Source organism: Giraffa tippelskirchi, chromosome 4 (genome assembly GCF_054371585.1).
Source record: "Giraffa tippelskirchi isolate mGirTip1 chromosome 4, T2T-mGirTip1v1.2.pri, whole genome shotgun sequence".
Lineage (NCBI taxonomy): Eukaryota > Metazoa > Chordata > Mammalia > Artiodactyla > Giraffidae > Giraffa > Giraffa tippelskirchi.
The window spans coordinates 84,574,014-84,646,102 of NC_137278.1; the positions used below are offsets into that span (position 1 = coordinate 84,574,014).

The 72,089-nt window shown below is 36.0% G+C and overlaps 1 long non-coding RNA gene across 1 annotated transcript; it reads left to right on the top strand.

Annotated features, from left to right (window-relative positions):
• The first annotated feature begins 4,353 nt into the window (after positions 1-4,353).
• LOC145545534 (uncharacterized) lies at positions 4,354-47,999 on the top strand. Its single transcript, XR_014082140.1, has 8 exons — positions 4,354-4,405; positions 8,918-9,023; positions 12,243-12,368; positions 40,407-40,644; positions 42,614-42,710; positions 43,195-43,369; positions 44,190-44,534; positions 47,799-47,999. It is a non-coding gene; the product is annotated as an uncharacterized LOC145545534 (long non-coding RNA).
• The last annotated feature ends 24,090 nt before the right edge of the window (positions 48,000-72,089 follow it).

Genomic DNA, 72,089 nt, shown 5'->3' on the forward strand with positions numbered 1-72,089 from the left:
TGGATGAAGTAAGGTTATCTGCCATATCTGGAGGAAAGGCTTCTAAAATGTGATAAGATTCTAATCTAATTAGAGAAATTAAATTCCTTTGTCATTCTACCTGAACCAGAGAATTCCTTGCCTAGAAAAAAAAAGAGTTTGCCCTGTTTATCTCCTTCAAGTGAACATGGTGGGTTGTCATGGAAATGAGGGTTGATAAAGCGATAGTATTTCCCTCTCTAAGATATAAATAGATGATTTAAAAATACAGAAAAACAAGCAAAATGAACACCAATGAAGGAAAAGGGAAATCATAATTCATTCTCTTTGGCTGCAAAAGGAATCAGATCAATGTTTATTTTTTTGTGGAAACATATCTTCTATCCTTCCTATTTATCCATCAACCTGCCTGAGCTCTCTCAGCAAACCCTCAATCAACATCTGATGTCTCATATGCATTTTCTCGTAGCCCAAATTTAATCCCTCTCCTTTCCCTCCCCCTATTTCTCAAGCCATTTCCTTCTATCCTCTTTTTAAAATTATAGATACCATCATTTTTCTCCATTTATCCCATTTTTGTTGTATATCAAAGTGCAAAACATAAACATATACAATGACTCAGATCATTCAATAACTTACCACTTGGTCTTCGAAAAAGGCAACTGTTCTTTATCATAGAAGTATGTTATTTTTTTTTTATAATCTCAACTTTCAGATTGCATTTAAATCATAGATGCAGTTAAATTTTCTAGATAATCTATATGTATTAGTTTCCTAGAGTTGCTGTGATAAATTGCCACTGAGTGACTTAAAATAGCAGAACTGTATTAATACCACAGAACTGTATTAATACCACAGCTCTGGAAGCTAGAAGTCCAAAATCAAGGCGTCAGCAATGTCAATGTTCTCTCTTAAGGCTCTTGGGGATGATTTTCCCTTGCCTCTTCCTAGATTCTCCTGGTTGCTGGCGATCCTTAGCATTCCCTGGTTTGTAGATGCATCACTTCAATCTCTACCTCTGTCATCACATGGTAATCTTTATGTCTTTATGCCATCTTCCCCCTTTGCATGTGGATCTTTGTTTCTTCATATGACATACTCCCCTTTATGTGAATGTATCTGAATTTCTTCGTCTTTAAGAATGCCAGTTACTGAATTGGGGCCTACCTTAGCAGAGGATGAAGTCACCTTAATTTGATTACATCTGCAAAGACCGAATTCCTAAATATGTTCACATTCACAGATGCTAGAATTCTGACATATTTTTTTAGGAAAGCAAAAGTGTAGATGCTCAGTCATGTATAGCCCTTTGCGACCCCATGAACTATGGTCCTCCAGGCTCCTCTGTCCATGGGATTTTTCAGGCAATAATACTGAAGTGGATTGCCATTCCCTTCTCCAAGGGATGTTCCCAATGTAGGGATTAAATCTGTGTCTTCCACATTGCAGGCTGATTCTTTACCACGTGAGCCAGCAGAGAAGCTCTGATTTTTTAGGAGGACACAACCAAACCATAACAATATAGATTATTACTTTTTTGAAATAGTTGCCATGTCTATTCTAATTTATTTTAGTTTTTAATCACTCAATATATGTATTAAATACCTGTAGATTAGTTTTGAGCATCCTTTTATGTTTCCCAAATATTCTTCTTGGAAATGTCAAATTTTATTCCTTCATTCTACCAACTTGGGATGTAATGACTAAGTCATTTTTTAACTTTCATAAAAGTATCAATTTTTGATCATATTATTTTTCACATTTATTTGAAAGAAATATTCTAAGTTGAATAAACTATATCTTCACATTAGATTCTCAAGATTTAGGCTCTTATCGAACTTACTTCCAATCTGATGCTATTCAATTACCCTTTATGATTCTTCTCACTTTTTACTTCCTTTGTTCTCCTTTTCATTTCATGCTTTGTCTCCATTTTCCCAAGTAATACTGTAATTTGGATGTGAGCATAGCAATCTGTGGCTCAGATGGTAAAGAATCTACCTGCAATGCAGGAGACCAGGGTTCGATCCCTGGGTCGGGAAGATTCCCTGGAGAAGGGACTGGCTACCTGCCAGTATTCTTGCCTGGGAAATCTCATGGATGGAGGAGCTTGGAGGGCTACAGTCCATGGGGTTGCAAAGAGTTGGACACAGCTGAGCAACTAACTCTTTCTTTTTCACTTTTCTATCACAATATGTGAACAGATTACATATCTAATTGCTCTGTCAGATAAAACAGTTCAGAAAAGAAAACTGACATCTGTTCGATTCTCTTTGTTTATAAGTTGTAAGAGAAAGTGATCAGAAAGAGAATAATTCTGGAAATGCTGCTTTAGGTGCATGAAAGGTAATGCCAGGAAATTTCAAACTCATGCATTTCAGGCGCTCTTGAGAGCTACCAGTAGTTCTCTGAGGCAAAAAAACAGATATTCTATGGTAGTTTCCAGGAAATGTTTCTGAATTCATGAAGGAGCAAAGAACTGCAGATACAGAAAGAACTAAAGCATATGTTTTAGGTCTGTGCTCCTGTCTGAAGTGATAATATTCATAGCTTCTGAAACTGGTTTCCCTGCTTGAGCAAAAAGGGAGGGTAATATAGTAGTCAGCAAAGTCTGCTTCAGATTCTTAGCACATGTAAGTACACAGACACTCACACGTAGATACACATACACATACATACATACACACAGAGCTGCTGTTCTAGACCTGGGAGCAGCAACAGTTTCAGTATAAATGTAAAATTATGAGATAATAGAAAAAATAAAACAAAAGCAAATATTTTGGGCCTTTATATGTGATATATTTTCTCCTATTCTTACTCCTCTGCCTTCTAGGCCACTTGAAAAGGCAACCAATTTTCAAGTGGTAGCTGCAAATTCCACACTTTGTTTACAGCTGAGGTGATAGCTTGCTTCATTTCTTTATTATTAATTGCTGGAGCTTGGACCAATGAGTCATGGGCCTTGAGGAACATCCCAAGTATCAGAATCTAAAACTTATACAATTACCTCGAACACTGACTACATGGAAGTCTTAAGTCTGAGATGGCAGGCTGCATACCACCACATCACAGAGTGCCAACCCCCTCCCTGATCTGCTTCTTGGATTCAGTCTGGAGATTAAGATCAGTTTGGCAATCCTGCAGCAAAGGCAGCAAGAGGGAGATGAACTGGAAATCCGCTCAGACCAACATATCACATGGTCAGTGTTCATTTTTTTTTCTGTTTCAAATCGTGCACTCTTATTTAAATAAGTGAATTTAATTAAGCACTTTAAATATCTACCTGTCAAAGTAACTGAAATTGGTCTTGCTACTTTGATTTCATGGAAACCCATAAGGAGAATTTGCAAATTCCCAAAGTTGAAGAAAATGCCTAAGAGAATTTCAACTGAACATTTTCTGTTAACTTAATCAATATACATGGGGAACAGAAAGTGCTAAATTGAAGTTTTAAAAATTGTTTAAGCAGGAGAACATGACTTAATGAGGAACAGTGAATAAGCGACTGTAATTTGATGGATTCTAAAAAGTATGTCTCTTCTTAAAGATGGTGAGTCTAAACAGTGAACAATGAAGCCCCATTTCATGCTTCAGAGAATACAGTTTGATCTGTGTATTCATACATAAAGGCAGGAATACTCTCACCACCATAGAAGGAAATTTATAATACTATCTGAGGAAACTCTTCTAAAGGCTGCAGAAGTAGACATATCCAGATATGATAAAGCTGCTGAAATTTCTTCTTGAAAGTGATAAATTATACATCAATAAAAGGGTCTCAACTGTCAAACTGGTAAGTGTTCTATCTTCTTAGAAGAATAAGTCAACATCTTCTGACTTGTCAAAAAGTATTCAACACATGAGTTGTTATCCTGCTTCTTGTGAAAAGAATTAACAAGTTAGCATTAAAAATTCAAACTAATTTAATGAGTGCCTTGTTTGTTGTTGTTTGGTTACTGGGTCATGTCCAACTCTTTGCGACCCCATGGTCTATAGCCTGCCAGGCTCCCTGGGATTTCCCAGACACAAATACTGGAGTGAGTTGCCATTTCCTACTCCAGAGGATCTTCCCTACCCGGGGACTGAATGTATGTCTCTTGCACCTCCTGCATTGGCAGGTGGATTCTTTACCACTGAACCAGCAGAGAAGTCCTTTTGAGTGTCTGCCTACTCTATACTAAACATCATTATGGAGATTTAGAGGCCACAAATAAAAGATATTGCGTTTGTCCCAAGAACATTACAATATACTAAGGAGAATTGCATTTAGATAAAGTAAGACAGATACATAGCTTGCTGTCATGGAGTTGAGAACAGAAGGTAATGACAGCATAGTGGATGGAGCTCCCACAGCTGGGCAAGGAATAGTCTGGAGGCCTTCCCAGAGGAGTGGAGTAAAAGCACAGTAAGACAACAAGTTTTTAAAGTACGGTATTTTATGTTACTTTTCTTATAGAAGGTCCCCCTCCCCAACTGTACAAGCTTCAAGTCCCATAAAACCTGGAACATCCCCTGGGTATGACTTGAAGATTGAAACCTCGAGAAAAGAAAATTCAAAATATACAACCAATACTAGCAACTGTAGAACTATATAAGTTGCCCACTGAAGTGGACAAAATCTCAGATTTTCAAAATCTTTGTAAGATGGAAAAAGAAATACATAATCACAAATGAGTACTAAAAACTGGCGTGATTTAGAGGGAATTTGTTCAGGAAAAGTATGCCAGAATGAGTTGAAGCCTCAAGAAAAACAATATATATTATACTGAAATTCACATGATAGCCATATATAAAACTTGTAATACCAGTGTTTAAGGAAAATGATAAAATGTTAGCAGACGTAGGCAGAAGGCATTCCTACTCAAATCTAATTTTAAGTTCAGTCTTCGAGAGTCAGGAAAATAATCTTCATAATAGAAATGTATTGGCGGTCCCAAACAAGTGATAAAATAATCTAAGATTTACAGTTAGCAAGAAAAAAAGGAACACATAGGGTACTAAAGAGACTACAAAAGTGCTGTCATAGTTTGAACAATTACAGTTATAAAGGAGAGAGATAGCATACTTGGAAAATGGGTGACTGAGCAAATGTTCTGAGTTTTCAAAATAAGGATAGAAAAGATAAGTTATTTGAGAAAATTATAGTCTTAGGAGTGAGAAACCAGTGAAACTTTAAATTATCAAAGAGAATGTATTTTTTAAGGTATATGATAAACCCTATAATCTAGCTGGACTCATTAGCAATCCATAATAACAAGCTTGCCTCAATCACATTTTAGATGAAATTGCTAGGCATCTCAGATAGTAGCAGATCCACTGTATGAACATCAAGACACACACATACGACAGGAACTTCTTTTGTACGCAGCAAAAATGGAGTGATTTTAGGACACCTATTTATTTTTAAGTTCTGTAAAAACCTAAAGGGAAACTACTGGTAAAATGCCATGTGATTCTGCTTTAGGCTTTGAAATGGTTGTTTGGGGATTTTGCTTTTTGCTTTTTTTTTTTTTTTCAAATTTAAAAACCTTGAAGGCAGAGTTATCAAGTTTTTAAGTGCAACAAGACAGGGAAAATGCTAATTTACTAGGCAACAAGGTCAAAATCCTTTTATTTAGGTCAAAACTAAAGAGGGAAAATGAAAGATCATGATAGTCTTCTTTTAGATGTCCAAGCAGAAGGACATCTTTTAGATGTCCAAGCAGGGTAGGACACCTGCTCTACGTGGCACTGATCAAAATATGGGTTCAGTGCAAGCCAAGAAACTAATGATGCTGCCAACATAAACTCTAATGCATACTTAGTATGTGAGAAAATGCTCCCATTGTGGGGAATGAGGTCTTGTTGCAGCAAAGAGCAGAATATGTATCACAAAGTGGGTTTAAATCACAGAAGTTGCGTTAACAGGGACAGAAAAGAACTAGAGAATAATCAGAGGATACAAAGATAGAGATTTATACATTTTGGGGGTCAGATGTGGATGCTACACATAATATTTAAAGAATCGTTTGAGTTTATTATTTAATCTAAAAAGGAGAAGACCAAAAAGATATGATAGAGTGCTTAAACATTAAAAAAAAATCATGTGGAATAGGGGAAAAAGTCATTAGGATTAGAAGAAAACTTATGTGTTCTCCACTTTTACAATCTGCCATCATTCACAGCCTATGTCAAAGAGAAAGTGTTCTGTGAAACTGTCCAACAATTATAGGAATATGCTTTCGTAAAATGTTTTTGTGGCTTTCACTGCTATGACTTTTATCACATGTGTATTGGAATTATGTGTTTATGACTGAAGAGAAAAGAGACCAATCAATTCAAATACACAGAAAATCAAATTTCAGTTTAACTTAAGCAAGCACTTTCAAGAAAACAGAAGTCTTTAAGAATGAAATGAAATCTGGTATTTTGAGATAAAGTGCTCATTTTAAATGTTTCTGAAGTGAAAATTCATATAAGAGGTATTTTTCATCAGGGCGGGCTGGGAAAGTAGTATGAGATGGACAAAATGACAGCAAGGCTTTCTTTCAAGTGGTTTCCTTTCCATGTCCTTCCCTTCTGCCCTTCTTTCCATGCCACATTTTTGATGTTCTCTTTCCCTTCCCACTACCTACATGACTATCATGTCCTGGGATTCTTTAGAGGTAAGGCTCTCACTGGCACCAAAACATTACTTCATCTGCTTTAATAAAATCCCATTATGTGAGCAGCCTTTGAGGCTCAAAGACTTATAACCAGTGGAACAGGTAAACACATCAGTGAACATGGATTTAGAATACCCATATTTAGAGTTGACTTCAACTTTTTCACCATACAACTTTTGATAACATAGCTTCTATGAATTTAATATTAAATTATAGTAAACCTCAATTAGCATCATACTATGAGATCATCTATAGGATACAAATATTAAGCAGTATTACTAGTATAATTTTTAGGATCATTCTACTGTCATTGCCTTCAGTATATGTGGGCTAATGGCATTTTTGTGGACAGGTATGTGTTAGGATATAGTGGATACTTGTAATCCCCAGCTTCTCTGACTTCGTCTATAAGTCATTTCCCTTTCCCAGAGAAAATAAGACAATAATATCATTTAGTGCACAGTCTCAAAAGGTCCTTGTTTTCAGTATCACATAAAATGCATATTCCTGTTAAAAATTACTCTAAACACTCCACTTTGCTTTTGGTGAGTAAAACTGGTGGCACACAGCTCTGAAGAAGTTATGCCATCCTTAACTGCCTTGTCAAAATAGACACACATACCCAGGTACTGGTGACTTTGCTTTTGCGTCTTTGGAGGTCTTCCAGATCTTTGACAGGGAACCATATTTAACATCTTGCAACAACCCACAAGGGAATATAATCTATAGGAAAAAAAAGTCACTATGCCGTACACTCAAAACTAATGCAATACCTATTGCAAAACAACTGCACCTCAACTGAAAAAAAATAATAATAATTGCCACCATGCATTTTACATAGCACAGTGCTTTTGAAGCACATCCATAATTTTTGACACTTCTTCAAAATGAGGAAGGGTCTAATTCTTCTCCCAGTGATTATGGGCTGGTAGCAACAACTCACTTATAGTGAATAGAAGCCAGTGGAAGTGATGAGGTGTGACTTTCAGGGTCAGACTAGTAGAAGGGATACAGCTGCACCGGTGTTTGTCTCAGAACATGTGGCGTCCTGATCCCTCAGTGACCTTGCAGGGGCCCTTCAGGAAGGCCAGGTGGGGAGGTCTCCTGGGGATAGGGGAGATAGCTGGGGAGTCCCAGCTGCCCCAGCCCCTGATGTTTGTCTCCCAGTCCCTGGAACCAGACATAGGAATGAGGAAGCCTTCAAAGTGACCCAGTTCTAACCACCAATTGACTGCAACCTTGTGAGACCCCAAGTGACAATAGCCCAGCTCAGTTGCTTTCAAATTCCTGATCCACAACATTGACAAGAGCTACTTTACAACTATGGCTATTTTATCACTAAAATTTGAGCTGATTTGTCATGCATCAATACATAAAAATACACATGTTATCAGCTAAGAACACAATGATAGGTATTGTAACCTCGGTTTCAGAAATGAGAAAAACTAAAGCTTAGAGAACTTATGAAATTCAAGTAAGCTGCCACTCAGAAGACACAGAGCAGGGTCACAAATGCGTGTCCACCTGACTCCAGAGTCCATGCTCCATTCACCACACTGGGGCTGCCTCATTTGACCCTCTTGTTTCTCTCAGGGTGACAGCCTGCCTGGGAGCAGCCATCTTGCCTACACAGGTCAGCTTCCTCAGCTGGCTTTACCATTCCTCCCCTGGGTGGGATAGCACACTTATAAGCACTGTCTCTTTCATGCTGGTTCTCAGGAGACTGGCTCCCTAGGATGCGGGGGCCTGTGTTCATACCACATAGGTGCCACCAACAGAGAACGCTTCTGGTAGCTATAGTTCTTCAAGGTTTTGACGGAGAAACTGGAGTGGTTGTTCTGTTTTCATTCCTGTTGCATGGAAATTTGTAAGACAGCCCTGCAGCCCTCCCCATAGACTTCCCTGTATCTGCTTCTAAAACACACACACGCACACACACACACACACTCTGTTAGTCATTTTTTAATGGCAAAAAAAAAAAAAGAAAGGAGGAGAGTGGGGAGATGAGGAAATCAAAGAAGAAATCTGTTGGGGAAGACTTCAGTCCTTGGGCTTCCTTACTTTGTAACATATGAATGTGTGAAATTACCTCCTCATGCTGATTCCAACCCAACTACAAGCTAGGAATTTTAAAGAGTTTTACATTACAGTAATATCATTTTGATTAACAGAACAGAATGTTGTGTTTTATAAACTTTTCAAGGGGCAGGAATTCTCAAACAAGGCCTTGATTTTCTCATATTTTATAATAACAATACTCACTGATCTAATCATTTCTCTCCTTCCTTCTTCAGCAACAATAAAGATCCATGGTATAAGTCAAACGCAGACTTATGAAACATAAAATGCCTGTTCTGCTGAACTGCAGGTTTTCAGACCATCTTCAAAAAATTTTCTTGAGTAAGTATTCAGATTTTAATTCAGTTGTGATAAAGTCTTTATTTTTTTTCAAATGTTTTCTATATTACAATTATTGTCCTATATTTATATATTAGAAATTAGAATCAATATTATATATTGTATATAAATCCCTTCCAATACTAGCCTTAGCCACGGTGCTTAGGTGCTAAGTCGCTTCAGTCGTGTCCGACTCTTTGCAACCCTTTGGACTGTAGCCCACCAGGCTCCTCTGTCCATGGGATTCTCCAAGAATACTGGAGTGGGTTGTCATGCCCTCCTCCCGGGGATCTTCCCCATACAAACCAGCATCTGTTATATCTCCTGCACTGGCGGGCAGGTTCTTTACCACTAGCGCCACCTGGGAAGCCTTAGACATACCTCATTGCTAATTTAAGAGATATTATAGTGTACTCACACACAACACATATTTCCCTTTAAAGGGAGATTCCTTGAGCACAGACTGAAATATTATAATAATAATTTTTAAGAAAGAATTGGGTACCATCTTAGTGTCATTGCCATACTCACTGGTTTATTTGGGAAATTATTTCAAATAACTATGACGTTATAAGTTTCAAAAGGACACGGTTTCCAAAACAAGTCCCTATAGATGTGTCATATCTTATTTAAAAACCAGAAAAATGTTGCAGTTAATTCATGGTGCTGCTATTCTCTGAAAATGATATGTGACATGTGACCTAACTTCATCCATTCAACATTTATGGAAAAAATTCCATGTGCTGGAAAATGTAGTAAGAAGTTTTGATGTTAAAATAAATACCAAATGAGAACTTGTATGTAAAAGATAAGCCTTTTCCCCTTCCTTTAAAGCAAACACAACTTGCTGCATCCTAATATAATTTCTAGCATATTCAAATGGGCTGATAGTCTAACAGTAATATTTTAAAACATCAAAATTAACTGATACCCCTCAAAATATTCAATGTGCATTAGAAATGCATTAGATAAATTTTAACAAAGTAAACAGAGATTTGTTGTTATAATTATTTAACTTTGAGGACATATGATTATTCTCTTCTAGTTGCACTACAAGTTTATTTGTTTACATGTCAATTTTCACCCCTAAAATTCAGATGAATTGCGTCTATTCAAACACTAGGAAATAATTAATGACATCTATTGTAGTTCTCCAGTGTTCTTGCCTGGAGAATCCCAGGGATGGGGGAGCCTGGTGGGCTGATGTCTATGGGGTCGCACAGAGTCGGACACGACTGAAGCGACTTAGCAGCAGCAGCAGCAGCACTGTAGTACTATTTGAGAACTTTAGATCACTTTCTACTTCCTTTATAATATTTGATGTTCAGGTGACAGCTATTGTCTCTGAACTTTCTCACTCTCTTTTCTGAAATGAAACACAAGACATCTAAGCTAAAATAATTTCTCCTAATCAATTTCAAACTGTCTCTACAGACTGTGTTTCAAAATATTTGGGGAGTTGTATTTACTGTTTGTATGTTTAAAAAATTAATTAACATATGCACACATTCATTTATTTCTTCTGGGCTTTGTTGGTAACCAGCTCTTTAGACATTTGAAAATTCAGAATATGAGTTCACCATTATCCACAGCCAGAACATTTAGTATCTGTATATGTGTGGTGATTAGGAATAGCACCAAGATTTTAAATAGTATTTCAGGCAACTTAGGTTTAGAGAAAGAAACAACTTTTGAAAAATCTAAAAAGATGCCTGTGATGGGCCTTTTCCTAAACAAGGCTGGTAAGTAAATGAAATGCTTTATTATCAAAGCACATAGAGAGAAAGTAGTTATGTATGAGACAGGAGGGATGCTCTCATCAGAACCCAACAATGCTGACACCTTGATCTCTGATTTCCAGCCTCCAGAACTATGACAAATAAGTATTAGTTGTCTAAGCCACTGATCTATGGTATTTTGTTAATAGTAGCCTGCACAGACTAAGATACCTTCCATATGATATTTATGCTATAAATGAGGCTTCTAAAAAGTGACATGGTATGAACACCATGGTAGAATGGAAGCATTTGAGAAGAAAGACTTTGCAAACTACCTCACCTAAAGGTAGAGAACAGCAACAGACTATTTTCTTCTTGTTCTACACTACCATTTTGAAAAAAATCCTATTACTTTTAAACACAGGAAAGAAAAAATCCTTCTTCAGACATGCTAAAACTTTATATTATAGCTATTCTAGCTTCCTCAGACTATCTCATTAATGTTTTTCCATTCAATGTATTAGTTTACTTAGAATACATTTTTTTAGGAGATAATTTGTTGTACTCTCAAACTTTCCTTTACCTTGGAAACAAATTTTCTCTTTTCATGAATTTTTAAAAATTCCCCATATTTCATAAAAATATTTTAAAATTTCATTTAAAAATATTTATTCGTTTGTGCCAGGGTCTTAGTTAAGGCACACAGGATCTTCAATATTTTAGTTGCAGCACAACTCTTAGTTGTGGTATGCGGAATCTAGTTCCCTGATCACGGATCAGACCTGGGTACCCACATTGGGAGCCCAGAGTCTTAGCCATAACCACCAGGGGAGTTCTTAAAATTTTATATTTTAAAAAAGCATCTAGATGAAATTTCTATTATTACTTTAAGAAAGTAGGTTTGTATTTTCTGAAGCAGCAGATGAGCTGTGGCTACCAAGGAAAGTTGTCTGCCAGGCCTAAGGAGAAGGCACTGATGCCTAAAGGACCTCTGCTGCAGAAGAAGCTAAAGCGAGCCCTTGACTCATCCTGTCTGTACTTATCAGCAAATGTTAGCAAATGCTGAAACATGATTTTTCTTATTTAATGTCTCATTCTGCTAATGACAGTTTCTCATTTGCAGTGCATCTTGCTGTGGGTGTTTTGGACAAATTTCCCTTTTCCTTGGCTGCAGAAAAGAAACAATCATATTATACTAAGCTCATTGTTACTAGGCTTTCTTGTGTCCCTTACACAGTGAGTCAAAAATTCCATGAAGGGGTGAGGGTTGGTGTCATCTAGCCCAGAGTCACCTGAGACACAGGGAATCTGTTCTGCCACTGGCCCCTTAGAGAAGAATTCTTCATCTCAGCAGAGACTGGGCTACAATTTCTTGCAATGAAATAACATATTCTTTTGTTTTAACTTAAATATTTGCCAGATAGCTTCTATAAAAATATGAATACAGAGTTTCATATGTTTTATCACTGCTCCAAAAGCTCACCATCTCATTTCTCTTGCACAGATCTCTACCTACCCACTCTTGAAAGTCAGTTCCATGGCATGTTGCAATGACAACTGATATCTACTAAAGATTTCATCACACTTCATTTGTGTTTACTCCCACTGAATCTACTAGAAAAATTCCAAGGTGACTGATATGAGTTTTATCTAATGAATCTTCATATACTGACTTCTAAAAGGTGGGGCTAAATAATCCATATGCTACTGGAAATGGAGATGAACATAAGGGAGAATATAATGTTGATAACTAAGAAATGATTGTGGATCTTTTTTATATGTTTATATGGCTTGATTAGCTAAAGTGCCCTGCTAAAGCGTAAATCTTCAGGATCCCTTAACAATTCACTAAAGAAGAAAAATAGGCACAACAGATTTTTTAACTCTGTAGTCCATAGAGACTAAGTACAAAGACCAGGTATATTTTAAACCAATGTGTGATTGTTGAAAAGCACTGCCTATGACAGTTCTAAAGTTAAATCAGATGCTCCTGATTTCCTCCTAAATGTCTTTGGTGAGAAAAAAATGAGATGGTAAACAAATCAGTTATTCCTAACACTTCCTTCTTGGTTATACATTTATGGTGGGGGTCTTTTGTTTTTAAATCAGTATTGAAGTAATAATGTTCAGCTTGCTAGAGAGTCTCACAACACAGTTGGCTGCACACATAGGCCTAGCCTATGTAATTTATAAGAGACCAAGAAAACACAATCTAAAAATACTTTGCTTGCTAATGCACAGAATTTTTCAATTAGTAATTCCTTTACCTTGCTTTCATTCATTGCCCTTTCTCAGCTCATTTTATTGAAAAATCGTTGTCTTCAAATATCATGCAATTAAATGACAGCTTAGAATTTACATAGTTTCCTAAGTGACAGCATTTTAAATTCTTTTCCAATCTTTTTTGACCTCAAAGGACCTGGGGAGAGTAGGACCCATGAACCAGGTCTAATTTTCCCTTGATTCTACCCAATGCACATATAACTCTAGTGAAGGAGGGCCCTACATGTCTTTTAAGGAATGGCTTTAGAATGTTTATAAGATGGAAATATTTTATGAAAGTATTTATCAATTTGCTCCATGTTTATTTATCTTTGTGTATCTACCTGATAATATCCTTGAAATCAGTAGACACTATTCATGTTTTAAATTTCTTTTTCTGTATTTCTCTCTTTTTTTCTTAGCTTCCCATTTATTCTTTGGTGTCTTTTTATATGTATTTTGAAATAATATAAATAAGAATCACATTTTATTTATTAAATAGAATCTTATCTTTCTCATTCTTACTTGCAAGCATCATGTTTTGGACCATTTTATGTCTGCTAAACATAAGCTGCTTTTTACCTACATGGCCCTTATTTGTTTGCTTTGCTGTACTGATAAGGCAAAGGACTCTATTCCTACTTCTTAACCATAAGCATTGTGTCAAAACTCCATCCACAGGATTCTTCTTATCTTGTATATAGCAAAAGTCCAAAAATTTTACAGCTTGCAAAGATAGATTCTACCTCACTTGCATTAGTTACTCACATTAAGAATTTATTGATGATATTTCAGATATTCATTTTATAGACTTTTAAGGTATGTTTCACATATAATTAATGGCTCAGCACATATTTAATGTACAATTTAATAAAGTTTGATCTTTATACACACTTGTGAAATCATGACCACAATCAATGTACTGACATATTCATTATTGCTCCAATTTTTCTTGTGCTCTTTTTTAATCCCTCCTTTTGTCTATCCCACTCTCTGCTCCCAGTCAACCACTGATCTGCTTTTCTGTAGTTAAAGATTTGTTTTCTTTGTCAAGAACTTTACAAAATGGAATCAAATCCGATGTACTCCTTTTGAAGGTGAAAGTCTGGCTTCTTCCTCTCAGTAAAATTATTTTGAGATTCATCCATGTTTTTGCATGGATCAATATTTCAATATTTTTTTATTGCTAAGTGATATTTCATTATACTACAATACCATAAACTATGTATTCATTGATCTGTCAAAGGGAATTTGGACTTTTTTGGGTATAATTTCAAAATTTAACAATGTTCATTGATTTGCTATGAGGTACAAGTCTTTATTTCAGATGCAAAAACTGCTTTTAAATGTCTCTGTCAGGTAAAAGATCACCCTTGTCATGTTATCTAAATATAATATTTGCAAAAATTGTGTAGAAAAAAAAATCTGTTCATCAGAATTTCATACTTCAAATATAGAAGACATCTATCAATATGGTTTCAGGTAGCCTATATATTTCATGAAATTAACAACTTGTATAAGACTTCTGTCTATGCAACTGACTTTGTTAGGGGAACCATTGACTGAACTGCTGGCCCTAGCCAGGCACCTTAGTAATCATTTGCATGAGTTACCTTAAATAAGAAGTCCTGTTAAGGAATACAGAACTAACAAGCTACCACCAACAGGAATAATTCGAGAAAGGTCAAAAGGAGAGAGGAGACTCCAGCCCATATGTCCTACCAACCTCCCAGAATCCTTCTCACCAGAATCCATCTTGGCTGAGTGATGTACGTACCACCAGAAAGGACCCTGAGTCAGAATGACTGGCCAGAAACTAATCCTATTACCTTTAACCGGAGACTGTGAGCCACATGGCAGAGCAGTTCTCCTGGGTTCCCCTATCTTGAGCTATCTACCTGGGTGCCCTTTCCCAATACAGTTTCTTGCTTTGTTAGCACATGTCTCCTCAGATAATTCATTTCTGAGTGTTAGACAAAAACCTACTCTTGGACCCTGAAAAGGGTCTCACTTCTGCAACAATTTCCTTAAAACTTAACGCGGTAGGGTAGGTGTTTCAGGTGATGTTCTGAACAAAGGAGCTGTGTAGTCTAGCAACAGCTGATTTATCATATCATAATAGTTTCAAAAGGAAGGACCATCTACCTTTTTAAGTCCTGTTAGGTATTATTATTCTAAAGACAGTCACTATAGGAATCCAATGCATATTTAAACAGCAAGCTTTGTTTCATTTGGAGACAATTTTCTTAGCAGAGCAAAGCCCAATATGTTGATGGCCAGGCAGGACAAAAAAGATGCCATATTGACCATAACCTGAGTCTGATCCATCCTGCTTCTCCCTCTTCCTTCTTCCCTACCTAGATGTGCCAGGTCAAGCAAAGCAAAGGTCAGGGAAAGGAATCTGGCAGTGAACTAGCAATTCTCTTAACTCGGAAGCTGGAGAAATTACAGCAGATGCACCAATTTATCAGAAGTGTAACTATCACCTACACTGCCCATGGAATCACACAGTGTTCTCTCTAAGGCAGCAGTGTGTGTTTTATTTGTTTTCTTCTTCACAAAAATCTCACAGGAGAAACTGTGTGTATTAACAGCTGTAGGGTAACCTATGAGTTATATTCTAGTGAGATGTGACCTAGAACCATGCTCTTCTCTAAAATATGACTTGATAGCAGAAAAGATCTACTCCTCCCAAAACTAAAAGAGCCTTTGAAACATACTTTTCCTTATTTTCTGGTAACAACTTTCACTTGGGTAATTCCAGAAATGGTGCTATGGATAAGCATAGACTAATCACTTTTGTTCATATGAATGACATACTATATATGTCTTATTAACTAATAAATGTGCATATTCATTTAATACATATCAGCACAACTTTTTTGTTTTTGCCCTATTTAACGTCCAACTTTTTCTCTGATAGTGTGTATTTAGTTTTATCTTCAGAGTCAGTAAGTTATATAGTAGCATGGTTACCTGCTTACAATCTAAAAAAGAACTTAAGAGAATCTTGAGAGACATATAACAGCACAATCATAAGATGTTTCTTAAGAGATCAATAGTTTAAATGCTGATTTCTGACAGGTTTTTCTGCCTAAAAAGAAGACCATCTTTTCCATTTCACTGAGAAAATTCCTATTGCATGTTCAGCAATCTGTGTGCTGTGGAAGCTCACACCTGTGTAATTAGGAATTAATCCTAGATAATGGAACAGCCTGATCTGCCCTTGCCTCCATCAGCACATATCAGGAAGACTTTTTAAAAATTTTTAGTAAGGCTTGTTCTGTTTCCTTCTTTGCTCTGCATCTTGTCAAACTGAAGAAACACAGTGCTCGCTTGATTGGATCTACAATGTGGGGGTGCCCTGACCCACTGTCTTGGGAACAGCTGAATATACAAGGAAATCCAGATACAAAGTGCTGCTACTTTCACAGAAACTATCCTGTGGAGAAACAGCAGTGATTATGCCTGGGGACATTTTAAGGAGGCTTAATTATGGCTCTTGGAACATCTTCCCTTTTTAGTTTGTGTTTTACATGAATGGAAGGGAAAGATGCTTTCACACATCTACGTGAGAAACAGGGCTAAACTGAATAAATGTGACTAAGTAAAGATCCACTAAGTTGCTGTATAGCAAACAAAACTTATTAATCACTTACTATGTGCAAAATCCATAACAACATATAATGAATATATGATTTCTGATAAACCAAATTTTAAAGTCAAAGCACCCATGTTTATATGATTAAAAAAGCAAACTATGAAAGACATTATAGTAAAATCAAAACCATTCTATTGAATATTAAATGCCAGAGCACCGAATATCTACCTAAACAAAATTCACCACAATAACCTATTGATAAGACCAAGCTGAGTTTTGATCAGGTGAGAGCAGACACTTCCTCCACAGAGCTTTGGTCCTATCTCAGTGTGGGGAAGGAAAGATTGAAATTCAGAATTGAAATTGAGAAATGAAAGTTTGGTTTAAAGGACTGCTTTCAGTGTGAGTGAGTGAGAGAGTAGGGAAAGGTGGATAAAAGCTTGACTATGACTGAACAAAATCATACTGTAACAGGGTAATGTTGATACAAAAAGCAAAGTAAAGAAATTTGAGTCAAGAGATTCATAGAATCTTAAGGCAAAAACTGTCTGTTGATATTTTTCTTGAAGAATCATTGATTCTTTTGAAAATTCCTTCCTGAAATAGTAAAATCATGTTAATAAAATTAATGGAAAAGTAAAGTTATGTGAATATAGATCAATGATCTGCAGATTGTGCCTGGGTGCCGAATCCAGTCCTGTGGGTAAAGCTGAGAAAGTTCTTTAGACTTTTAAAGTATTATAAGAAAGGAAAAAGAATATGCAGCAGAGATCTTATGTTGCCTGAAAATCCTATAATATATAATATCTGGCACTTCAGAGAAAAAGTTGGCCAACACTTAATGTAGACTCAAAGCTGGGTCAATGGGAAGGTAGTTTCAGTTTCAGCCTCTAAGCATTATGTAGGTATAAGCAGTTTTGGTTCTTAATATTCAAGCCTATTGCAAAGAAGGAGAAAATCATTCCTACAGATAATGTGTGTTTGTGTGCTCAGTCATGTCTGACTCTTCACTGCCCCATGGACTGTTGCCCACCAGGCTCCCCTGTCCATGGGATTTCCCAGGCAAGAGTACTGGAATGGGTTGCCATTTCCTCCTCCAGGGCATCTTCCAGACCCAAGGATTGAACTCATGTCTCTTGCATCTCCTTCATTAGCATATGGATTCTTTACCACTGGTGCCACCTGGGAAGCCCCTACCAATGATGGATAGTGGGAAATCTGGGTTTGGCCTGGAGAATTTGGCAGGGAGATTGGAAGAAGAAGAATGTGAATGGTATATGAACCGTGAACTTCAGATGTTCAAGCTGGATTTAGAAGAGACAGAGGAAAGAGAGCTCAAACTGCCAACATCCATTGGATCATTGAAAAAGCAAGAGAGTTCCAGGAAAACATCTACTTCTGCTTTATTGACTATGCCAAAGCCTTTGACTGTGTGGATCACAATGAACTATGGAAAATTCTGAAAGAGATGGGAATACCAGATCACCTGATCTGTCTCCTGAGAAATCTGTATGCAGGTCAAGAAGCAACAGTTAGAACTGGGCATAGAACAACAGACTGGTTCCAAATCAGGAAATGAGTACGTCAAGGCTGTATATTGTCACCTTGTTTATTTAACTTATATGCAGAGTACATCATGTGAAATGCTGGACTGGATGAAGCACAAGCCGGAATCAAGATTGCCAGGAGAAATATCAATAACCTCACCTCAAATACGCAGATGAAACCACCCTTATGACAGAAAGCGAAGAACTAAAGAGCCTCTTGATGAAAGTAGGAAAGAGGAGAGTGAAAAAGTTGGCTTAAAACTCAACCTTGAGAAAACTAAGATCATGGCATCTGGTCCCATCACTTCATGGCAAATAGATGGGGAAACAATGGAAACAGTAAGAGACTTTAGTTTTTTGGGCTCCAAAATCACTGCAGATGGTGGCTGCAGTCATGAAATTAAAAGACGCTTGCTCCTTGGAAGAAAAGCCATGACCAACTTAGACAGCATATTAAAAAGCAGGAACATTACTTTGCAAGCAAAAGTCTGTCTAGTCAAAGCTATGGTTTTTCCAGTAGTCATGTATGGATATGAGAGTTGGATTGTAAAGAAAGCTGAGTGGCGAAGAATCAGTGGTTTTGAACTGTGGTGTTGGAGAAGACTCTTGAGAGTCCCTTGGACTGCAAGGAGATCCAGTCAGTCTATCCTAAAGGAAATCAGTCCTGCATATTCATTGGAAAGACTGATGCTGAAGCTCCAATACTTTGGCCACCTGATGCGAAGAACTGACTCATTTGAAGATACCCTGATGCTGGGAAAGATCAAAGTTAGGAAGAGAGGGGACAACAGAGGATGAGATAGTTGGATGGCATCACTGACTCGACGGACAGGAGTTTGAGTAAGCTTCAGGAGCTGGTAATGGACAGGGAAGCCTGGCGTGCTGCAGTCTGAGAATCGGACATGACTGAGCAACTGAACTGAACTGAACTGAACTGAACTAGAAGATGAAGTAGGGGAGGGTTATTCTAAAAGCAAAAGGAACAAGTTGTGCAAAGGCATACCTGGAGGATGAAACAGACCAGGACCCTGTGAGGCCTTCTCAGGTAGAAAAGCTTTCTGTGTTGCCCATTTCTTGTTGTAGGAAATAGGCTTCATTCAGTCTCCTAAAGCCTTCCCTGAGTTCCAAGGTCAAATTCAAACAACTGCTAATCTACAAGGGGAATGAAGAAACAAAAGAAGAACAATCAAGAAACAATTCTAAGGCTATTAAAGCTCAGTCCTGGTTCCTCCTCAAGGGATATACATAAGAGTGTCATTGAGTGCTTCTACAGGAAATGAGGCCCCACCTGGGTAGAAGATAGTAACTTCAGGATGAGCATATTCCTGGAACTCTGGCATGTTACCTCATCACCAAACAACCAGAAGAAAGTCATACACCCTGAAACCCTCAACCCAAATTTTGCCTATCAGAAGAAAGTCATACAACCTGGAACGCTCAACCCAAATTTTTCCTATAAAAACTTACCCCATATAATTATTAGGGGGTTCGGAGGTTTTTAACTATGGTAATAAGCAGACCTCTCAGCTTCACCTCTGCTCTGTATGAAAACAATTTTGTAAGACAATAGTGACAAGAACTGACCTATTAAGGATCTAGGTCTTCAGGGTAAACCACTCACACACTTCTCACAGTTAGCGATGTTGATCACTTTTTTTCTTTTTATTGCTTAAACACTGAATTCCTAACAAGACTTCCTTCAGGAAATCTTTCTATTGCATTTTCTTTGCATGAATAAGTATAAAACTAACCAGAACTGAATATCCTAATGGCCCACTTGGAATCTATTAAAGGAGTTAAAACCATCTGATACAATGCAAATTGCTAATTAATGAAGTGATGCAAATAAATACTTAGTAACTTAAGCAGCGATTATTTTTGGATTGAATAGTTGATAAAACATGAGTTTTTCATATTATCCTGAAAAAAAAAGCATATTTTTCCCCCACTATCTTTCTGTTCTTTGAAGCCATCAAAGTGAGAATAGCTGACTACCAATATCATTTGAAAACACCTTGATGCAGGAAAAGAGCAAAGGCAGGAGGAGAAGGGGATGACAGAGGATGAGATGGTTGGGTGGCATCACCAACTCAATGGACGAGTTTGAGCAAACTCCGGGAGTTGGTGATGGACAGGGAGGCCTGGCATGCTGCAGTCCATGGGGTTGCGAAGAGTCGGACACAACTGAACGACTGAACTGGATGAACTGAAATATACCATTATATGTCATAGTGAATGTAATATTGTATACAGAAACAACATATATCTTCTGGGTCCAAGTGAAATGTATGTGATCTAGAACATTTTCATCCACAGTTCAGTTTCAAATTTCATCAGCCTCATGTTGATCTTTGGTCTTTGGATTGATCTGTCAGAATATCCAAAAGCTATGTATGAATATTTAAATAGCTAAAGCTAATATCATATAAAGCCAGAAGTTAGTGTTTAACATCCAATCATAAAGGTAGATCTCCAGATTCTTAAACTAAAGCTAAAATAGAGGAAAGGTGACTTTTCCCAACAGTGTTAAGAGAAAATTAAAGAAATAAAGAGAGGAGAGCGGAGAGGAGAGAGAAAGAGGGAAGAGAAGGAGGAGGATGAGAAGAGGAAAAGAGAGAAATCCTTTAGAGAATATGTAGGAATAAAGAGATTTAAAAAACACCCTGGAATTAGAATATTCAGCATTATCAGAATGAAAATTCAAAACTCAATTTTTTTTATTTAAATAATTCTCTTGAACCTTTGGGGAAACATAAAGCACACAGAGAACACCATCTGGTTTATTTCTGCAAAGAATATGGGTACAGGTCTTAAATGAAAATATTAGAGAAGGAATAAACATTTGCATGATGACTAAGTCCATCTGTTGTAGACCACTAGAAGTTTGATCTGTTTTGTATTATCTGCAATGTATAACTGCACCAGAATTTTATCCTACTGATTAAATAAAGGGAAACTAACAAAATAAATGTCTTTATATAATTGAAGCCTATTGATTATAGATATCAGAGAAACTAGATCATTTGCCTAACTTAGCATATTATGTGTTCAAGATTATTTCTGCTTCTGTGATAATGGCAACAATAAAAAAAAAAAGAAGAAGAATAGTGGTGAAAAGAAAAAACCCTAATACATGTGAAGCAGTGTTTTATAAACTCTAACTCAATTTTATGTTCCCCCAAGTTTTGAATTATAATCTAGGTACAGTGATTTGAGGAATAGATGATACTGTTTTAGCCATGCATTCTGGGAAACAAACTCACTCAGAAGGACAATGCAGAGAGTGGAGTGCAGTTTATTACACCGGCAAGCCCAAGGCAGAGTCCCCTCTTAGACAAGGACTCTGACCAGTTTTTGTGAAAACCTTATATACCCTAAGTGTACGTATTCAAACTCACCTCCCCAAACTCTCTGAAACTAATCTGAACAAAGGAAAAGAAAGATACAGTCAAAGTTAACCCGTGATTTGTATGCCTTAAAACCATGATTTGTATGCCTTTCACCCATGATTCATATGTCTTAAGCCTAGGTAGTTAACAGTGGACAATTATCAGTAGGCCATACCCCAATAAGCATATGAGTTTTATGATTTATTTGGTTACACAGATAATTAGGGTATTCTTTTAGCTGATGGAGAGTCTAGGTATGAGCCCTGGGGCTTTTCCATCCAGGAGGGTCTAGTTTTCCAGTTGGTATGTCATTTCCATAGATTCTGGACATATAGCCCAAAGTCCATAGTCTGGCCCAAGATGGAGTCCTTCTTTCAAGATGGAGCCTGTTCTGTCTGTTTCCTCCTTCAATACAATAGATAATTCAAATATTATAGGGAGAGAGCAAATGAGTCTCAGAAAGGTCAAGTGTAGTTTTCACACTGCTGTATTAGATCTCCTGGATTTCCATTTCTGTGTTTTCCACCAAATCCTAGCCATGGTAAATGATATTCCTCCTGTCATTTATTTCCATCATATCACACTTGAATAACGTGTTCAATAATTTCAAGGGCTTTAGATTATCAGAATCTTTACTTCAGGCAAGGACAGACCTCACACTACTAGACCATCACTCACTATGCTTTAATGACTTATCCCTTATACTCCTCAGTGACTCTGCAAATATTAAGTTTTCCTCATGTTTTCACACAAACCAGCTCCTTCTCCCCCTGTTTAGCTACTTTCACCACTCAAAATATCAAATAGCGGCACTTCTGGCATTGCATTGCTGCTGTGTCTTGCTGACCTGTCTCCAATAGTAAATTGTTTAGGATATAGTCATTTCCTATTTAACACTGTATCTCCAATGGCTAGTATACAGAAAGATCTAACCTCATAGATGGATATTGATTCACTCCTCTGTTCCTTTGTTCATATTTGTCTTCCCATCTTTCTTTCAATTGTTGCCAAGTTACTTCTGAACTCATAATATACCTCCCATCTATGCTCTCTTGAAAGACTTGGTTGAAAAGTACTTCTAATTTGGGAAGCTATCTACCCAGACACTGTGCTCAAAATATGCCTGTGAATAACTGCATTATAGCTTGAAGAACAATGTCAGAGTCAGATAGCTTATACCAATTAACCAAAATCATGAATCATTTGCTTAGTTTAAATTTAGGTTATGATTTTTAAGGATTTTTTTTTTTTTGTCTTCCTAGAGATTTGAATTGCCTTTCATTTTGCTCATCTACAGAAGAATATGCCTTTAGCCTGACTCTAAGGTCATCCAAGTTCTTAATCATAATATTTGTTAAAATAAAGGCTCTGACTTTCTATTTCGGTTAGGACTAGTTTCTCTTAATTATGTAGCATGGGTCTCATTCTGGCATTCTAAATTAAGTGCATTTTTAAAATCCTGTGCATTTTTCTCTCTTGATTTTTATTTTATTTTTACTTCAGAGTATACCTGACGAATCTGAAAACAATTTTTTTTTCCTTACACATTACTGATAGTTTGGCAAAACACACAATTTTCTCTTTGTCTTAGTTTTCTAATGCAAATCTGATGTGTGTTCTTTGTCTATAAACTGATATTTTTCCACAACCACTTTCAAGATCATCTCTTCATCTTTGATGTTCTGAAATTTCATAAGAATGTGCCTTGGCAATAGGACTTTTTCTATCCACTGTTCCAGGCAGTTCTTGGGTCTTCTTAATCTGTTATTTGGTTTTAAGTGCTATGAAATAATCTTAATTAGTTTTTTGACTATTGTCTCACCTCCATTTTTTCTGTCCATTTTCTCTAAAATATTTACCAGATGCATAAAGGAATTCAAGCCTCCATATCTCTAATGTCTCTCATAATTTCTTGCTTTTTTTGACTTTTTGCGCTATCTTTTGATTCATATCTTTGATTTTATTTTGTAACATTTTTCATAGTACTTTTGTATTCTCTGATAACTTTTTTAATGGAAACTTGATATTGTTTTGTTGAACGCATAATCCTCTGAAATTTAGGGATTTAGCTATAGATTTTAAAAGGCATTTTTCTGATCCTTGAATTTTGTTTCCTTTGGCATCATTTTTCCTATGTGTCCACCATGAAGCTCTCTGTTTTCGGCTTCCTGAAAATTTCTGGTCATATTTTGTTCTCACAGGATATCTACCTATCCATTGAGGAATGTGTATTAAACATGAGCTTCCCTGGTGGATCAGATAGTAAAGATTCTGCCTGCAATGCAGGAGACCCGTGTTTGATCCCTGGGTTTGGAAGATTCCCTGGAGAAGGGAATGGCAACCCACTCCAGTATTCTTGCCTGAAGAATCCCTTGGAGAGGAGCCTGGAAGGTCCATGGAATCACAAGGAGTCGAACATGACTGAGCGACTAACACTTTTACTTTCTTTAATTGACCCTGGTTTCCTATGCTGTTATGTAGTTCTCTGTTCCCCTATATAGAAGAATTGACCAGGAGTTCAATTTCACAGATAGGGACGTCAATGGACACATGCAGTGTGCTCTTTATGAGTGGGAAACTTGCAGGCATACAGTAACCACCTGTCATAGGACAAAGTAAGATGTCTGATTCAAGTCCTTGCCTCTCAATCTACATTGAGCAATGTAGATTGCTCAGTTTCTTTAGAAAGCAGATCTCCAGTCTTCACCTAGGGGCTTATCTCATGAAATGTGCACTGTGAGAGAATGTAATCATTTGCCTTTGATGTTATGAATAATACCATAAATGGACAACTCTGGTTTGTAGCCCACCTCTGTTCTCTAAGCTTGCAGACTCCCTTGGGCTTTGCTGGGATATATGTTTTCTCTTTCTGCTGCAGTCTCCTCCTATCTGTACTTCTATAATGCTACTAGACTCCTCCACTATTGTTTATAGTCCAACTTTTCACACAGGTTTCAAAGTTTCTAATCCATTAATGAAACCCTCATATTATAAGAGCAGTTACAAATTCATTTCTTTTTATACAGCTTCACTGCTGTTAGTATGCAAAGGCTCACTGTCCAATGTGCATAGAAGCCAACACTATGGCACTGTCTTTTTAGAAAAGAAAGAGTTTCATTATGAGGGCAACTGGTTCGGACACAGGAGGCAAGGCTCTCAAACGTGTCTCCTTGATACAGATTCAGGGAAAAATTTAAGGGGTTGGGGAGGAATTTCAAACTTGGAAACTGATTGGCTGGTTTTAATTTAGTCCATATAACTACTCATGCTTCAAGAAGCCAGATTTTCCTTGTTGAAGGACTTCTCATTTTGTAAAAGGCTCTGGTGGCAACATTTCTAATTCCTTAAGTTCCATAGACTGAAGATTCTTGGTTCCAGGATCATCCTAGATACATGGGTTCTCATCTTACACAAATGCAGTGCTGGCTCTATAAAATAACACACGTTTTGATTAATCAACAACCTATTTAAAAAGGCAAAACCAATCTAAGCTGGTCAATGTTCATAATATGCTTTTTCACTGTTATTTCATGAAACTTGAGGTGAGAAGTGGGATATATGTGCATACTTGGCTACCCTGAACTGTAGCACATCCAACACTGCCTTAATGATATCCACTTGATAAATTTGCAATAGGTAAGGGTTGGTACTACCATGATGTATGAATAATAAATGTTCTAGTTTCCTACCAAAAATCCACGAACCATTTTGTCAACAATATACATAAGTTGTGGCACTTGTAATTCCTATCTAAGTAAATGTTCATGTGTATATCTCACTTGAGTTGAATTCATAGATGCAATTATCATATCTTAGTGTTTGATTTGATAGCAACTTCTCCCCAAATGTTTGTTAAAGTAGCTAGCTTTTGCACATACTACTCAGGCTGAAGAAGCTATTTGGTGATCAAAATGTATTCTATAGTGTCACATAGAATATGATGCCCTTCCGTAATGAACACGCTCTATAATGAGTACAATAATATCTGTCTACCAAAGTTTTTGTTTACTTTAAACGTGGTTTCTTTTATTATTATCTTAATTTATTCAATATTTGTTCTAATTTGCCATGCCAGAGAGAATAAATTTGAAGAATAACACTTATTAATGAGTGAACGTTAATTATAAACAAAAATAATTATAGTTTCTTGAGCAGCAGCAACTCTACTCTCATTCCAAAGGGGTTCAAAGCAGTTTAGAAACCTTACAGACCTCATGTCTGATCTGTGGATTTAGAGATCTCTGCATTCAGTGTCCTGTTTTTACACTGATCTTGAATAATTATTGAACAACTTTCTAAGCCTGAGTGCAGAGAATTATCCTGTGTTTTTAATAATAATAAGAAGAAACATCCATAAGATATCTCCTTTGTACTAGTACAGTCTATAAATTCAAATACCTACAGAGTGCCAGAGGGTAAAATAAGTGAGTGTTTAGGGTTACTATTAAAAATAAACTAATTTTAAAAGCAACTATTTTCTTTTCTTTTAGAACTACTTTAGGGAAAAGCAATAGTCTGAAAAGTCAGTCTACTTTTGCTCAGACTCAGAATAGGGAGCAGTGGATCAGCGGTGAACCAGGGAATAGAAGCCTGGTATGTTAGGTTGTTTTCAAATGCATTGTGAAATACTGCAGATATAATAGAAGGAATAAAAATACTAAAGCAAAACTTATGCACTCCTTATTTAATTTTAGAAGTAAAATGTCTCAAATTCTTTTAGAGACTCTTGAGTTCCCAAACTTCCCCTGTTATACTCCTTTCTTTCCTTACCTTCCTACCGCCAGTCATGTTCATTATATTCATTTTGGCTCTTACTAGTTCCTTGCATTTCTGTAAGTACTTATTAAGTAATTATGTACCTTTATATAAGAAATAGAATTGTTTTTCATATTTTAAAATTTATATACGTGGTGTCATACTACATGTATCCATTCACTAATCATTTGGTCTAATGACATCAATTGTTTAAAATTTATGGTCTAATAGATTGTTAGTTTTCTCAAATGTTCCATGTGTACATTTAAAAATGTATATCCTTTAACCAGAGTTTTCTATGTATCTATTAAACTAGGCATATTCATAGGATGTTCAAATACTCCTTTTATTTTCTCATTTTCATCTAGTTGATTTAACATTTACAAAAACAGGTACACTAAAATGTTTCCCTCAGATAGATTTGTACATTTCTTCTTGTCATTTTTGTCAAATTGATTTAAATATGGTAAAGCAACTTATGTACATAAAAATTAATATAATATTTGGTGAACTAAAAGAATAATTTTATGTTGTTACTGTAAAATCTAAATTAATATGGGTCCAGCACCTTTATTTTGGTTAATATATGCTTAGAATAACTTTTCCATAATTTAACTTCAAATATTTTTATGTTCTTATATTTTAGAGATGTGTCTTACTAGTGGCTTAAATCTGTATTTGTATATTCATTCTGATATAATCCATTTATCTTGCATTCTTATTATTTTGATTCATTGTAACATTATATTTTGTCCATCTTTTTATTCTATTGGCCAATTCTATTTTGCTTTTCTTTCCTGTCTTCTTTTGAAGTAATCAGTTGTTTTTCATTTTATTTACATGTATCTATATATATGGGCTTCCCCAGTGGCTCAGTGGGTAAAGAACCTGCCTGCAATGCAGGAGACGCCAGAGATATGGGTTCGATTCCTGGGTCGGGAAGATCCCCTGGAGGAGGGTATGGTTACCCACTCCAGTATTCTTGCCTGGAGAATCCCATGGACAGAGGAGCCTGGTGGGCTACAGTCCATAGGTCGCAGAGTCAGAAATGGCTGAAGCAACTGAGCACAGGACAGCACACACACACATATATTTTTTCTGTGTCTTTAGAATTTATACATTCTTTTTTCCTTTCTTATGTCCCCTCCTCCTTCCCTCCCTCTCTTTCTCTTTCCTTCCTTCTTGTAGCCCTTCTTTCTTTCTTTCTTTCTTTGGTTCCTTCTAAGCATTGTATAAAAGGAAATCTGCTATATAATTTCAAATTATCACCATATGGAAATATATTGCCAGAGTGTCTTGCTTTGTATATATTTTCTTAACTTTCTTATTTTAAAATAATTATATACTCCATGGAAATTATTTAAAAAAAATTGTACAGAGAGGTCTAGTGCCCCATTTACTCAGCCTCCCGCAATAGAGCATCTTGCATGACTATAGTTCCCTATCAAACCCAGGAAATCAACACTGGTGTAATGCACAGAGAATTATTTGAATTTCACCAGGCTTACAGTGCTCATATCAGGGTATGTATATTTTTATATATTTTTATCCTAAGTGTAGCTTTGTATAACCAGCACCACATTCAAAATGAAAACCTGTTCCATTTCCATGGGGCTCTCTTGTGCTACTCCTTTATTTGCCACATATTTTTAACTGTCATTTACAAGTGTATTTGGATTTTATATAAAATGTCTTATTTCCCCAATGTTCAAAAATAATTCACAATTTTTAAGATACTGTCTCCTCCAACACTGTGCAGGCCTAGAAAAAGCATGTCTATTGCCTTAAATCAGCTGAGAGCTGTCTGTTGGCCATCTGGTATACATTACAGTTCAGCTAAATAAAACTGTGTATCTGATGATATATTATATGCTTTCATCTATTATTTTGTATATTTTGTATTTATTTGTAGACATAGACATTTGCATTCTGTAGTCACTCCTTACTATTTAGACATTTGACAGAAAAGGTTGAGGTTGTCTATTCCTAAGATTTTTCATTATTTACTATGTAGAATATTTAGAATTAAGCACAGTAAGTCAAGGGTCATTCTTTTCCTTCTGGCAATCAACACGTGCCATCCATAGAGATCTTTTCTCAGGCTCCAGACTCTTGTCAATATATACAAATTTTAATTGTGATTTCCCCACTAAGGATGTCTGATAGTTATCATGTCCACTATAATCAGCACACCCTCAGGGCTAAAAGTCTATCCTGGGCCTGGGTAGCAAGTTCAAAAGCCTAGCGTATTTATTAACATATAACCCTACTTTACAATAAACTGTGGAAAATTCTGAAAGAGACGGGAATACCAGACCATCTGACCTGTCTCTTGAGAAACCTGTATGCAGGTCAGGAAGCAACAGTTAGAACTGGACATGGAACAACAGACTGGTTCAAATAGGAAAAGGAGTCCGTCAAGGCTGTATATTGTCACCCTGCTTATTTAACTTCTATGCAGAGTACATCATGAGAAACGCCGGGCTGGAGGAAACACAAGCTGGAATCAAGATTGCCGGGAGAAATATCAATAACCTCAGATATGCAGATGACACCACCCTTATGGCAGAAAGTGAAGAAGAACTAAAGAGCCTCTTGATGAAAGTGAAAGAGGAGAGCGAAAAAAGTTGGCTTGAAGCTCAGTGTTCAGAAAACTAAGATCATGGCATCTGGTCCCATCACTTCATGGGAAATAGATGGGGAAACAGTGGAAACAGTGTCAGACTTTATTTTTTGGGGCTCCAAAATCACTGCTGATGGTGATTGCAGCCATGAAATTAAAAGACACTTACTCCTTGGAAGGAGGGCTATGGCCAACCTAGATAGCATATTTAAAAGCAGAGACATTACTTTGCCAACAAAAGTCCGTCTAGTTAAGGCTATGGTTTTTCCAGTGGTCATGTACGGATGTGAGAGTTGGACAGTGAAGAAAGCTGAGCGCCGCAGAATTGATGCTTTTGAACTGTGGTGTTGGAGAAGGCTCTTGAGAGTCCCTTGGACTGCAAGGAGATCCAATCAATCCATCCTAAAGGAGATCAATCCTGGGTGTTCATTGGTAGGACTGATGTTGAAGCTGAAGCTCCAATACTTTGGCCACCTCATGCGAAGGGTTGACTCATTGGAAAAGACCCTAATGCTGGGTAGGATTGGGGGCGGGAGGAGAAGGGGACGACAGAGGATGAGATTGCTGGATGGCATCACTGACTCGATGGACATGGGTTTGGGTAGACACCGGGAGTTGGTGATGGACAGAGAGGCCTGGCGTGCTGCAATTCATGGGGTCACAAAGAGTCAGACACGACTGAGAGACTGAACTGAACTGAACCCTACTTTAAATGTGCTTCCTGGGAAAGCAATGTTGGGCTTACTTATCTGGCCCTCAGCCTCTGTAGAACCATCATATCCTTTCTGAAGAGATCTTACTTCATATTTCTAAGCTATTAAAAACAAAAATGACAGAAAATGTGTTCTGGACCCTCTCCAAAAGTGTGGAACCTGGCCACCCACATAAAAAAAATTGTTCATTTCATCCTCACAGCAACCCTCTGGGGTAGATAATATTATTATCCCTGTTTCACCAATGAGAAAATTGAGGCTTTGGGAGGTTAGTGTGCTGGGTAAAGGTCATACAGAATGAAAAAGCCAAATTTTAAGTGAGTTGTCAGTGTAAATAGTTTCACACCCTGGAGAATGGTTTTTAGACCTCCTATAGTCAAAATGAAATATATGATAAAATAGCAAGATTCAGACCACACTGAGTCTGGGAAATAAAAGCCACACATTGTTGTCTGATCAAATTTATACAAAGATTTTTTTTTTGCAATTACAAAATGGCACAAATCTACAGACCAAATGGTCTGTGAAGTGTGACTATTTGGAAAGATGAGCTACCTGCAAAATGCACCTTCTTCATTGAAATTAACATGTAGAGACTGGTCTAAATGCAAGGACACAGAAAGGTTTAAGATAGCTACAACCCCGTATCATTGGAATGGACAAAAGTTGATTGAGATAAAGACCATATTCTTTTGAAAGGATACCTCAGGGCAATGTATTTGTTTTATTTTTAACAGTGAATTAAAGAAAGCAAATTTCATATTGTATCTAACTAAGGTGTGAAGAAGGAACAGTTCATGAGCAACCTGATAGAAGGCTATTAGATTGAGATAAGGGCAGGCTTATTATGAGTTGTCTGTTTAGAGTCTATTTTTAAAGATGTGGGTTTTGGAAGGCGGTTTGCTCGCTAGAAGCATTTATTGCTCTTCCAGGTCACATAGGAAGGATGGAGTGTCTGACAATGACGGACAGTGCAGCAGTAGCCTTGCCACTTAGAAATTAATCTGAAGTCCACTTCTAGCAAACTGCCATCTTCTGTTACTACACAGAAACTTGATTGTACTAATAATGGGTGCCCACCTCCATAAGACACAAGTGCAAGGCAGAAGCCTAGGAATTCCAAAGAGAAAGAGAAAATATTGCAGAAAATACTCAAAGAAGAATTTTAGAGGTAAATGCCTAAATTCTAAATTTTAGGATATTTAATGAATAGTCTGTGGCCATAGTTCAAATTGCAATAGTCAGTTTTATAACATATATGATAAGCAATATAATAACACATAATTCGTGTTCGAAAAAGTTGCCTGAGTGCTTGATCTAATACTAAAATGAAGGTTAATACTAATAATAACAAGTCAAATATTTATTGAAATTGGTCTAAAAATAATAATATTAAAAATGATAATAAAAAAGAAGCTTATAGTCATTAAACTCTTAATATATGCTAGTTATTTTCCCCAATAATTTATAGTTACAAGATCATTTAATCTTTGTAATGACCCTGTAAATAATAGTATCATCTCAGTATTACAAATAAGGAAACAATGTCTTTTAAAGGTTGAATAAATTGCCAAAGGTGATCCTACTTCAGAGCCTATAACTCTAATCAATATACAATATGCTCCCTATCTCTTTCTATCTGTATCAAAGGATAGTAAATAGGTGTGCATGTGTGTTTTTAAGGAATATATTCAATATATATAGCTTGTATGTAATATACACATCTATCTGCATGTATATTTTGCTATAATAAGTGTATACAAGGAATATATTTTATATATTTAATTTACAAATACATATTTATGTGTAAAATATGGATCATTGAAAAAGCAAAAGAGTTCCATAAAAACATCTATTTCTGCTTTATTGACTATGCCAAAGCCTTTGACTGTATGGATCACAATAAACTGTGGGAAATTCTGAAGGAGATGGGAATACCAGACCACCTGACCTGCCTTCTGGGAAATCTGTATGCAGATCAGAAAGCAACAGTTAAAACTGGGCATGGAACAACAGACTGGTTCCAAATAGGAAAAGGAGTACATCAAAGCTGTATATTGTCACCCTGCTTATTTAACTTATATGCAGAGTACATCATGAGAAATGCAGGGCTGGATGAAGCACAAGCTGGAATCAAGATCGCCAGGAGAAATATCAATAACCTCATATATGCAGATGACACCACCCTTATGGTAGAAAGTGAAGAAGAACTAAAGAGCCTCTTGATGAAAGTGAAAGAAGAGAGTGAAAAAGTTGACTTAAAGCTCAACATTCAGAAAACTAAGATCATGGCATCTGGTCCCATCAATTCATGGCAAATAGATGGGGAAACAGTGACAGATTTTATTTTGGGGGGCTCCAAAATCACTGCAGATGGTGACTGCAACCATGAAATTAAAAGATGTTTACTCCTTGGAAGAAAAGCTATGATGAACTTATACAGCATATTAAAAAGCAGAGACATTACTTTGCCAACAAAGGTTCATCTAGTCAAAGCTATGGCTTTTCCAGTAGTCATGTATGGATGTGAGAGTTAGACTATAAAGAAAGCTGATCACCAAAGAATTGATGCTTTTGAATTGTGGTGTTGGAGAAGACTCTTGAGAGTCCCTTGGACTGCAAGGAGATCCAATCAGCCCATCCTAAAGGAAATCAGTCCTGAATATTCATTGGAACAACTGATGTTGAAGCTGAAACTCCAATACTTTGGCCACCTGATGTAAAGAACTGATTCATTTGAAAAGACTCTGATGCTGGGAAAGATTGAAGGCAGAAGGAGAACAGAGGACAGAGGATGAGATGGCTGGATGGCATCACTGACTCAATGGACATGAGTTTGAGTAAATCTGGGAGTTGGTGATGGACAGAGAGGCCTGGCATGCTGCAGTCCATGGGATCGCAAAGAGTTGGACACAACTGAGAGACTGAACTGAACTTAACTGATTTCTTGTCCCAAGTTTTGACACATCTTCTCACTCCCTTCACATTTTCATGGAGAAATTGATGCAGACCAGGGAAAGATGGGGTGTTTTTTTTTCCCTCCTCTCTTCTTTCCCTCCCCTCAAAACCCTACTCCTAGGTCTAAGAATTACGCTACTAATTAAAGTGAATATGTTTTCTTTCTTGTTTTCCTATCTTCATTCCCGCTTCTTATTTTTAGAACTACAGAAATTCAAGATTGTTGTCTGGGACATCATGGCCAGAGGCAGACAATCTCAAGGGCCAGACTCACATTGTTGAAAACATATATCAATATAAAAGATGTCACAAGACAAATTCGGCGCAGTCCCGGTCACTTAGCTCATTCCTCTAGGAGCAGAACCTAGAGGAATGACAAAGAGGATGGCAATTAAAGTGAGAATGGGATGTTACTAAAACTCCACTGTCAGTTCCCTGCAAAAATAGGTCTCTAAATCACTTGATGAGATAACGTAGAGAGTTTTGTGGGTCTAGCCATTCTTAGAGGCAAAGCAGAAGTTGGTAGTTGACTGACTGGGTCAAGAAGTTTGAGACTGGTGGGTCTGACTCAAGCAGGATAAATGAGTGGCATTTAGTTACTTTCTATCTCTTTGCCGTTTATACTCAGGTACATCATTTGTATGGCTTTCTGCAAAACAACACCTAAACTGTGATGAGAATTGATGCTTTCAATTTTTCATGCATTAATTTTCTATTTGGTGAAACCTTTCCTTGTCTTTCCCTAAACCTTCTGGATAATTGGTTCAATTCTCTGCTTTGCTTTGACTGTGGGAACCTTGCCCATTTAAGGCATTTTTCTTTCAACTTGCACTCAGTTGGCTTAAAAAGGTGCTGCTTCTAAAGAATGGAGGTCAAGACAGATAGTCAGACCTGACAATTTACATTGCCCAAGTTCCTGACTCAGTTACTTGAGGTTTTTAAGAGAGAAAGAAAAAAAATGGCAGAAACCGTATTCTTCTTAGCTACTTTAAAGTGTAAATAATTAAATACACATCAAAGTCAGCTGTAACTGGCTTCCTTTTTCTGCCTACACCTTCCTTTTCAAAGAATTGCCTCCTTCATAGCTGTATCTATAGAAGTGTTCTGCTGAATCTGCCATTTTGGCTGGAGCATCTCTGGATACTAATGAGAGATCAACTTAGTAATGTGACAGTGGTCCAATCTTGATGGACATAATGGCAAAGTATTTAGAGGTATAACTTTCATCTCTTTTTTTAATTTTTAACATATCACAATCATTGATAGCTTTACTATTGTTGCTGTTGTTTTTCTATGAATCTAGAATATTTTCAGCACACGATGCTATGGCCTAAATGCTTATGTCTTCCTAAAATTCATAAGTTGAAATATTAACATCTATGATTATGCTATTAGGAGATGAGGCTTTTGGGAAGCGCTTAGGTCATGAAGGCAGAGACATCATGAATGGGATTAGTATCCTTATAAAAGAAGCTTCAGAGAGATCTCTTGTCTCTTTTGCCATGGGCTAAAAAGTGAATAAAGAGATAAAATTTATATTGTCTATTTGAGGTGTCTCTATTCATCACTATATAAAGTTGGAGGGTCACAATAATTGGGACTATAACACAAAGGAATTATTATTTCAGTGTTTGTCTAAATTCTTCAGATAGCAATTCAAATTCTTTGACAGTACATATTTTGATTATACATATAATTTATGGGAAGATACTTAAAATGTGTGCATCTTATTTTGCTAACCTATAAGAGCTGGAGTGTTTTAAAGATAGTGAAATACAAAAGAAGTAAATTGGTTAAGGGAAAAGCCTTGAAGCTCTGAAGTGGGGGAAAACAAAGACGCTGTCTCATTCTGAGCATTCAAATCAAGAACTATTACATGAGAAAACATCTTAAAAGGATGCATAGTCAACCCAACATTAGGGGTCAGGAACTAGGGGGCTATATTGGTTAGGTAGCTTTTATGGTCACACAGACAATGAGAGGAACATGGAGGGTCATAACCAGGATCTTCTGACTGAAAGTATGACAATCTTCTAAATACACCACTGCACACATTATCTTTTACCTTCCATTAGCCAATGTACTCTATTTTATGTTATCCTTGATATGCCTAACATAAATTCAAAATAAGATTATTAAGATACGATGACTATTTACCCTTGGCCTGAGAATGTTTATTTGGACAAGAGCATTTTTAAGAAGTCATACATCAATCTCTGAGCAAGGCGTTTATGGACATTTTTAGCACATCTGTTTTTTTAATGCTATTCCAACATTCCCAGCTCATCAGGTTGAAAGCTTGCTGTCTATCAGGAGTCTGCGGTGCTGCTTTCTGAATCTGTCTGCTCTAATTGAGAAGGTGATTTGTGTAACCATGGAGTAAAACACTGGATTTTTTGCAGTCTGAAATAATCCTCATCAGAAAGCAAAATTGTCTGAGTGACTAGGATAGATCTGAGGGGAGGCAGATATGGGTCTGTGGTACTTGGTGACAAGCTATGCTGGCACTAGTGATGCAAAATATCACCTAACATAATGAAAACCTCTAGTAACATGGTTAATATGCTTTCCACAGATTATAACAGGCATGCCAAGCTGCAAGAAAGATTTTTATGATGTTGTTGTCACAAAGGAAATGAGTCCATAGCTCACCACGGCAATCCACAAATGTTGGCTACTATGATTACAAGAACCCAAAAAAATAAAAGCCTTTAGTTGGCAGAACACTTGATCTTGCTTTTGGAAGAGATGCTGAACAAACATAGTGACAGGAAAGCACCAATAGCTGAATGTGGCTTCTCTATGATGAATCGTAACTTCATTGGAACATTGAAGTAATCTAGTTAAACATCTCAGATCATCTAGGTGTATAGTCTCAGAGGAGACTGAGAGCCAGAGTATTAAGGGGAATTAAAGGACCAGTACAGCCCTAAATTCAAAACTAAAACTATGTCTCCTCAAAACCAATACTTTCTCTGCTACACTCTGAGACCCTAAAATTAGCCTGAAAAAAAGAGACTCCCACAGGTGTGAGACTAACCAAAATGCTTACCACCACTCTATACATAGGAATTTGTAAGGCTTCAATATTAGAGGCTATTTTCTCCAAGTTACTGGGTCTATAATTTGAAGAAATGACTCCTAGTTTATTAGTGGTCCCCCTCAAAAAATCTTTATAGCCTTGCTGTTTATTCACCTATGGTAATGGTTATCTGAGTAGTGTAATTTTAGTACTACCTTTTTGTTTGTGAAATAGAGTTCAGCTCATTGTTTTTCTCCCTATAATTGTGATTTTCTCTATAGTCTTGGTTAGAAAATATGATATGATTTATCCTAAGCCTGTCCATGGTACTGAAAATTCTTCTAGCAATACAGTGGAGCATCATGGCAGTATTATAGTAGAATTTTCTTCAAATATTTTTCCAGCTTTATTAAGATATTATTGACATACAAGAAAGGTAGGTTTAAGGTGCACATTGTAGTTATTTGACACACATGTTTATTATGAAATGATTATCTCAATAAGATTAGTTCTCATCTCTATCCCTGCACATAACTACCTTTTTTGTTTCTGAGTGGTGATAACATTTAAGATCTACCTCTTTTACAATTTTCAATTTTATAATGCAGTGTTGTGAATTATATTCACCCTGCTGTTCATTAGGCACTCTGACCTCATCTATCTTATAATGGAAGTTTGGACACTTGGATCAACATCTCCCCAATTCCCCCACCTCCTAGCAACCACCATTGTACTCTGTATTTCTCTGACTTTGGCTCTTTTAGATTCCATGAATAAGTGAAAACATACAACATTTGTTTTTCTCTGTCTGACTTATTTCAATTAGCATAATGCCCTCAAGTTCTAGCCGTGTTACAAATGACAGAATTTCCTTCTTTTTCCTGAAGCTGAATTTTATTCCATTGTTCTTTACCCATTTTCCATCAATGACAGTTAGGCCTTTTCCATGATTTGGCTATTGTGAATAATGCTGTGAGAAACATGGGAGTGCAGATATCCCCTTTCAATCGTGGTTTAATTACTTCAGATATATACCCAGAAGTGGAATCGCTGGATCATATGGTAGTACAATTTTTAATTTCTTGAGACATCTCCATAGTGTTTTTCTTAGTGGAAACAATAGTGTGCCCACAGCAAGTACTAAGTTCACATATTAATCATCTAACTGCTACTGATTGTATAATTCGAATTTGATGGAAGTTAGTTTTAAAATATAGTTTTCTCTACTGTATACATTTTTAAGAGTAAAAAATGTAATTCAAGCTACAGACCTAAAATTTTATTATTTTGGTTGGTTTTGTTTTTTTTTTGGTCTTGAAATACAAAACATCCTAATATAAAGCTTGTTGAGGGAGAGAAAAAGGAAAAGAGTGCTAGCAGAAAAATCTCCAAGGAACACATAAAAGCATCTGTTAGAGAGAATTTACCACAATCCAAAAGTTTTATTTATGGATTAAAGTTTATTTGATGAGTGCTTAAATAATGAGTACTTAAAATTTCCCCCTTTTTGCCACCCTCAGCTCTAACAGTTCCCAAACTGCAGTTGCATAGTGGGAGAGTAGGAAGAGCAAGAAGAGAGAAGAAATCTACAGTCTTTCTCTTACCCTCTGTAGGTCTCTGAGAATATATAAGGCTTGAGATAGAGGAGAGAATAATTAAATGGTATGATCATTTGTTTGTTTGATTTGATAGTAGGCTATTTATTACCTAAGCAAATAATTAATATAATTATTAATGGAAAGTGACTGAAAGCCCTTTGAATCCTCCCAGAATTTACAACCAGTGTTAGGAAAGACTATTAAGAAAGTGGCTTTTAAGGACAAAGATTTTAATGCTTTTACAATACACCTACAGCTGACTACCTGGTCTTGGGCTTCCCTGATAGCTCAGTTGGTAAAGAATCCACCTGCAATGCAGGAGACCCCAGTTCAATTCCTGGGTCGGGAAGATCTGCTGGAGAAGGGGTAGGCTACCCACTCCAGTATTCTTGGGCTTCCCTTGTGGCTCAGCTGGTAAAGAATCCACCTGCAATGTGGGAGACCTGGGTTTGATCCCTGGGTTGGGAAGATCCCTGGAGAAGGGAAAGGCTACCCACTCCAGCATTCTGGCCTAGAGAATTCCATGGACTATATAGTCCATGGGGTCACAAAGAGTCGGACATGACTGAGCAACTTTCACTTCACTAGATATTTATAAATTGGTCTTTGTCTTTATTTGATTAATTGACTTTTCTCCTTGATTCCAATTCAGAGCAGTGACAGTATCTGGTTTGCCCATAGCAGTGTTCCTGGCATTTCTGCTAAATATTTTGAATGATTGTGTGAGAGAGTCCCAATTATTCATCATTGTACCTCATTACTAAATTGCCTTTGGTGAATAAAGCATTCCAGTTGTTGAGGTTAAACTATAACTATACACCATTTCCAAACTATGTGAGTTTCTTTTTCTGTATACTTTTTTAATAATGTGTCAAAGTATATTTAATAGTTCAGTGGCATTGAGCACATTCACATTTCAATTCATTTACCAAAGTGCACTTGGGTTGCCTCCATCTTATGACCATTGTGAATAAGATGCTATGAACATGGGTGTACAAATATTTATTTGAATCTCTGCTTTTATTTTTGTGGGGTAATACTAGAAATGAAACTGCTGGATCAATGGTAATTCATTTAAATTTTTTGAGCAACTGTCCTAATGTTTTCCATAGCAGCTTTACCATTTTAATTTCCACCAACAATGAACAAATGTTCCAGTTTCTCCACATCCTCAACAATACTTGATTTTTTTCCTGTATTTTGATAATAGCCATCCTAATCAGTGTGGTGTACTATCTCATTGTAGTTTCAATTTGCATTTCCATAATGATTAGTGATGTTGAGCATCTTTTTATGTGTGTATTGAGACTATGTATATCTCTTTTGGAGAAATGTCCATTGAAGTCCTTTGCCTGTTTTTAAATTGCTTTTTGTTGATCTAAAAGAGTAATTTGTATATTCCACATATTAACCCTTTATGAGAATATCATTTGCTAATATTTTCTCTTGCTCTGTGGATTGCCTTTTCACTTTGTCAATAATGTCCTCTGATGCACAAAAGTTTTAAATTTTGATGAAGTTCAATTATCTGTTTTTCCTTTTTTGTGCTTGTGTTTTTTGTGTCATATACAAGAAATCATTGCCAAGTCCAATACCTTTTAAGGGTTTTAATTTTAGTCCTACATATAAATCTTTGATTCATATTGAGTTAATTTTTGTATGTGTTATAAGGTAAGTGATCAATTTCATTTGTTTGCATGTAGGTATTTAGTTTTACCAACACCATTTGTTGAAAGCACTGTTCTTTTCCCATTGACTAATTTTGCTAGTTTGTCATTTAGCTGTATTTGTGGAGGCTTATTTCTGGGTTCTCTATTTTATTTTAGCCAAACATGTTTTTTTTGTTGTTTTTTTTTAAGCTACAGTGTATCTTCCCTTAAGAAGCAAAATAGTTACCAATGCTAAGGTGAAGGTGTTTATTTCATTTTTCCATGAAACAGGAGAAATTAAGAGAATATTGCTGAGATCCAGATCCTGAGGAATGAGGGAGAAAAACCATTGGAAATTGAAAAAAGAAAAAAGGGGAAAGGGGATACTGAAAATAGGGGAAAGGAAGGGAATACTGCTAGAGTGGGTGGGTACATCCCTCAACTGTGACTTGATTTGGGTAGGCAAAAGTTTGTTCATATCTTATGTTCTCTGCAATACAAACTCTCCCTCTTCAGTGTATTGTTGAGACATCAGTACTGAGGTTGGTACCAGGGACAGCTCCTGACTGACAACAATGTAGATCGATTAGATCTCTCAGCTCTTCTGCTTATCCTTTTAGATGTAATCTGCCATCCTCTCCTTTCATTCCAAACTTGCATGCATACATTCCTAAGTCTGTAAACTAAAGAACAGACAACCTGGTACCCATTATTTGAAGAGAAAGCAAAAGTTGTAAGATAATATAGTGTTTTTCTGCAAGAGCCATTCAATAATATGTGTGCCATTCAGTAGTATACGAATACAAATAGCTTTGGAATCTATTGACACCTAGGTGACTGCAGTTTTTGTAGGATGATGCTTCCTTTTCAGCCTACTTGTACTAGTGAGGGTGTCACTTATGCCCTTAATGACAACAAGGAGACTGGTACAGAATGATAATAGAAAAGCGGTTGGCAGCTGAGGTCCCTTAGGTTGGACTAGTGTCCCACATGATGACAGTAATAAAGTTCTGGCTGTCAGCAGGGTATCACCACCCCCCAGGAAGGGTAGAGATAGAAACATCTGAGGCAGATGAATGAGGGAGCAGCAGAAAAGCATCTGAGAAAGATCAGAAAGATAATATAGCCAGAATAACCTTTATGATTCCTTTATGTTAACAGAGTTTATTTATTTATTTGGTGTGATCTGAATAACCATTAAAAGCTTTACAGTTTAGGTCAATTTTAAGTAACTTGAAAAATTAGAGATAAGTGGCTCTTGAGATGAAAAAAGAGTCTAGCTGAGTCCTGATTGAAATAGGCAATGACATAATTGAGGATCCAGTCACATCTTGCTAATAAGAAACAAATAGAGCTACAACAGTTGAAATCTGCAGACTTTTTATTTAAATGCATAAATAAATCCCTTCTCTTATTACATTTTCCAGCAAGAGTATAGATAAACTCCCTTGACCTTAAGAGGCAATATAGTGACAACTTTAAACATTGTGTGATAGATTGTTTTAATGATAGTGGGCTAAACACATGCATTTCTCTCTCCTCTCTCTACAGTGCCCCCTTATCATGATACCAAGGAATGTAAATGCTGTAAAATCTTACTAAAAAGGAACGAGATATTTCACTAATTTCTGCATAGTGGGAGCAAATAGAAAGCAGGCCAGAGGAGCCTGCAGCCTAGAACACGCAGAAAGCCTGTAGAAAAATAAGCCCAACACAGATCTGGAACTATTCCATCTCTGAGAGGGCATAGAGGACCAAATGAGCAAGAGAGGGTAACATGCAGCTGAAAGTAAGTGACTCATTGAAGTCTACTTTGGTTTTTGCTCTTCATAGAATGAAAATAATGCAATCAGCAAGCCCAGAGCAAATGAAATTGGTCCAAGAAACTGTGGTCCAAATATGAGGTACATTAAATTTGATATGATATGGAGAAATTGTTGCGAAGTGAGAAAGAATTGTAAACAGAGCTCTTTTCCTTTCATAATAAAATGTCATAAAAATAAGAACTCCATGGAGACTAAAGAATTTAAAGAATTAAAACTATGAAGGCAATAGGAAAAATATATGAGAATGTGTTTAGGACTTTGGGATTAAAAAAAGCCATCCCTCAAATTATACAAAAAGCAAAAGCCAAAATGGATCAGTTAAACTCGATTAGAATTAAGATAACATTGGGAGAAAGAACATGAAAAAGCTAGACAATAAATGGTAATTGAACATATTTGCAGCATTTATGAAGCAAAGGGTTAATATTCAAATTATTTCGGAGATAAAATAAGGGAAATAACAAGATAAAATTAGAGCAAAGTATATAATAGGAACTTTGCAGGAGATGGATTTTGAAGTTGTTCACTTTTCCCTAATGCAAACAATGCTACAGTGAACACACTCTTATACATCTCTATGTTCAGCTGTACAAGTGCTTCTCTGTAAGATACAGTGCTTTATTAGATTATTATTATTATTATACAATACAGATTATTAGAGGAGACTATGCACAAGTTTTATTTGTTTGATTTTCATTGTTATAGCATTTTGGACAGTGCTACCAAATTCTCTTCCAAAATGGCTGTGTTATTTTACAATCTTTCCAACACTGTGTAGGAGTGTCCATTTCATCCTATCCTTACAAGATTTGCCTCTTTTAAATATAATAGTTGCATATAGGATCTTGCTAAGAGATTTTGTTTTTCCTTGATTATCGGTTTCTGAGCTGGGTGGATGACTATTCCTTTTTCTAAGAAATATTTTTCCTCTTGGGATATTTGCTACCCGGATTTATCTTGTCCTTCTTTTACAGTATTCTATGTGTTCTTTGCCGTTTAAACATTCTTTGCTTTAAGAAGAATGGCTATCTATTGCTTATAATCCATCAAGAGACAGTGACATATGCATATTATCTAGAAAAGTGGAGCTAACTGCTAGAATAACTCCAAAATAAAATGTTTAAGACTGCCAATAGGATAGTGAAACTTAGGACAGAAAACTACTCATTTTTATGATAAAACCCATTGCGTTATTTGATTTAAAAAAATATTCATACTTGTATTACTTTGGATTTATGAAATTGTTAATTAGTGGAAAGAACAATAAGTATATGACAAATTCTGGATATAACTTATTTCCTATAAGAAATTAACCCCATCTAGGCCTCAATTTCTTAATATGTACAATAAGAATAATAACACCCACCTCATGGCTATGTTCTGAAGTGAACTTTTTAAAAATGTCTAACCATTATTGGCTTATTTTCTCTTCCTACTCCTGTCAATAACTTGATCCTTCTCTTTCAAATAATTGTTAGATTTCCATTCAACTTTGCTAAATTGACATTGGATCAACACATTTATTCATTGCCTATAAGATAGTATTTTTAAATGCTGTATGTAATTTCCCATCAAGGACATTGCAATGATGTTAGAGATAAATGATGTAATTGCTTTATAGATTCAGTCTGGCACTTTAAACCAACAGTAAGAAATGTGAGAAAAGAAAAATAACCATACTATATTTGTTAATCACTTCAACCTATAAATACTTATATTCAACACTAGAGCAGATGCTCAGATTAATAACACATGATACATGCCATCAAAGCACATGCATTTCAGTAAAGATATAATTGTATTATTGTATCAGTTGGCTTGCTCAGTTGTGTCCAATTCTTTGTGACCCCATGGACTGTAGCTTCCCAGGCTTTTCTGTCCATGGAATTCTCCAGCAGGAATACTGAAGTGGGTATCCATTCCCTTCTCCAGGGGATCTTCCTGACCCAGAGACTGAGCCTAAGTCACCTATGTTGCAGGCAGATTCTTCATTGTCTGAGCCACCAGAGAAGCCAAAAGAAGATACAAGGCAGGCTTTAAAAAAATACTATCAAAAATAAGCAAAAGGAAATGCTATAGAAAAAATGAAAAAAGAGGGAAATTACTTGTCTGTAGAGATCTTGAAATGGTAATAGCCATTTGGGAGGGCTTATATGGATAGGAAGGCTTTTGCTAGACAGAGAAGCAAATGCCCCAGAAAACAGTGGCCAAAAAGACTTGTAGCATATATGGAGGATGGAGAGAATTCCTGGCTTGCCCAAGTAGGAACAGGCAGTTGGTGATAATACTATAAAAGACTGCAGCTGAATTAGAGTGCCTGCATGCTTTGCATGTCAACACCTGTCTTTTTTGCCTGTGAGTGCCCCTGCTCCTTTGTGTAGGTAACATCAGAGTGATTTTCTTTAGAGTGCTTCACTCCCCTTACCTTGCAGTCCAGTTTAGAGTATCAGTGATATTACCTTTTATTCTCCTTCCCACCCCTTACCAAGAGGTTGACATGTAATCTCACCTAGGTCAACTAATCTGTCACTTGGGAATCTGAGTTTTGATCAAGGAGGCATGTGGACTTTGCGAAGAACTACTGGAGCTAAATCAACTTCAGCACCTACATGCAAAGGTTTTGAATCCCACCATCAGAATCTGCCCACTTTCTGGTCCTTCCCAAGGCCTCACTTTTCCTTTACTTTAGTAAGCCCCTTAGTATGCTTCCAATAAATTTCTTGTGTGTGTGGGGGGGTGGGGTGGGGGAGGGGGAGGGTAATAAAGTTTTTGTTTTTCCTTTTGTTTTGCATAACTTAATCAGAATCAGTTTCTATTGATAACGAGCAAAAAGTTCCAGCTGATGAACATGTCTAATGGATCTGTACATAATTTGCAAACAATGAGGAGCAATTAGAATTTATTGAAGAGTAATATCATAAAGATGCAATTTAGGGAAAACTGAAATAGCAACGAATTAGAGTCAGAGGCAAGAGGAAGTGTAGTGTTTTGTGGAATTAAGAGGATTAGGAAGGAGTAGGAGGCTATGAGACTTTATGGAAATAAAAGTGATAGTTTGGAGGAATGAACACTAAGACTGAATTTGAATGCCAGTCCTGCCCAAATTCTGCTTGTTTAGGCAAGTTTTTTACACACACTGAACTCTTATTTCCAAATTTTCATTATGTAGACAGTAATATCTCTTCATTTTCATGTTTTGAGGATTTAAATGATAATATATACAAAGTGCTAAAATCTAATTCTGTCATACAATAGGTACCAAATTAATTTCTGCATCAGTTTATAAATTTAATAAGACTTAGAAAATGATTGTATCTGACATATAAAATAAGAGGCAAACTCTGACCTCAAGCTTTTGAATCTGAGAGATACAGTAGATGATGACAACATTTGGACAATGAAGAGAAGTTGGTCTGGAAGTGGATGAATAAGAAATATTGCTTAAAATAAAAAGCTTAATTTTTAGCATGAAGATTTTTGAGATAAACAGGAAATATTTTTTTTCTAGCCTTAAGAGAATGCTGAGGCTTAAAGAAAAGAATTTTAAAGATCCTTACACCTGGAAAATTGAAAGATGTGGTAATCGGTGAGAGACTATGAAAAAGAAAAGGAAAAAGAAAATATTGATGGTGAATTTCAGAATGTGCTTATAAAAAGGGAGTGTGAAAAAGGAGAGCAAGTGAAGGAGACAGATGGGAATGCATCACGACAGCACAGAAGCCGAAGAAAAGACTTCTAGACACAGGTTTTTCTTACTTCCTGCCTCAAACATCTCATATGCTGCAGAAAAGATAAGAAATGTGGAGATTAAAAGGAGTCCATTATATTGTCTCATTTGTGAGTCTTCTTAGAGGTTTGTTTCAGCCAAGTCATAAAATTAGAACTAGATATCCGGCACTATGAAAATAATGCTTCATTTATGTATTGGGACTGTTCTTATTTATACTTCAGAAGTTGTTTTGGGAGTGGCATAGGGTATAGTAAAAAGGGAAAGCAAAGGAAAGTTGTCCACAAGTAAAATAATCAGTACAGGAATAATTAGAACTGATTTGGGAGTATAACAGCAATTTTAAGGTTTAAAGTATCAACCAAATTAACGTGTGAACAATTCCTAACAAAAGAAATGGCATTTAGAAGCTACATACTCCAAATGCCAACACAGTGATCTCATTACATCTCTGCCAGTGGTCTCAATATTACTAACGTAGTTTTTATGATAAATTTTTTAAAATATATATTTTGGCTTGCAATGTGCAGCTTTGGTATTTCAGTTCCCAACCAGGGATCGAACCTAGGTCATAGCAGTGACTGCACTGAATCCTAACCATTAGACCATTGGGAAACTTTTGATTTAAAAAAATATCTTAATAAATTAAAAATAAACCACATAATCATAATCTTTATTATTGGAATTTTCTGATCTTGGTAAGCATTGAAAATTAAAGACATGTTTTTACAGAATTTCCAAGACAGTTAATTCCTTTATTATGTCAAGTTTCTCTAGAAATAAACTCCTTTCTCCTTCCAAAGACCCCGTCAGATTTCTTTTTATCATGATAATGTGTTCATTTTTTCCATATATACATGTTTAGCACTCTGCATGCAATCATTGTATATTTAAACTGGGGTCATTTCCTAAAACTCATATTAAATAATGCACTTTATATTTGGTTCATTATAAACTCTCAAGAAGCTGAAGGGTAAAGAGGACATGTTAGCAGTCATCTATTTTGAACCCTGAGGAATGAGTGACTGCATTACAGCTCTTGCACAGGTCTTCTTGGTGTCCTTGCTGGGAGAGCATGACCAACCCTGACACTAGGAAAGAAGGTCCCAGGTTATCCTCTGTGTCTTTCCCTGGATAATCATGGACTGAATCCACAATTTGCATTTTATTATCTGTATGCATCCATTATTTTTCCCTGATAAATATTCAGAAAAGATACCTAGACAAAAAAAAAAAAAAAAGTAATAACAACACATAGAAAACTTTTAATCCCCACTTAGAAACTCAGTCACATTCAGTTATTTGCATGCGTGTGCATGCTCAGTCATGCCCCAGTCTTTGTGACCTCATGGACTGTAAACCACCAGGCTCCTTTGCCCACGGAAATTTCCAGGTAAGAATACTGGAGTAGGCTGCTACTCCAGGGGATCTTCCCAACCCAAGGGGATCCTACTCCAGGGAATCTTCCCAACTCAAGAGTGGAGCTCATGTCTCTTGAGTCTCCTGCACTGACAGGAAGATTCTCTACCAACTGTGCCACATGGGAAGCAGTTACTCATCTTTTCTGAGAGAAAAAAAAAAAAGTGAGTGATAGATTTTTGGATACATTGTTACAAAATTTCCTAGAGAAGATGATTAATTATTTCAAATAAGACTCGGAGTTAAGTCTTTTCTACTTTCTCATGGCTAAGTCTCAATAACCTTTCAAATCTAAGGTATTTATTTACCAGGAATTCAGCGGTAAAGTCTAGCCCTGCACTTGCATGCATGCGCAGTAGTGTCTCACTCTTTGTGACCCATGGACTGTAGCCCACCAGGCTCCTCTGTCCATGGAATTCTCCAGGCAAGAATACTGGAATGGGTTGCCATTTCCTTCTCCAAAGTCTAGCACTAAGTCAAGTTTATACTAACAAAACAAGAAGTGTAATGCTTAGATGATTCAAAAATAAATACAAGCTTTTCATTTATCATTGGGTATTTAGAGCCAAAACAAAATATTGTATTAGCAATATTAAAAAAAAAAAGTCAAGTTAACAGGAATACCTGATCTTATTAACTTTATTTTCTTGTTAACTTTTTTCGTTCACTTGCCCATTCATTGATTTAGCTAACATTTATTTTGCACTTAATATATTCTAGATAACTGGTAAAATATAAAGAAGGGAAATATGCTTCCCAAGAGAATTTATTAGGAAAAATTTCACCGAGAGGATTCTAATGAAACTGAGTCTGGAAGAAAAAGAAATTTACATTTCCTTCCACAAAGACAGGAATGAAATTTTCTTCTTTGTCATTGCTTTTGTCTCCTAAATTCTGTTGAAAAAATAAATAAAAAACAGTAACAAAAATAATAATAGTTAAATCTTTGTGAATACTTATTGAATGCCAGTATAAGATTTGGTCACTCTGGTCTCATGAATTAATTTTTCACAGCATAATTGTATTTATACAAAATATTTTATACAGAAAACTTCAGCAGAGAGCCTCTACTGTGATGTCTACCAGTTTGGGATGATACCAGGCTGTTTGATGCATCAGGCATTTTGATTTCACAAAGAAACCATAATTAAATGTGTGTTTAACCTAAGGCCCAGACTATTACCTTTTAACTGAAAAGCTTTTAAAACACAAAAATATGAAATTAAGAGCTCCTTAAGTTTTCCATGCACTCCCCCATCACTGCTTACCTATTTCTCCATTTCTGAGTTAGTTTTTTCTTTAGGATAATAAAAAACAAAGAATTTAAACTGTACATGTAATAAAAAGAGATAAAAAGGAAGGAGAAAGAGGGTATAGAATGGAGATGTCTAAGATAGGTGTTGGCATTGTGCAAACAAAGAAATGATTTTCTGGGAGAAATAGCTCTGTCAGTTTCCTTTCTTATTACAGCATTTCTAAAAATGATATGCACATAGAGACATGTCCCTGGACAGCTTCCACGGTCTGTGAGTGGGCCCTGCTCATCGCTTCCTATTGTCTATGCAGTCTGATGATGTCAGGTTTAGATTTTCAAAATCTGAGCTCTGGGCTCATGTCAGCTCATGAGTGAGTTCCTTTTGTTTCAACATTTACAAAAACACCTGTACTCAGTTCTCATCCAGGGAGAACAAAAGCTGTGCTGGTGGGGAGACACATTTCAACAAGTTGCAGCTAGACCTTAGTCTTCCATTCTTCTGACACATGGATGGGACTTCACACTATGGATTTTAACATTACCTTTTGTTCTAAGCAACAGGAATGGATATACTTTTCTTTGAATTGTCTAGTTTGTGTAAATCTTTTGTGGTTTTAGATTTGTTTCCTTTAATCCAAGTATATATATACATGTATGGTCTTTAAAAATAAATTAAGAAGAAGTAACCATTACTGATTCAAATGTTTTCAATTTAGGAGGTTCCAGATCAGAAACATCTCCTTAGCTTGATGGCTGGTGAGCTGCAGTCCAGATATTGAAGGAGTACAGGAGTGGGTAGTAGGTGTGAGCCTCTCCCTTCCTATCCGTTTTCCCACTGTGTGTGTGTGTTTCAGGATTCTTACCTGACATGGAAGTAAATCTGAAAGTAGGAAAGGCATTAAAATTATATAACTCCATGAAATGGGATTACTTATTTCAAGCACATGAAGTACTTTTTGAAAGCAAACCTTATTTCATCTCCAGGTGCATGGGAAGGACAAAGAAAAAGATTTATTTTATATAGGATATTGGAGAAATAAAATAACCTGTAATATCACAGAATAATGCACAGTATGTTTAGATAGCTAACCAATAACTCAAAGGCTATAATTTCATAAAATGTAGAATAAAGCTCATATCACTTATTTTTAAACCAAAAATAATAATAATTCCTGATAATCTGTTAAAAATCACAGGAAAGCAGAAATGGTGGCATGCTAACAGTCATCACAGTTACCTTTAAGAGCAAAGCAATATGCTAATATTTATCATTTTTTCTCTCCAATTTTATCTGTTGCACTGAACACTTTAATGAATCCAACAAAGCATATGTTCAATGACTGAAAATGTTGATTTAGATAAAAAAGTGTAGGAGTGTTCTCAGGCACAAACATCTTAAGTGACAGGATCTTGTCTTCCTAACTCCCTGCTTTCATGCTTTTTAAACTATAGTTTGCAAACCACTATTAGCTCTAGACATAAACTTAGTGGGATAGAACAAATTTTTCCTTTCATGAAATAAACAAAGTAGAATAGAAATTAGTAAAATGCATCTCATGTATAATAAAAAGGTAAATACAGTTTTCAAAATCTTCTGTTTCAGAAATGTGTGTCTGTGTGTGTGTATGTACTGCATCTCAGGGTAAAATATGTCTCACTGAGAATAATCTCAAAAAGGATTGAAAACTACTGCATTATACATACTAGCCCTTCAGACAAGAGCAAACTATGACTTCTGTTTTCTTTTATGAGGAAACTGAAGCTAAGAAAGGAGAGGAGAATTATTTATGATCTCCTAGGTATCACATGTAAGAACTGAGATCCTACTTGTATTGTTAAATGATAATTGCTATGTTTTCAAAATGTTCACCTATCTTATCAGGCAAATAAATCTATCTACCTTATTAGTTATGTCTTGGTCACGTGTTGATATGTGTGTATGTGTGTATATCTCTAATTATAAAGAAAACAAGAATAAATCATATCCATTTCTACTGTAATTAGTTCCTAAGTAATATTTTCTTATTCCCCAAATTGATGCAAAATCTTTTGTCCACAGTTTGTCATTGATTTTTTTTTTTTATGTTGTTGCCAGTCTGAGGAATCCACAGCAAATCTCATCTATTGATATTACACTGATGATAGATAGTCTCAGCATCAATTGTTTTAAAAGTAATAGGGCCTGTCTGTGAAGATCATCAAGTCTGTCTTTTCACATTTTAGCTTTGGGCCTTCTAGAAGCTTGGCAAATCCCCATGATAAGTATAGGCAAAGGTTAGGACAATATAAAATTAATAAAGTTTAGAAAATTTCTCATATAATTCTCATTAAACAATCTTAAATGCTTTGGTATTATCTTCTCTGCAGCCTTTCATTCATTCACTTAAGTTTCCAGGAACTACCATTAAGCATTTCTTCCTGAAAGATATTTTGCTAATCACTGGATTGATACAAATAACAAAAAATCCCTTTTTGTAAAACTTTTTTCTTTCCTTTTAGTGGCCAGAATATTTAGAGTTTTTGATGATGGAAAAAAAAAAGCAAACAAAGATCTAAAAGTAACATTTCGGTTAAAATTGTCTTTTCTATTTCAGACATAGTTTTGTAATTCTCTTTTCTATTTCTATTTATGCCTTGCTAAGATTCTAGGATGGTCAGTTTGTGCCCTTCTTCATGGATGGTAGAACAACCTCAAAAAAGATGGTCTCTTAATTAAAATTATTGAATATTTATTGGTAATCTGCTAAGCAAAATGGAAAATATATTAAAGGAAGAAAAGAGAACAGAACAGAATAAATCACATAGCTATAATAAAATCAATGACATTCTTCTAGGAATCATTTATATCATTATTAATTTGTAATTCTAATATGCCTCCATGACAGATCTGTAGTGGATCAGGGGCTCAAGACTCATTCTGTCTTATTATCAATTAATATTTAGAAAACTTAAAGCTATTTATATAGAAACATTCCATGGATTCATTCTTTCCTTTCACATGTGTAGTTTCCTAAAACCAAAAAAGGACTGACTTAGTTGCTAAGCAACAACTAAGGTATTAGGAGTGGATCCAGAGACACAGCTGTTGAATCAAATAATTAATCAAAGGTTTTAAAACAAAGAAGTGCAATAGTGAGTTATATGTTTTAGGGAAAAGGTGGAAATGTCAATTCTAGCTTAGCTGTTGGATGATTTTTGTATTCAGAGTTTGTTTTTTAAAATAGTATTAGATTTTAAAAAATCAAATCAACTTAATGAGTCTTTTTCTTAGAAACATTGATGCTTTGTAAACTTCTTGACTTGAATGCAGAAAGTTTTATTTGAAGTGAATTTTTAATCCAGTCAGAGAGAAACAGTGAAGAACAGAGAAAAAAATCCAGTGAGGAATGTATTTTTTAAAATTGTATGTAGAAGTTATAAGGAAATTGCAAATTAATATCACACATGTCAGCATCTCTGAGAAAGCATATTCTTGGATTGCTGTAACTGGTGAAAGAAGATGCCAGATTGCATACCTGAATAAACTCTAATCTTACTCATTAAGCACAAGTTCAAAATTGTAGGCAAAATGGACATACTTTATTTTGTCTTGAGCCTCATGCATTGTAGGTTTATAGCATTAAAGTTAAACAGCCCAAATGGAAACTCAGATAATTTTGTTGCCATGTGATATCAGTGACAACAGGATAAAGCAGAGGGGGACTGAGAGAGACTGATTGGAGCCTTCAGTCCAGGGTATCTATGCTACTCCAGAAAGTGAGAAATTGCTATGATGATAAAAGAAGGAGAGATCAGAAATTAATGAGATTATGAAGGGGTTTCTGACACATTTCTATGTAAGGGTGCAAGTTCATCCAGGGAGATAGCACAGTGGTTAAGGGGATCAATGTGTTTGGGGATCTAAACACCCGGATTCAAACCTTGGCTCTTGCAGTTTCTGGTTTTATGTATTTGCATAAATTACTTCAGTACTCCTTAAATTTACAGCCATCTTTGTTGTGGCTATTTTATTATTATGTTGCTATTTTTATTAATATTTTAGATAATAAAAGAGAAAGAGGGAAAAAAAATGAATCAAGAAAGTTAGTGCTAGTGACACAAAACAGAGGGTTTTCAGCTAGTGTAAACAGTCCCCAGGAAGTAGGTTAATAGGAATTTATTTCTGTGCGGTTTGATGCCAAGAATAGGCAAAGAGAATGCAGATATTCATAGAGATAATTAAATAAGCAAGTTCATGTAATAAGCAAGTTCTGACAATTGTAATAAAATGGATCAAAAGACTTGTTTCTATTTATTTCACCAATGAGGGATATTAAAAATCTGATCATACACTGCCTTAGGATTTACCAAATACTGTTTAAATAGCAACAACAAAAACATAGCTCCAGATGGGACTGCAAATATTTTGATAATGCTTTGACTCCAAATTGAAGAGGAATCAGTCAGAATTCTTAGGACCCGAATTCTAAATACCATTACAAATATTTAAGATTTTTCCCCCTCTTCATCCACAATGCAACTATATATTAAGGCAGGCTTATGCCACTTATTACTAGAATTCTTTAAATTGTTTAAAATTTATATTTCATTATAGAAAGCAGCACATCAATTCATTTGACTATAAAAATTTAATATATTTTAAAAATGTTTTCCATGATATGTCCCTCACTGCTTTCTATTTGTATACATATAAGCACACTTAGAAATCTATCCATGTACACACGTGTGTGCTAAGTCAACTCAGTCATGTTTCACTCTTTGCGACCCTATGGACTGTAGCCCACCAGGCTCCTCTGCCCATGGGACTCTCCAGGCAAGACTACTGGAGAGAGTTGCTCCAGGGGATCTTTCTGACCCAAGGATCAAACCCTTCTCTCTTATGCCACCTGCATTGGCAGGAGAGCTCTTTACCACTAGCGCCACCTGGGAAATCCAATGTATACACACACACACACAACCTAATTATTTTAAGAGGTTAAATAATAGTACATGCTATAATATAATCATTTTCCATTTAATAAAACCTTACATTATATTCTTGCTGTCTGTTGTTAGTAACAAACTACCCTGAACCTAAGTGGCTCAACACAATAACAGTCACTCTGTTTGCTCATAAATCTGTAATTGGAAAAAGGGCTTGGAGAGAAGGGCCCTATACATACCATGTGGCTTCATCTGGGGTGGTTTAACTAACGGCTGCTTAATCTGCCTCCAGGATGGCTAACCCACATGGCTGGCAAGTTGATCATGACTATTGTCGGAGATCTCAGAAGGCCAACCAGAAATTGTCACTTAACCTGGGAAGTCAAACAGCCTCCTATACACAGGACTCTGTCAGTCAGCAAAGGCACAAACCAGCTCAGGTTTATTAAGTTGGGAGATAGACTTTCTCTAGACATGACAGACAGTAATATTTTTCTGAAACTTTATGTGCAATGATACTTTTACAGTCATCTTAAAAAAAATGCAATGTATCACAGCTTATTTCCAAATCTTTCAGTGTATACCATTGCATACCTCTTGGTGGAGATTTTAAATATTTCTCTATTAATTGAAGTGGCTATACATCCCACTATTTTCACTCTGTCAGTCACCTATCAATCTACCAATCAATCTTCTATCAAGTCATTCTAATATTCTATCAAAAAACAATACATAATCATACTATATTAGAGGTTCAATTTTCAATACAAATAATTCACACTGGATTTTCTTTTCTTTTTTTTTGGCCAATCCTTTGGGAGAAAATGATATCTCATTGGCTTAGTTTACATTTCCTTAATTATTATTTGGGTTAAACAATTTTCATAGCTATTACTAACTTTAATTTTCTTTTCTGTGCCTTGTTTAATATTTTCCACATCTCACTAGGATTTTTAATGAATATGCAAGACTATTTTATGATGATCTCATTTTTTACTACTATATAATTTATTTTATGAATTGCAAATAATTATTATTATACTTTTATTTTATACACTTTTTACAGAGTTCTATGATATGTAAATAAGTTTACAGGCTGTCAATTAATTTTCTATTATGATTTTGTATTTTATGACTTGCATGAGAAAGCCTTACATAACACACACCACTACTCTAAAACCATGTTTACCTTTACTTTCTTCTAATAAGTGAAAAGTTGTTTTGAAATGTTCATCTTTTAGTCTGAGTTTTACTTGTGAATAATGAAAGGTAGGTGAATACTTTTCTTTTCCTGAGAGGCAGTTAATTATTACGTATCTATAGCATAATTTATTGATAGATCACATTTGCTTCCATGTGCTGAAAATATCAGTATTATTATTCATACTTATTTTCATGCATAATAATTCTATAGGGTAATATAGAATACATGTAATAACCATAATATATAGAATATACATGATATATATACATATACTATAATATTTATAGATTATTGAACACATCAAATTATCCATTTGTACATTTCTGGGTCAATTTCATTTTTTTTTTTTGTTAACAGCTGCTGCTGCTGCTAAGTCGCTTCAGTCCTATCAGGCTCTGTGCGACCCCGTAGACAGCTGTCCACCAGGCTCCTCTGTCCACGGGATTCTCCAGGCAAGAATACTGGAGTGGGTTGCCATTTTCTTCTCCATTTTATAATATAGATACTATAAAATTCACCCTTTAAAGTGTACAAATTTATTGCATGTAGTGCATTCAGAGTTGTGCAACTGTTATCAGTGTCTAACTCTAGAACACTTCATCACCCCGCAAAAGAAACTTCAAGCCCATTAGCAGTCAGACCCAATTCTCCCCTATTCCTGGGCCCGGGCAACCACTAATCTATTTTCCATTTCTATCAATTCACCTACTCTGAATATTTCATATAAATGAAATTAAATAAAATGTAACTTTTTGCATTTGGTCTCTTCACTTAACATGGGCTTCCCTGGTGGCGCAGATGGTGAAGCGTCTGCCTACAATGCGGGAGACCTGGGTTCGATCCCTGAGTTGGGAAGATCCTCTGGAGAAGGAAAGGGCAACCCACTCCAGTATTCTTGCCTGAAAATCCCATGGATGGAGGAGCATAGTAGGCTACAGTCTATGGGGTCACAGAGAGTCGGACACGACTGAGTGACTTCACTTTCACTTTCTTCACTTAACATATTTTCAGGACGGATCCACATCACCGCATGTATCAACGACAATTCCATGTTGATGTATTTTTTTCATGTTGATGTATTTATTATACTTTTATAGAATATTTTGACATACAGCAGGATAAATCATTAATCATTGTTTTTGCTTAAGATGTTCTTAGCTGTAACTGAACATTTCTTTTTCCAGGTTACATTGTATATGTGTGTATCAATGAGTTTATTGGGCTTGATTTGAGTTTATATATTAACTTGAGTAGAATTGTTAACTTTTCAGTATCAACTCTTCTTATGTGTGTACATGAAATAGTCCTCTATTCAGGTCAAGATTTCTTTTATGCTAAAGACTCATAAGTTTCTCCACTGTAAAAATTTCTTCTCAAGTAAATTACAAAGAATTATTTATTTTTAGTTACTATTGGAGTCATGATCTTTTTTCCTGTAATATATTATAATTGGTTATAACAATTATATTATTTAAAAACAGTTTTCATTCCTTTCCAATATTTATAATTTGTATTTTTGAAATATTGACTTTTTTCCCACTGGTAAAGCAGTAATTATAAACTAGGTTCCGTTTTGTTTCCCCAAGGAGACATTTGTCAATGTCATGAGACATTTTGATTGTCATGACTGGGAGATGTAATTCACATCCAGTGATTAGAAGTCACATAAACCACATAGAACAGTCTCCCACACAAAGAATTATCTAGTCTATAATAGAGTGCCCAAGTTACAGATCCTGAGTCAAAGCATTCAGTCCAAGTCAAATAGCAGTAATGATAGAAAGTGAAAGTGAAGTCACTCAGTCATGTCAGACTCTTTGTGACCCCACGGAATGTAGCCTACCATGGGATTTTCCAGGCAAGAGTACCAGAGTGGGTTGCCTTTTCCTTCTCCAGGGGTTCTTCCTGACCCAGGGATCGAACCCAGGTCTCCCGCATTGCGGGCAGACGCTTTACCCTCTGAGCCACCAGGGAAGCAGCAATGAAAGCGGTTACCTTATATTGCTCCTGGATTTACTTATTGTATCAGTAATGCTTGTTTTCGGTTTCTAATAGGTGAGCTTTATGAAATTTTAAAAGTTTCCTTCTATTCTTAATTTATAAGATTGCATGTTTGTGCTTTAACCAAGAGTAGATGTTGAGTTTATTATTATTCCCAAAGCTGATGAGATGGTCATGTGATTTTTTAAAAAATATTAATTTATTTTAAAAACCATTTAATGATTTTTTTTTTTTCATGGCTGCACTGTGCAGCCTGCAGGATCTTAGTTCCCCAACCAGGGATCAAACCGTGATCACTGCAGTGGAAGCTCTGAGTCCCAAAAACTGGATGGCCAGCGAAGTCGCCTACCTTAATTGATTAACATAGTATAACAAATAAGTGGATTTTCTAACTATTGTCTAAACTCATATCGCTAGAATAAATCCTATTCATGTCTCTAAATATATTTCTGAATTCTACTTGGTCTTTTTTTTTTTTTTTGGAGTCCAGGTTTATTAGGAAAAATGACCTATAGTATTTGTACGTGTGTTTGTGTGTATGTAGCCTCCCTGGTGGTTCAGTGGTAAAAGAATCTCCCTGCTAATGTAGGAGACGCTGCTTTGATCCCTGGCTGGGGAAGATCCCCTGGAGATGAAAATGTCAACCCACTCAAGTATTCTTGCCTGGAAAATTCCACGGACAGAGGGTCCTGGAGGGCTTCAGTCCATGGGATCACAAAAGAATTGGACATGCTTTAGCAACTAAAACAATGTGTTGCAGTAGTAAAGAATCCACCTGCCAATGCAGGATACACAAGAGATGCGGGTTCGGTCCCTCGGTTGGGAAAATCCTCTGGAGAAGGAAATGGCAGCCCACTCCAATATTCTTGCCTGGAAAATCCCATGAACCAGAGGAGCTTGGCGGGCTACAATCACAGAGACTCGGACACTACTGAGCAACTGAGCACACAAGCATAATATAGTCTCGTACAGCTATATATTCATATTCCTTCAGAGTGTGATTGGGAAGTTATTTGAACTTTTTAAAATGAGTTTTTAAACTAATATTTATGCTAGAATTTATAATATATGCTATAATTGTCTACAAATTGAAAGATTGCTATAACGTGAAGGACAAGGATTCCCTGAGGATTTTTGCAATTTATTCATAAAACTATTTGGTAATGCTGTCATTTTAAAGATAGAATTTTAAATAAAAACAATATACTAGAAAATACATTATAAAAGATTGTTTCTGATGTTTCAATTAGATGCTTTAAATATATTAAAGCATTTAATCTCCTTAACTATCCTATGAGATACTTGCATTAATACCATTATACGGGTGAAATACTACTGTACCTTAAGTTTAAGTAACTGTTTTTAGGAATCTTTGTTTATTCTATTAACAAGCCCAAGTATTTAAATTATTTTCATTGAATCCCAATGACAAACAACTGTTGGGATTTTCTGTCGAAAGACATCTCTTGACCAAGTTAAGTTACAAAAATGTGACTTGAATCAGATTTTAGGTGATTCTTCCAAAGTCCTAGGTTCCAGATTTGGCTATGTCACATTCTAGTTGTATAATTTTGATCAGGGAATTTTCCCTATATGACATCAACTCTCTCATGTAATATGAAGCAGCATGAATAGATGATGTCTTGGGGGCCCTTTCAGTTCAGTCGCTCAGTCATGTCTGACTCTTTGCGACCCCATGAATTGCAGCACGCCAGGCCTCTCTGTCCATCACCAACTCCCGGAGTCTACCCAAACCCATGTCCATCGAGTCGGTGATGCCATCCAACCATCTCATCCTCTGTCGTCCCCTTCTCCTCCCGCCCCCAATCCTATCCAGCATTAGGGTCTTTTCCAATGAGTCAACCCTTCGCATGAGGTGCCCAAAGTATTGGAGTTTCAGCTTCAACATCAGAGCTTCCAATGAACACCCAGGATTGATCTCCTTTAGGATGGATTGATTGGATCTCCTTGCAGTCCAAGGGACTCTCAAGAGTCTTCTCCAACACCACAGTTCAAAAGCATCAATTCTTCGGGGGCCCTTTAGATGTATAAAATTTAGTAGATTTTCAACCAGTGTTTGGCTACAATAGCTGTACAGCAACAAATATTTGAAAAATGGACAAACATATGAGCCAGGCATGCAATGGATTCAACTAAAGAAGGCCTATGTATTGCTTGGGTAAGAATTTTACACTTAGCCAGAATTCCAATGTGGTTTAGAAGTCAGATGTATTACATTATTAGAGCAAGAATATGCTTTTAATATGCTAGCTTTCATTCTTTGCAAGTGTTTGGCCAGAGAAGTGTTTTGTAAAGAAATCTGAGGTTACTTCTGGACTTGGTAGGAAGTAACATCTGCCGTGGGCATGGAATGTGAGAGTGGTAGCACACTGTCAGTCATTTATCTCCACTCCGGATTTACATATCTATCTGTGCATCTATATATCTAAATACATACATACAGCTTTGTGATGTAAATAGCAAGTCATATATTGTGAACAGAAAGCAAAGAATCGTCACTGAATCACCTCTGAAAAAATAAATAATGTGCCAGTCATAGAGAGGGATTAGCCTTAATGTTTATGTGTTAATAAGAGTCATGATGATTTACAACATGTTTACCTTTCAGCAGAAACAACATTTGCTTTTAAGAGGATGCTACAAAGTGCCTTATTCTGTGACAGAGTCAAAAAGTAATTTCCTTTTTCTAGCTGCTCAGCTGAACATAAATATCATGCTTAAAAATATCATTTGATTTTTGAATAGAGAAATATTCAAAGAGTTCTCTAGAGTACACTTCCTTAATCAAATGTTTGATGAGGAGAATTTTTTTTTTCCTGGAGATTACGGTTCTCACTAGAGTAGAAGCATTTTCACAGCTTAAAATGATAAGTAGTAGCCCTGTAATAAGAACATATTGATTGCTAGAGTTTGAATAAGGATTATACTTTTTCAACATCTGTAACTAACTAACCTCTAAATATAATACTAAAAAATATGAAATGTTCTTCACATTTCATTAGAGCAAATTTCTTTTTCTCTTTCTTTTTTATTCTACAATGAGTAGATGAATCTAGTTAACTATAAGCTCATAAGTACCATTTTGAAATGCACACCTTTTTAAAAGATAATTTATGTGAGACACCATAGCCAGATATAATAAATACATACATGTATGTCCCAGTGTTGGACTTCATTGTTATACCTAAATCTGAGGGTCTACATTTAACTATTTGGGGAAAGCAGAAGAACAGAAAGAAATGAACACAGTTGCAACTCATCATAAAAATATGTCCCAATCACTTAGTTCATTTGTAAAGCCAAGTTAATAATAAATTGCATTTCATCACAGATGAAATTAATGTAGACGTCTCTGTTGTAATCATGTTCAAAAGGGAATGAAATGTTTCTCTCACCTGAATATTGGTAGCAAGTTAATGGTGAGAATCACTAATTAGGCATTAGAATCAAATACAGTTTTAACTATGTATGAATCGTAATTATCTTAGAAAGGTCTGAAAATATGGAATTGTTTTTAAGTAAATATACAGAAGGATTGTCCATATTATGAGGATGATATGTCTACCCCTGAAATTGGTAAAATCAAGGCACCAGGTGGAGTCTTTTAATAGAGAGTGTAGACATAGAAGGGGCTTCCAGATAGCTCAGTTTGTAAAGAATCCGCCTGCAATGCAGAAGACCCCGGTTCGATTCCTGGGTCAGGAAGATCCCCTGGAGAAGGGATAGGCTACCCACTCCAGTAATCTTTGGCTTCCCTTGTGGCTCAGCTGGTAAAGAATCCGCCTGCAATGTGGGAGACCTGGGTTCGATCCCTGAGTTGGGAAGATCCCCTGGAGGAGGGAAAGGTTACCCACTTCTGTATTTTGGGCTGGAGAATGGGGTCGCAAAGAATCAGACACAACTGAGCGACTTGCACTGCACATAGACATAGAAAATGAGAGAATACCTTTGATTCAAAACATTTTGTGGCTCTTTGAATTTCCTGGATTGAGTTCCAAACTATTTACTGCTCAAAGTTCTATAATCTTACCTAACCCCAGTTTACCTATTTATCATTAGTTTATATTAGTTCCCTATTCAAATATGTAAATGTAATCAAACTGATCTGTTTTTTGTGCCCTAATCAATTCATGTATCAGTGTTTTCGTATGAGAAGTCTTATTATCCTTATCTGATTTTGTAAGTTTCATCCCTTCTTTAAGGTACATTGTCAAGAACTGTAAAGAATCTCTACTTAAAAGCTAACAAGTTAGTCTACCAGAGTTTCATGATGTTGACAGAAGACACAAAGTTCCTGGGTCAGAGACAAAGGACTTTATTACTCAAACCATAGCGAACTTCAAGAGCTTCATGTTTGCACTGGTTTCCTTGCCCTCAGATCTCATGAAGGCAATATGGAGCAACTCAGGTGGATGTTATGTACACACAGGATTTGTGTCACAGCCAAGAAATTCAAGATTAGGAGGTGTAAATCTTTTAAAATGGATACAAGCAAGGCTGCCCAAACTTTGCCCCAGAAGGAAGTATTATTTTTAACATATTGCACAGCCTTCTGTTCTGGATAGAGAGATATTATTTCTGCATTTCATGACTGTTTAGTATACAAACATCCTTGTAAAGATGGTACAGAACAAAAGCTGGCTGTATAAACAGCTGTGGTCGTTGAAGGGAATTTGCTACGCACAGGCCTGTACTATAATTAACAGGGCTTCTTTGAAAAACAAGAATGACTTTCTCATCACCTCCAAGTGAAGGGCTGGGAGCAGTAAAAAGTACATCCTGGAAAGACATCTTGAAAACAAGATGCTGAAGTACTGATGTGACTGATGGAAAACCATCATTGACTGTTCCCGTAACCAGAGCTCTGAGGGAGTTGCTGAGAAAGGGCGTCACTAGCCAAAGGGCTAAACAAAGTCATGAAAGGCCTGAAGGTTTGACATTGAGGACTGTGCATTGTATATCTTCCCCCCCTCCCATCTGAGATTGTAAAGAACAGATATCTCTAGAGCAGGAATAAGGAAGTAGAAGCTAACACTAAAAGGCATGCAAGGATTAAGATCTGGGCTTTTGCCTGTGGATGGCATCAGCCACCTGCTCCCCACTTTATTTCTGAGTCTTATTTTTCCTTATTCTTCTGAAGCACCACTCCCTCAGGTCGGTTCATTGTTGGGCTGGTCCCGACAGTCATAAGATTTGAGAAATAAAGAAGGTGGTTGGATGGCATCGCTCAATCAATAGACATGAGTTTGAGCAATTTCCAGTATAGTGAAGGACAAGGAAGCCTGGAATGCTGCAGTCCATGATGGTGCAAAAAGTTGGACACGACTTAGCGTCTGAACAACAACGACATGAAGAAGTACCTGCCAACAGGTATTATTCTCATGAAGCTTCCCTTACTACCCAAGTCCTGTCCCCTCTACCTTTTCTGGGCTTCCATGAACACTTAGTGCATCTCCTACATTTGTACCTTATCATTAATGACAAACAGAGACAATATAATAAAAAGCAGAGACATTACTTTGCTGACAAAGGTCCATCCAGTCAAAGCTTTGGTTTTTCCAGTAGTCATGTATGGATGTGAGAGTTGGACTATAAAGAAAGCTGAGTGCCGAAGAATTGATGCTTTTGAACTGTGGTGTTGGAGAAGACTCGTGAGAGTCCCTTGGACTGCAAGGAGACCAAACCAGTCAATCCTAAAGGAAATCAGTCCTAAATATTCATTGGAAGGACTGATACTGAAGCTGAAACTCCAATACTTTGGCCACCTGATGCAAAGAACTGACTCATTGGAAAAGACCTTGATGCTGGGAAAGATTGAAGGCAGGAGGAGAAGGGCGTGACAGAGGATGAGATGGTTGGATGGCATCACCAACTCGATGGACATGAGTTTGAGCAACTCCAGGAGTTGGTGATGGACAGGGAAGCCTGGTGTGCTGCAGTCCAAGGGGTCACAAAGAGTCAGACACGACTGAGTGACTGAACTGAAATGATCAATTAGAGTGTGTTTAGCACAATGTCTAGCTCCTACTGAGCATGTAATGCATATCAACTATACTCACTGTATTAGCCTCATTCTGGGTATATGACTATCTCACAACAGAGAGAATAAATCATTTCATGGTAAGAACAGAATCTTTTAATAATCTCAGTGACTAGCATAGGCAGAAGGAGCAGGAACATGTACCTAAATTCTTCAGAGCCTTCTTTCAACTGAAATCATCCCCAAAGTTCTTAGGCTATCTTTCTAAAAATACGAGAGTCTAAAGGACATATACTCTTTGCTCCAGAATTAGGCTCCCTTAATGATCGATGTCAAAACATTCTACTATTCCAGCTTCTGAGTGATTGGATGGTGTCAGATCACCTGGCTCTCTTGAACACTGGATAGATTCAGCTCTTGTTTTTATATATGCCTAAAACGTTTGGTCTGCCAAAGATTTCCTAGATTTATGATCTTAGATATCACCATGTCTCACATATAGTCCTGAATTTATCTAGAAATCATATCCTCCCACTGTTACAGGGCATGTTAATGTCTTTCTGGATGCATTTTGACCTCATTCAATTTATCTACACTCTGCTTAACAATCAACATTTAGTTGAGTTGAGTTGAATTATCTATATCCTAGCAACAACTGATCATCACATTTTCCTACCATCTTCAGCTTTTCCTTTCCAGTAGCAATATAAAATGGTGTCAAAGAGTTCAAGCCCTGGGCACTTTACTTGGGATCATATCTTGTTTCTTTCACTTCACATGGCTCTTGAGGAAGTAATCACTCTGTACTGACTTTCTTCATGTATACAATGTAAATAATATTCCCCATTACATGCAACTGGTATGGGATAATGCATTCAAAGCCCTTAACAAAATATCAACACATGACAACTGTTCAATAAATATAATCATTGCTTATTATTATTGTTTTTGTTGTTGTTACCATCACCAATCCCTGAAGAACTTGAATTATGACTCATAGAAGTGGGTGGGATACTATTCACATGATTAATCAAATAATATAGGTGACGATCTTGTCATAATTGCAATGCCCAGGAACCCTATTCAAGCCAGAGAAATTGACTGAATCACTGAGATAAAATTCTGCTTCAAAGATGTTGGAAATTCTTTTTGCTAAATGGATTCTATTTTCCAGCCTGGTCCAACAGAAACTTTATGATACATGTATCCTACCTCATTCTTTATTCCTTTATAAGGTGTACATGGTTTTCTGAGAAATGACTGCTGTGAAGATTCTGGAAGGGCACCAGAAGCAGTAATGGTTTAATAATCTCAAGATGGGAGATAGAAAATGGACATATTATTCTAAGAAATTAAAAAGGGAAGATGTTTTCATAACTATATCTAACATTGTAAATGGTAATCAACTCTCTTCAAGATAAAAAGAGAACATAGGATTAAAATATAATAAGAAAAATTTATGTTCTTTATAATGTAGTTTAAAAGGAATCATGACTAAAATCGCACAGTATAGAAGGAGGAGGATAAGGGAGTATAAAGATGTCCTGGAAATGTTTATAAATTCTATACATTATCCACTTCTTATCTCTCCAAAGCCTCCGCTAAGGATGTGTCATTATGTATGCAAATGAGATTAACTGTGCCATAAAAAAGAATGCTGTTCATAGCTTTAAGTACTTTTAATAATTGAATCACTTAAAGTATTCACATAGGTCTACTTAAAATTTAAAAAAAATATGAAAACAATGTAAGTAGAAAAAGTCACACATGGTAATTAAACTCTTACTTTTTTATTTTGCCCTTGATTGAAATCAAAGCATTACTCAGAAATGAGGCATTACTATGAGTTACATTTTCAAAAGGGAAACTTGTATTTTCTGTTCATTTTTTTCTCTCATGTTGTGTGAAAGATAAGTCTATTGAATAAATGCATTGTTTGTGTCCAAATACATGTTTGAAACAAGGCCTATTCTTGGTTTCTATCCCATTGATAGAATTGTGGCCTCATTTTCTCTTTCACATTATTTAATATTTGGCTGCAGCCACTCTTTGGCAGTAGGTAGGGTATTTGATAATTCTTCTGTGTTGCATAAACATCTTTACTTCAAAGAGATTGCCTGACCATATCTCACTGGAATTATTTCAAGCCAGATGTCTAATTCTGTCTAACATCTTTAATGTTTTCAAAATCATTTCGGGTGTTGTTAATGAGGTATCATTAGGTACAAATTTGAAATTTTGTAATGGGCAGAACATGCATTCAGTCAGTGCAACATGTGTTCTTGTTTCTGAAGTCTTTGGGGGTTTTCTTTTACATACCACTCTCCTAACATCTTAATTTCTTCTCCAGGTGACTTAATTATTTAGTCAGTGTAAATATTATCTTTCCATTTGACAAATATTTATTAAAATGCTAATAGAAGCCAAACATTGCACTTGGATAAGATATGATGTCTTCATCATAGAAGCTATGATCCAGTTAGGAAGAAAAGAAACACTACAGAAATAAACTCTATTATGAAAGAGGTCAAATACAATAGGCCATGAAAGCCCAGACTTGGGCGCTATAAATATTGTTGGGTGAAAGAAATATTTTGATTAAGGTCTCCCTGTTCTAAAAGCTCAAGGAAAATAACTCCAATAAGGAGGGCATGCTTTAGCAAAAGTACACAACAATGATATGTATTTTTCCAAAAACAGAAAGTAACTCTGTGTCAAATGTGTACCATGTGAAGACAGCTGGCTTTATCCTACAGAGCAAGAAAACTGTTAACATTTTAAAACAGGGTGCATCATGGTCAGGTTTATATTTGACAGAGATAAATGTGAAGGTCACATGTTGGGCAGATTATATGGAAAATGAATATAAGTGGCATATCAGTTAAGAAGTACTTGAGTCAATACCCATGAGAGATTAAACTAGCACTAGAAATGGAGAGAAGAGAAATAATTCAAGAATAGGCATTTCATAAACTATTTCAGCTCAACATCTAATATATAACCATAAGAAGTGCTCAATAAATGCCACTTGAATGAAAGAACAAAAATTAATGCATTAAAAAACAGATTTCAAGTATAAAATTGTCAGAGCTTTGAAGATGATACATATTTTTTGTTCTTACATAATTCTTTCACCTTTTCCTCCATATTGAAAGAAAGGATATTTCAAATATATTCATGTTTGTAGATCTATGACAGATTGGTAGGTTTGCTTGTTTGTTTTGGCTTTATAATACCTGTATTGTCATAAGGAGATGTCCCTCAGGATATCCTGGGATTGCACCGCTCAGTCTGATAACCAGTGGGCATGGGCTTTATGTCTTCTCTTTTGCCAATCAGCCCATTCTAATTCAGTAAAGTTCCAAGAACATTTTTGCATTTCAGGTTTGGGTCAAATGGGAACATAAATCTGGCTCTATTCCACAGATCCTCCCATGCTACCAAACAAGAAGATGCAAGGAACTGGAGTAAACCAAAACTCAAAGGAATTCTTATGGTATGTATTAAAGAATCAGAATTTACTCACGCCAATACCAATCACCTTTACCTTCCTCTCTCTTTTACTGTTTTCCATAAGCTCTTCTTCCCTTCATAGATATAACTTATTTATTTTTCAATTTTAGAAAATTAAGCTTTGACACAGTATTTCTATCTAACCTACAGTCTATTTTCTACCTATCCCAATAATGTCTTTATAGAATTTGTTTTCTCGTTCAAGAGAGATTCAGGATCTCATCTTGCATGTAGTCAATACATTTTTTTAGCATCCTTTAATCTGGAATAGTTATTTTTTGTCTTTATTTTACATGACATCAATCTATTTGAAGAATGTAGGGCAGCTATTTTACAGTGTCCCTCAATTACAGTTTGGTGTGTTCCCCAATCTGAATGAGATTATGCATTTTGGGCTTAAATGTGACATTTGGCATATTATATCCTTAAGGTATCACATTCCAAGACATATGATAAATATTTTTATTTTACTGGTGATGTTGTTTAAATGATTTCATTAAAAAAGCATACAGTTTCTGCACTTACAGTTTGTATGCATTGAAATAATTTGACTTTTAGAACTAATATATAATTTATATACTATATAAATATCCTGCGTTCATCAAATTTGATCATCCCATAAGCTGCTAACTTTGTTGAATGGTTTTTGTCTGAAACAATTTTTACCATGATGATTGTAAATAGCGCTTTTTTTCATATTAATTGCTTCTTTCATATTGATTAGTTGGCCTTTCATCACAAGAAATAACTTTTCCTCACCTTATTTATTAATGTATCTGTTTATCTATTGATCATCTTTTATCTAAATCTCTATCTAAATATATCTTTAACACTGTGGACTCATGGATTCTTATTATATCTTGCATAGATATTTATAGCTGTTTAATATCCATTGTAAATCATGACTTTTAGCAATTTAAAAATGTCTTTTATCTCATTGAGTGTCTTGTCTCTTCTCTTTTTCTTTTTTTTCATGGCATCCAGTCCCATCACTTCATGGCAAATAGATGCGGAAACAATGGAAACAGTAACAAACTTGATTTTCTTGGGCTCCAAAAGCACTGCAGATGATGACTGTAGCCATGAAATTAAAAGACGCTTGTTCTTTGGAAGAAAAATTATCACAGACCTAGCCAGTGTATTAAAAAGCAGAGACATTACTTTGCTGACAAAAGTCTGAATAGTCAAAGCTACGGTTTTTCCAGTAGTCATGTATGGATGTGAGAGTCGTAGCATAAGGAAGACTGAGCACAGAAGAATTGATGCTTTTGAACTGTGGTGTTGGAGAAGACTCTTGAGAGTCCCTTGGACTGCAAGGAGATCAAAACAGCCAATCCTAAAGGAAATCACCTCTAGTATTCATCGGGAGGACTGATGCTGAAACTCCAATACTTCGTCCACCTGATACAAAGGTTCGACTCATTAGAAAAGACCCTGATGCTGGGAAAGATTGAAGGCAAGAGGAGAAGGGAACAACAGAGGAAGAGATGGTTGGATGGCATCAGTGATTCAATGGACATGATTTGAACAAGCTTCGGGAGATGGTGAAGGACAGGAAAACCTGGAGTGCTGCAGTCCGTTGGGTCACAAAGAGTCAAACACAACGGACTGCCCAGCATTAGGAGAGAGGAAAAGATCAAAACTCAAAGTATGGTTTCTACTGAATGCTTTTAATGGCTTTCCCTCATAAAGTCAAAACATCATAGCTGAAGCTATCCTAGGTCTGGAACCATCTGTATTATTCTTCCATCATATCTTCACTTCTTTTTTAGTCTTAGATTTAAAATTAAATATGCTAAATATTTACCAGTGTTGAGTCTTTCCAGAATGGAGCTCTTCCGCTAACAGATTTCTTTAGAGGATTTCACACTTTTAATATTTGAAGAACAGGTGGGCTACACATAAAATCTTTCGCCTACACCATATCTTCTTGAGTTTCTTGAAAATCTTTCTTAACTATCACCTTGCCATAGTTAATGTGCTCTTGAGACATCTCGTGCCCATATTGTTTTCTTATTTTTAGAAATAATTTGGTCATTTTGCCTATAGGCTCTAAGAATTTTTTTCTTTAAAGTCTAATAATTTTACCTTGGTATATCTTTGAGTAATCAGTCTGACCCAACTTTTTCCAGATACACTCAATTCTTTCAATATGTTGACATAGATTTAATTTTTGCTGAAAAATTGTTTTTGAATTATTGTTATAAATAATAATTTGGTTACATTGTCTTGTTATTCTTAACAGATTCCAGTTCCCTGTATATAGATATTCTTTGTATGTCCTCCATTTTATGCACTTTTTCTTCCAGATGCTATTTTCTTTTTATAGTATTTATACTGGTGGTTATTTTCCTTTTCTCCCAATGTACATTATTAAATTTTCATTCACTTTTATTCTCCCTTGAGCTCCTTGAATTTTATCCTTAATTTCTAATACTTATACATTTTTTAAAATATTGATTTTAATTATTAAATTGATAATTAACTTTTTAAATTAATTTTAATATCAATTTTTCTCAAATGATTAATTCATTTGAGATTATTTTGTGATAAATTTGTTCTCCTTTAGACTGGATATTTAAAAACATTTTTAACAGATTAAGAACTTTTGTTCTGAGTAGTTTGGTATGGAATTGCTCTGAGTCTTTTCTATTTGGGGGCATTTGTAGACAGGGTGTTTATCTCATGAGTACTCTCTTTTTCTAGGGGAGTGACATGTAGTTTCATTAATGGTTGGCACTGAGGATGGAGGAGGAGGAGAATGGACTGGTTTATTTTGTGGTCTATCCTGCTTCCTCGGGGCCTTTAATTTTTCCTTCTTCTGTTTTTCTCTCCTATTTATACTGACTCTTATGAATACTGATACTTTTTGTGTGATTGTTTCCTTAAGCTTCTCCACATGCACATGCTTACTCATATTTTTTATAAGTTTGAATCAGTAAGGCATGCTGAATTTTATTCTGCTTTTTCACTTGGCTTCATATCATATGAATTATCCCATGTTTTCATAAACCTTACAACATCTTTTCAAGTTTGAAAACTTTTAAAATATAGTTTCCTATTAAATAAGCAATACTGACTTAAAAATCTTAAAAAGTATGAAAACTAACAATGAAACCGGAAGAGAGTAATTCCATCTCCCAGAAGCAAACACCAATGACATTTAAATGTTTCCCTTCCGGGATTTCTTCTACATAGATTGGCAGTGATGATATTGTACCTATAATTTGGCATACTGCTTTTTTTCACTTATTTGTGTTTCATAACTGTTTTCTATATAATTTAAATTATTCACAGACATAGTTTTAAATGTTTTCCTAGTATTCTACCATATGGACATTCTCCTAATGTTTATTGCAATTTTCATTACTGACAAAAATCCTACAATGAAGATTTTTGTGCATAAATTTGCATCCATATTTCAGGCTATTTTCTTAGAATATATTTATAGATTGGGAGTACAAGACCAGAAAATCATTATTATTGAATACTAAATTTTGATTCACTCTCAATTGTTTGGAAGCATGATTTTAAGTGCTGTACTATAAACAGGGGTGGTAGATATACTTTTGCAGTATTACATAAATTTGTATTTGCTCATCTGTGATAAGTAATTTGACATAGTATCAATTATTAATCCACATTAAAAAAAATTTCCATACTCTCTATATTGCTGCATTAGCTTCTGTCCCTTAATTATGCAGAGATTTTTAGAGCAACCTGTTTTATTCACTAGTGGATTATGTATTTTTCCTGCCTGGATTTTTATCTATTAATAACTTACAAATTTATATCTCTAATTCAGAGTGCTCCTCTGAAAGCTAAGAACATATATGCAGTAGTTAAGTTCCCTTTCCATTCTGATATCTCACAGGCATCTCGATTTTAACATGAATCTCAAACTTAACAACGACTTCCCTGGTGGCTCAGATGGTAAAGCGTCTGCCTACAATGCGGGAGACCTGGGTTCAATCCCTGGGTCAGGAAGATCTCCTGGAGAAGGAAATGGTGACCCACTCCAGTATTCTTGCCTGGAAAATCCCATGGATGGAGGAGCCTGGTAGGCTACAGTCCATGGGGTCACAAAGAGTCAGACATGACTGAGTGACTTCACTTCACTTCACTTCTTCAAACTTAACAAACCTCAAAAACAGCACTCTGGGTCTCCTCTCATACCACACAGAAACATACACATGTATACAATGCAAATCTGCTACACTCCAGCACATATACCTGACCATCCATATAGCAGCTTAAGATAAAGATAACTGGATCCTTGGTTTCCCATGTTTCTTCATATCCTACATCAGGTATCTCAATAAACATCTGAATTGTGCCTTCAAAATGTAGCAAAAGTTTGCTTGTCTCCATCTTCACTGCTAATACCCATCAATTATATCTTACCTAGAATGCTTTAGTAACTTCTTGAAAGACCTATCCTATATACTGCCTTATGTTCCACTCTTTTACATAAGCAAAGATGACCTTTTGTTAAAAAAAAAGTAAGTCTAATTTTTGTCAATCCTGATCTTAAACATCATCCAATGGCTTCCAATAGTAGTAACAAATCCCACCTTCATGCTGGTTTAGAGGGTCTTAAATAGTCTGTTTTCCTATCTGATCTGGGACCTTCCCCCGTCATTTGTTCAGTAAAGTCAAAATATATGTGTCTTCTTCTAGTTTCTAAATTATATTCCAATTTTAGGATCTTTTCAACAACCATTGCTTCTTTCCAAAATGTTCCTAAAAGTAAAAACATTTCCATATTTTTCATTTCTATACCCCCAGAATCCAGAATACTAATCTAAAAATAAATTTAAATACAGGAATAAATATTTTCTTTATATTGCAATGTTACTATGTTAACAAAATTTATCTAAATATGTTCCCTGACCTCCACATTTCTTAACTGTTTCATCAACATTCCATCTCTTTGTCTTATTCTTCTTCTTTCTCAGGGACAATTTTGTCTTCCTTGTCACTGTCTCTAACGTCAATTTTAATCATTCTTTCCTCCTATGCAGATTGTAATCTTGAAATTCCATTTCCAGACTCCTTTCATCCTAATATTTCCTTCTCTCACCCTTTTCCCTTGTTCCCTTATCTTGTTGATTTCAATTTCAGCCTGGTCTCTCAATAATTTATTTCTAGCCCTTTTTCATCCAGACTATCATTTTTTTAACTATTGAGAATGGCAAAATACTTTATTTTTTCATCTAACTACCAAAGAAGCACTATTTTTTAATCTTCATAATAATGTTAGCTTTTTAATCTTCATAATATAATTTGTGAGCCTCATGATATATGTGTATATGATTATTTACTCATTTTTAAACTAGGGATAGGTTTAGTTAGACTCAGTGTTTGCCCCCACCAGCAAAGTGGGTAACTAGATTTTTCTTTGCTCTCTCTGAGTTTTTGGTTGGATAGCAGGTAAGTGTGGATAACTGTGCCCAATCCTTGTTTTCACACTTTCTCTAGTGTAGATGAGTTGAGCTAAGCACTGATACTTAAGACGAAAAGTGAAATTTTCTAATATTTACTGCTGCCGGAGCTCTTTCTCTTTCTACTTCCATCTTCAGCACTTGATTTTGAGGATCAGAAAGTCCAAGATGCAATGTATCACTGTCCATATCCCTTCCCTGCTGTCTGCTCAGTTGCCTTATGGATATTAAAATATAATTATACAAAGACAGAAACTTATTGGTGCTTGGGTATATTGTAATCTGGCTGCCTCAAAGGGTAACTCCATAGTACTAGAATGATGGCTGCTCATATTCTTGTGCATTAAGACTTTATTTTGGAAAAAACACAACAAGGGTAGGGGAGTAACACAAATTGCCAATAATTTCAGATGGGCCATCAGATGTAGGCCATTAATAACACACTTTAATCCAGTTCTTTCCCCATCTACAGTTTGAAGAAAATCCTCCCAACTTTTGGCAATAGATTGCCTCTTTGCTCTAATTTTCAGTGTTGTGGGTATGGATATTTTGTTTGTTTTCCCATGTATTTTAATAGGAAATTGAAAGAAACTTTTTTGGGGCCTTGCTAGTCTGAAAAAGTTTTAAACATGAACCCCTCTAGTTATTTCTTAGACAAAACAACATTTCCAGTTGTTTTCATTCAGACAGTGCTTTAGTGTAGTGTTGGCTGTACATTTAATCAAGAAGACACATCTTCAGGAAAAAAAAAAATCTCTGTCTTAACAGACAGATGGGATTTGCCAATTGGTAAAATGAAAATAAATCCAGAATAGTCAAGTATCTAAAATCAAACAACCACAAAACAATAACAAATTTATTATGAACTCACCAGAATATCTTATAGATTCACCTTTGAGGAGCTTGCATTGCTTATATTAATAACTAATAACATGAGTAGTTCTTCCTACTGGTGTGTATATATATATATATATATATATATACACATACATACATAGATACATATATTTGAAGAGTCCAGCACTAGGCAAAGGGCATGTACATGATTCTTCACACCTGACGGCAGGCAATCATAAAGCTTTCCCTGGCAGACTTCATGGGGAAAGCTGCCTTCCCTACAAGACACTTGGAGCACAGCCAGTATATGATAGTTTTCTAGAGAGAGCTGCAGTCAGAGACTCAGGTTCCCCTGGACTAGAAATGTGAAAATCCTTCAGTTGTGTCCAGGTCTTGGCTCCTCTGTCCATGGGATTCTCTGGGCAAGAATATTGGAGAGGGTGCCATTCTCTTCTCCAGGGATCTTCCCGACCCAAAGATCAAACCTGGTTCTCCCACATTGCAGGCAGGTTCTTTACAGTCTGGGCCACCAGGGAAGCTGGACCAGCCATATTCATACACATATCTGCATTTCTAACTCAGGCACCTCCATTCAGAGGTTTTTTTAATTAGAGCCTCAGCCAAAGTAAACACTTTAGGGTACCTCTGTCAAAACCATCTTATTGACTGGTGCCTTGGCTGAGGCATTTTTCCCCACTCTGACTCATTACATTCCACTCTTAGCCTTTCCACTTCTCCTTTCCCCCCACCCCTCCAGGTTGAAAAAATACAGGTGCATTTTGGGTGAATCTAAAGATCTTTTAACTTTATTCACCATTTTTCTTCTACATTTACTAGCCATTCTCAGATGAAGTATAAGTAACATTTGTTTTCTTCTTTTATTTTCTTTCATTGGGATAAGAGTCAGACATTTTTCACAGCCCATGTTCTTCTGAGATGCTAAAGTATCCTGCATGCTAGAGTACAGTTGATATTCTAGAAAATGGTGCAACTCCTCAACCCAGAAATTGAAACCATTAGTCACTCAGTCACGTCTCTTTGTGACCCCATGGACTGTAGCCCACCAGGCTCTTCTGTCCATGGG